This window comes from Panicum virgatum, chromosome 3N, assembly GCF_016808335.1.
Source record: "Panicum virgatum strain AP13 chromosome 3N, P.virgatum_v5, whole genome shotgun sequence".
NCBI lineage: Eukaryota > Viridiplantae > Streptophyta > Magnoliopsida > Poales > Poaceae > Panicum > Panicum virgatum.
The window spans coordinates 18,061,137-18,130,377 of NC_053147.1; the positions used below are offsets into that span (position 1 = coordinate 18,061,137).

At 47.9% G+C, this 69,241-nt stretch overlaps 6 protein-coding genes across 12 annotated transcripts; 2 read left to right on the forward strand and 4 right to left on the reverse strand.

Annotated features, from left to right (window-relative positions):
- Positions 1 to 4,817: 4,817 nt before the first annotated feature.
- LOC120667628 (transcription factor LATE FLOWERING-like) lies at positions 4,818 to 22,632 on the reverse strand. Its single transcript, XM_039947667.1, has 5 exons — positions 22,421 to 22,632; positions 9,614 to 10,570; positions 5,264 to 5,425; positions 5,084 to 5,216; positions 4,818 to 4,984 (listed from the first exon to the last, which is right to left on the reverse strand). The coding sequence occupies exons 1-5, from the start codon at positions 22,616 to 22,618 to the stop codon at positions 4,818 to 4,820; spliced, it is 1,617 nt and encodes a 538-aa protein (XP_039803601.1). The 5' UTR covers positions 22,619 to 22,632.
- On the forward strand, positions 14,887 to 16,408 carry LOC120664779 (ubiquitin carboxyl-terminal hydrolase 5-like). The gene is made up of 3 exons (XM_039944114.1): positions 14,887 to 15,305; positions 15,395 to 15,543; positions 15,727 to 16,408. Exons 1-3 carry the CDS (start codon positions 15,114 to 15,116, stop codon positions 16,154 to 16,156), a joined length of 771 nt encoding a protein of 256 aa, XP_039800048.1. The 5' UTR covers positions 14,887 to 15,113; the 3' UTR covers positions 16,157 to 16,408.
- Positions 22,633 to 29,075: 6,443 nt separating the features above from the next.
- On the reverse strand, positions 29,076 to 31,818 carry LOC120664781 (probable cytokinin riboside 5'-monophosphate phosphoribohydrolase LOGL7). 4 transcript variants are annotated; one of them, XR_005671007.1, is made up of 7 exons: positions 31,519 to 31,818; positions 31,226 to 31,323; positions 31,091 to 31,121; positions 30,127 to 30,226; positions 29,982 to 30,052; positions 29,719 to 29,873; positions 29,076 to 29,581 (listed from the first exon to the last, which is right to left on the reverse strand). XR_005671007.1 is itself a non-coding variant. In XM_039944117.1 (7 exons), the coding sequence occupies exons 1-7, from the start codon at positions 31,636 to 31,638 to the stop codon at positions 29,504 to 29,506; spliced, it is 642 nt and encodes a 213-aa protein (XP_039800051.1). In that variant the 5' UTR covers positions 31,639 to 31,818; the 3' UTR covers positions 29,076 to 29,503. The 4 variants fall into 4 exon arrangements, 2 of the variants coding, with proteins under 2 accessions (XP_039800051.1, XP_039800050.1); XM_039944117.1 differs by having other exon boundaries at positions 29,719 to 29,862; XR_005671006.1 differs by having other exon boundaries at positions 29,101 to 29,602.
- Positions 31,819 to 34,155: 2,337 nt separating this feature from the next.
- On the reverse strand, positions 34,156 to 37,063 carry LOC120664780 (protein IQ-DOMAIN 1-like). The gene is made up of 4 exons (XM_039944115.1): positions 36,622 to 37,063; positions 36,299 to 36,520; positions 35,144 to 35,257; positions 34,156 to 35,044 (listed from the first exon to the last, which is right to left on the reverse strand). Exons 1-4 carry the CDS (start codon positions 36,913 to 36,915, stop codon positions 34,436 to 34,438), a joined length of 1,239 nt encoding a protein of 412 aa, XP_039800049.1. The 5' UTR covers positions 36,916 to 37,063; the 3' UTR covers positions 34,156 to 34,435.
- An 11,801-nt stretch (positions 37,064 to 48,864) lies between these two features.
- LOC120664783 (pathogen-associated molecular patterns-induced protein A70-like) lies at positions 48,865 to 50,733 on the forward strand. The gene has a single exon (XM_039944118.1). The coding sequence runs from the start codon at positions 49,007 to 49,009 to the stop codon at positions 50,498 to 50,500; it is 1,494 nt and encodes a 497-aa protein (XP_039800052.1). The 5' UTR covers positions 48,865 to 49,006; the 3' UTR covers positions 50,501 to 50,733.
- Positions 50,734 to 54,285: 3,552 nt separating this feature from the next.
- Positions 54,286 to 60,974, reverse strand: LOC120664784 (SWR1-complex protein 4-like). Of its 4 annotated transcripts, XR_005671008.1 has the most exons (17): positions 60,742 to 60,974; positions 60,571 to 60,666; positions 60,319 to 60,384; positions 60,169 to 60,228; positions 60,005 to 60,061; positions 59,094 to 59,223; positions 58,484 to 58,551; positions 58,297 to 58,389; positions 58,173 to 58,220; positions 57,701 to 57,844; positions 56,726 to 56,836; positions 56,549 to 56,644; positions 56,248 to 56,319; positions 55,217 to 55,271; positions 55,077 to 55,111; positions 54,738 to 54,865; positions 54,286 to 54,625 (listed from the first exon to the last, which is right to left on the reverse strand). XR_005671008.1 is itself a non-coding variant. In XM_039944120.1 (16 exons), exons 1-16 carry the CDS (start codon positions 60,853 to 60,855, stop codon positions 54,614 to 54,616), a joined length of 1,257 nt encoding a protein of 418 aa, XP_039800054.1. In that variant the 5' UTR covers positions 60,856 to 60,974; the 3' UTR covers positions 54,286 to 54,613. The 4 variants fall into 4 exon arrangements, 3 of the variants coding, with proteins under 3 accessions (XP_039800054.1, XP_039800053.1, XP_039800055.1); XM_039944120.1 differs by lacking the exon at positions 54,738 to 54,865; XM_039944119.1 differs by having other exon boundaries at positions 54,286 to 54,865.
- Between the last annotated feature and the right edge of the window lie 8,267 nt (positions 60,975 to 69,241).

The following is a 69,241-nucleotide window of genomic DNA, read 5'->3' on the forward strand; positions in this document are numbered from 1 at the left end:
GCCCCACTCGAGGCGGTGGCGGCCTGTTCGACGACATGCTCAAGAAGCCGTGCCCTTACCACAAGGGCTCGGTCAACCACACCCTCGAGCAGTGCGAGATGCTCCGAAAGTACTACAACCGCATCGCGCATCGCGACGAGGACAAGAAGAAGGATGCTGGCGACAAAGGTGGAGACGATGAGTTCCCCCCGGTGGAGAACGCCTTCTTCATCTTCGGAGGGCCGACGACGAACATGACCTCTCGGCAGCGCAAGCGTGAACGCCGGGAAGTCTTCTCCGTCACCAAGGCCACACCATCCTACCTCGACTGGTCAAAAGACACCATTTCCTTCGGCCGCGAGGACCACCCCGACTACGTCCCACACCCGGGATGGTACCCGCTTGTTGTTGACCCCATCATCGGCAACACTCGCTTCTCCAAGGTGCTCATGTACGGAGGCAGCAGCCTCAGCATCATGTACGCCCACACCTTGGAGCTTATGGGGATCGGATTGAACAAGCTCCGCCCCAGCAAGTCGCCGTTCCATGGCGTTGCGCCGGGGAAGCGAGTCCAACCCCTCGGCCAGATCGACCTACCCGTCTACTTCGGCATGGTAGCCAACTTCCGCAAGGAAGTCCTCACCTTCGAGGTGGTGGGGTTTCGGGGAGCCTACCACGCCATCCTTGGCCATCCCTGCTATGCCAAGTTCATGGTCATCCCCCAACTACACCTACCTCAAGCTGAAGGGTGTCATCACCAGCGGCTCCTCGTTCGAGCACGCCTACGAGTGCGATGTCGAGTGCGTCGAGCACGCGGAGGCTCAAGCAGAGGACGAGTCCCTCGCAACCACCCTCGACAAGATGGCAAGTGAGGCCTTGGACTCCACGCACCGGTACGCGGGCAGCTTCGAACCCGCCGAAGGTATCAAAAAGGTGCCCCTCAACCCGAATCACCCCAACGACAAGGCGTTGCAGGTTAGCGCCACCCTCGACAGCAAATAGGAAGTGGTGCTCATCGACTTTCTCCGCGCCAATGCAGACATCTTCTCGTGGAGCCCCTCGGACATGCCTGGCATACCGAGGGAGGTCATCGAGCACTCCCTTGACATCCGACCCAACTCCAAGCCGGTGAAGCAGCGCTTGTGACGCTTCGACGAGCTCAAGCGTCGGGCGATCGGCGAGGAGCTGCAGAAACTTCTGGCGGCTGGATTCATCAAGGAGGTATTCCATCCCCGAGTGGCTAGCTAATCTTGTATTAGTAAAGAAAAAATGGAAGTTGGAGGATGTGCGTAGACTACACTAGTTTAAATAAAGCATGTCCGAAGGTTCCCTTTCCTTTGCCACGTATTGATCAAATCGTTGATTCAACTCCGGGATGCGAACTTTTATCCTTCCTTGATGCATACTCTGGTTACCACCAAATCAAGATGAAAGAGTCTGACCAGCTCACGACCTCTTTTATCACACCTTTCGGCATGTACTGCTACGTCACGATGCCTTTTGGCCTCAAAAACGCCGGAGCTACATATCAGCGGTGTATGCTCCACGTATTCGGGGACCACCTCGGGGCGGAACGTAGAATCATATGTCGATGACATCATTATAAAATCCAGGAAGGCGGACGACCTGGTAGCCAATGTCAGGATCGCGTTCGATTGCCTAAGGGCCAAAGGGTAAAACTCAACCCCGAGAAGTGCGTGTTCGGAGTCCCTCGAGGCATGCTTTAGGGCTTCATTGTCTCTCAGCGGGGCATTGAACCCAACCCTGAGAAAGTCTCGGCCATCACTCGGATGGGACCAATCCGGGACCTAAAGGGGGTACAGAGGGTCATGGGATGCCTAGCGTCCCTCAACCGATTTATCTCGCGCCTCGGCGAGAAAGGCTTGCCTCTGTACAGGCTCCTAAAAAAGTCCGAACGCTTCTCGTGGACCCCCGAGGCTCAAGAAGCCCTCGACAGGCTGAAGGCATCACTCACTCATGCCCCCATTCTCACGCCGCCCATAGACGGCGAGCCCCTCTACCTGTACGTGTCCGTGACGACCCAAGTGGTCAGCATGGTGATTGTTGTCGAAAGACGAGAGGAGGGCCATGCTCTGCTTGTCCAATGGCCGGTGTACTACATCAGCGAAGTGTTGTCTGAAACCAAGACACGCTATCCGCAGATCCAGAAGCTGCTATATGCGGTAGTCTTGGCTCGGCGCAAGCTGCGCCACTACTTCAAGGCCCATCCTGTCACCGTGGTCTTGTCTTTCCCTCTGGGAGAGATAGTCCGCAATATGGAAGCTAAGGGTAGAATTGCCAAGTGGTCCGTGGAGCTGATAGGAGAAACTCTCACCTACGCGCCTTGCAAGGCGATCAAGTCCCAAATCTTGGCCGACTTCGTCGCTGAGTGGACGGACACTCAGCTGCCCCCACCGCAAATCCAAGCTGAATGCTGGACCATGTACTTCGATGGGTCGGTGATGAAAACAGGCGCCGGCGCCGACCTTCTCTTCATCTCACCCCTCGGAGAGCCCATGTGCTACGTAATCCGCTTACACTTCCCCGCGTCCAACAACATGGCAGAGTACGAGGCCCTCCTCAGTGGCCTCCGCATCGCCATCGAGCTTGGCGTCAAGCGCCTCGACGTACGCGGTGACTCTCATCTCATCATCGACCATGAAATGAAGGAGTATAGTCGTCACGACCCGAAGTTGGAGGCATACTGTAACGCAGTACGCCGCCTCGAAGACAAGTTCGATGGTCTAGAACTCAACCACGTCCCGCGTAAGAACAACGAGGATGCCGATGAATTAGCCAAGATCGCGTCAGGGCGGACCACCGTCCCCCCCGAACATCTTTGCTCGCGACATCACCAAGCCCTCCATCGATTTCAAGACCTCCAGCGGATGAGGCCGAGCCCATGGACACTGATTTCGAGACCTCCTCCATGGGCGAGGCTGAAGCAATGGAGATCAACGAGGCTCCACTTTCGCAAGACTGGCACGACCAGTACCTCGATTGGATTAACCAAGGGGTGCTACCCTCGGATCGCGCACAGGCGCGACGTGTCGCTAGGCGAGCCAAGTCTTTCGTCATAATCGACGTTGAGCTGTACAAGCGCAGTCCCTCGGGCATCTTGTAATGTTGCATCCTGATTCCCGAGGGCAAGGAGCTGATTCGTGACATCCACGCTAGCATCTGCGGTCACCATGCCGCACCGCGCACCCTCGTTGGTAACGCGTTTCGGCAAGGCTTTTACTGGCCCACCGCGGTCGCCGACGCCACCGACGTCGTGCGGACCTGCGAGTGTTACTAGTTCTATGCTCGAAAGAGGCACCTCCCGGCCCACGTTCTGCAGACAATCCCCATCACGTGGCCGTTTGCAGTGTGGGGATTGGACCTCGTTGGCCCACTGCAAAAGGCGCCCGGGGGCTACACCTACTTGTTGGTGGCAATCGACAAATTCTCCAAGTGGATCGAGGCACGACCCATCGGCAAGATCAAGTCTGAACAAGCTGTTCTATTCTTTACTGACATCGTCTTCAGGTTCGGGGTCCTGAATTCGATCATCACCGACAACGGCACCCAGTTCACGGGCAAGAAGTTCTTGGCATTCTGTGACCGCTACCATATACGCGTAGACTGGTAGGCTGTGGCGCACTCACAGACGAATGGGCAAGTGGAGCGTGCCAATGGCATGATCCTCCAAGGCCTTAAGCCATGGATATTCAACAAGGTGAACAAGTTTGGCCAGAGGTGGCTCACAGAGCTACCCTCAGTTATCTGGAGCCTGAGGACGACCCCAAGCAGAGCCATGGGCTTTACCCCGTTCTTCCTCGTCTATGGCGCCGAGGCCATGCTCCCCACGGACTTCGAGTACGGGTCACCGAGGCTCAAGGCCTATCAAGAGCAGCAGAACCAGCAAGCCAATGAAGACTCGCTGGATCAAGTGGATGAGGCTCGAGACGTGGCGCTCCTACACTCTGCGTGTTATCAGCAGTCCCTGCAAAGATACCAAGCGCAGAGAGTTCGACGCCGAGACCTCAACAAGGGCGACCTGGTGCTGAGGCTTCGGCAGGACAACAAGGGACGCCGCAAGCTTTCACCACCGTGGGAAGGCCCATACATCATCGCCGAGGTGCTCAAGCACGGCACGTACAAGCTGGCGAATGAAAACGGCGAAGTCTTCACCAATGCTTGGAACATACAGCAGCTACGTCGCTTCTATCCTTAGAGTCCCAAACTATTTGTACATCATTTGTACTCATATTTACGATTTCCCGAAACAATAAAAGAGTATGCTTTACATGTTTATTTTTCGGGAACCTTCCGGACCCTCGGGGGCTCGGATACGCACGAACACTGAGGTACGCTTGGCTTTACCCTCGGCAAAGCCAAGCCTCCCTCGGGGGCTACTACGGGGGAACCCCCGAATGTCCCCGAAAATTGCCAACGTTTTTTTGAAAAAATTCTGTTTCTAAGTTTCTCGTATACTTGGAAAAAACGGGCGCGAGGCATAAGCAACTACGGTACGGGGCCGGCCGAGTCGCGGGTCTGCCTACGCCTCCGGGATACGGTACCCCCCTCACCACCCCACGCCTAAGTCGCTTATGAACGCGAAATCCCTCGCATAAGTTTACCTAAGTCGCATACGAGAACACGGAAATAGAGTAAAGAAAACAAAGGCTCGAACGCATAAGGCCTCGATGGGCCACACTGTCGATTTACAATAACGAATTTCTTAGTCCAAAAGGTACAATTACGACGAGTACTAACTTATTACATGGGCTTCGAGGCCCATACTACCTACAGGTTATCATCCCCCCCTTGTGGGTCTTCAACGGCATCAAAATCAGCTATGGGGGGATGTCGGCTTCAAGTTTCCCGGCAAGGACGGTGGCGAACCCCTCGACAGTGGCGTCGGCGTCGTACATGATGGCCGACGCAGTGTCTGGGCTGGCATCGTTTGGGACCACGTATCCCGACGACACCCTCTGGAGGTCCATGATATAGTGCGTCGAGGCTACGGTAAGGGCTCGAAGCACACCGAGGCGGAAGGTGCTCTTGACGTGCTCGGCGATCCGGCCACCTAGTGCTCGCAGGCGGCTGACCACCGAGCTACCTGACACGGCGCCGTCCCCCTCGAGCTCCTGGCACACGCTCACAGCGGTCTGCTCTAGCTCAGTGTATTCAGCCTGCGCCGCCATGAGCATGGCGTTGACAGCCTCCTTCGTCGCGGCCTCGTCCGCCACTTTCTGCCTCAGCTCAGATCAGAGGAACCAAGATAAGCTACGAGGCTCACGATGTAGCCGCTCGGGGGCTTCGGCTCCCTCTCCTCCGGCCTCGGGGCGATCCACACCAGCCGCAATGACTCGGTGTTCGGCAGCAAGAGCCCCTCGTCGACCAGCGCCTCCAGGACCGCCTTGATGGCGGTGGACTTGGCCCATGGCACCGGCTCCTCGTACTACACCATCACTTCGATCGATGGGAACACGGGGGATGAGCTCGAATTAAGGAAAAGGTGCGCCTGCTACTCCTCTTCTTCTTCCTCCCGCTTCTTGGCTCAGATGCAGGGGAGGCGGAGGGCACAGGGGAGGCAAGAGCAAATGGCCAGGTGAGTCGAATCGATCTCTCTCTCTCTCTCTCTCTCTCTCTCTCTCTTATTACTGCGCCGGGCGGAGTCGCCGCATTAAATGTGGTAGATTTCACGGACACCGATAGCTGGGCCCCACGCCCGCGGCGACCCCCACGCACACGCGTAGCAATAATCGCGGTGCGGTAACCGATGCGGGCGGTGGCACTGTAGCGCCGTCCCATCGGCCAGCCACCGCTCACGCCTCTCCGCCTACCCGAGACGGCCGCCTGAAAAGGCGCGCCCGCACCGCATGCCCCGGGCCACGTCGCCCGCGATCAGTGGGAGACCCGCGCACGACCCGCGGCTCCGTGCTGTTTGCAAACGGTGATGGAATATTCCCTCCGGGGGTTCCTTACCGTCGAAGGAACTTTATTCCGAGGCCTTACTAATTAGGGGTTCGAAGCCTGGCCCACTGAGGGTTCGACAGGCGCCCCGGATCACCAGAGTCAGGGACTGCATGGACATGCCATACAAGCTACCCTCGAATGCGGAGTTCGAGATGTCCTACGCAGTGTTCAACGCCAGCCAAGGGTGCCTAGCAGGGGGATCCCGTCGAGGGAGAGCATCGAGCCCTCAGACCCTATCGAATGGGTCCGAGCCCTGCCTAGCAAACCTTTGCGAATGCTTTATGTGACGTGTCGACGGACCACGAGCCGACCCTTATCGAACGGGACACGGACGTCCACTTGAACCGCCTGATAACAGCTCACCGAAGCAACCATGGCTCGCGGCCCGAGCATGGGTAGCATGGCTCACTTCACCCCTCCTCCCTGCCGAAGGACAACGAGGGTCGTAACGAAAAATCAAGGGTTCCCTGGATGCCCTCACACGGGCCAGGGCTCGGGGGCTCCTCGCACGACGCAGCTCAGGCTGCACCCTCGAATAAATCGGCTACCGTCGATTGTGAAGTTCCACGTATCAAGCAAATCCCCCTCGCATGATCATCAAAAGGGCAACGGGCCGCCGTGTCAGCACTGAAAAATGCCGAGGCCGGCTGAAAGGAACGCCGAGGCCGGCTGGAAGGAAAGCTGAACGGTCATCCCACCCGATCAACCATACAACACAACGTCTTTAGCCCTTGGACGAGTGCTCGCACTCCCCCAAGGCCCTGGGGGCTACACCCGCGGGTGCGCTGACGCGCCCCCACAGAGGAAACTTCACACATTCGAGGATCACAACCCTCAGTCTAGCACCCGAGCCTTCTCCTCGTTTCAGCTAGTATTGGGTTTGAAGTCGGGCCCGTCTCCACCCATAGCCTCCGGCTCCAAATAAGGCCGCAAGCACCCGATCCTTCTCCTCATTTCTATCTTGCTCCGCAAAGCAGCTCAAACCCTCCCGTCGGTGCGGCGACGACACCCCCAGCGGCGACGCCACGGTGCTCGAGGTGACTATGATCTGCATAGACAACTCAGAGTGGCCCTGCCGCCGTTTCTCTGTCGGCGAACTCCGATCTTGAACTAATTTCCTCCAGCAACGCCCGCGGGTGCGCTAACACACCCCCACAGGGAGAACTAAAACTCCACAGTCAGCATCCGAGTCACGGCTTCGAGGGATCAAGCCTCCGCAGGGCTGATGCTCATCCCTACAAAGGCTCGAGGGCTACTGTCGGGTACCATAATTAGGGGCACCTTAACCCAGGGACTAAATCACCCCTAAAAACGCAAAACACAATTGGGCAACCGGGCCCACGATGCCCGCCCTCCCGACACGCTCTGCAGTCACAACGAGTAAAGGCCTACGGTTTTCCTCCGAACCGAAGGGAAAGAAGGATTACTCGAACGGCTCCAACTCTCCTACAGCACCCAAGTCCTCTCCAGGACCCAAAGAGGCCCAATTCACAACCCAGCTCTGCGGTACGGCCCATCCGACGATCCCCCTCGAACCCGCAGAGTAATCTCCGCCTCCCTCAAGGCCTCCCCACCGAGCCCCTCGACAGCGCACCGCGTCTCCGCCTCGCTCGAGGGTAGTGGGTCTACCCTCGAGAGAGCGAACCAACTCCGCCTCGCTCGAGGCTACCCCTCGGCTGACGGAGTTAGCAATCTACCGGCTCACCCGCCCGTCTGACAGAGGCAATAAATGCCAACCACTCAACCGCGGAGTGGGGAGTCAGGCGGTGTCAGGCCACTACGTCGTCCAACAGCCATGACCAGAGTCCCGTCCGCCAACTCCGGTCACTGCTCCGCCATCCCCGACCCTGTGCAGACATCCCCGGCACTGCTCCTACCACTGTGCTGCCTACTCCCTATACTCCCTTCGTACTTTCTCTATTGCAGAACCCTCGATCGGCATGGGCGCGACCCTCGGACACGGCCCGGGCCTTGACCAGTGCAAGACCTCCACCTGGAGGACCCTCGACGCTCTGCCACGCATGCCAGGAGGACGGTACCCTCCACAGCAACCGCCACGACGCCCACAGGAGCTATCAGGACGCCGGCGCGATCTCTGCAAGGCCAGGACGCCGCCCAGGACAACTACACGCCCGACGTCTTACTCTCCAGTGCCTCACAGTGTACCTTCTACAGTAGACATCCACTATGCACCCCCGATTCGGGGAGAAGACGACGACTTCCGACCCCCGTACATGTACACTGCCCCTTCTTGTATCTATAAAAGGAGGAGGCGGGCTCCTTCCTGGGCGATCGGATCTCACTTCTCATTCGTTCAGACTCTCATACGACCACTTCACTCGCTCACTCTCTCTGGTATTGGCACTTGCCTCAATCATCTAGCAGAGACCTGGGAGCCTCCCTCCCTCTCTCGCCTTGCTTGTACCCCCTACTACAGGCACCCTGGTGCAAGATAGTACAGTGCACTCGCACACCCCTTTGCTGGACGTACGGACCCGCGGCCGGAACCAGGATAAATCTGTGCGTTACTGTGTTGCCTCTTGCATCAACCATCTAGGGTGAGAGATCACGCAGCATCTTCACTAGTTGGTGCCGGACCGCCGGGTCAGGACACCGACACATAGATCGCAAAAGAATCATATGCTTTGGCATCTAATTTAAAGATTCTTTCCTTATTGTTGGTTTAGTTGTTTAAAGATAGTCTCGCCTTTTCTTATCTATTATTGCAGTGTCGAATAGACGATAGTTCTAACAAGCCTCCCCCTCTCTTTTTTCTAGTAACTAGGCGTATGGCCCGCGCATTTGTGCGGCTAGTATTGAAAATTTAAAAATTTGCATGTCATTGTAACCTTACGATTTTTTAAAGATTATACTATTTGTTACCATACATCACCCTATTCATTATCGTAAATTATGTCTAATTGTTGGTTAAAACAATTCAAATATGATCTACCTATAATAACAATTTGATTTGTTGAGTTTTAATAATATTATGCATATAATTATTTTTATTTTTATTTTATTTCGATTGATTGTTGTTAGATTTAGTTTTTATTAATAGTATGTTTGTAATTAATACATAGCTAAATGATATTCTATATTTAATTTTGTCATAATGGCATTGGTGGGTAATTTTTAATTAGGCACACGAGTATTTTAGACTAATTTTTATTGTAATGGTAGTGGTGGGTAATTTTTATTTTTCTATTTTTCTCCGATTAACATGAGAATTTCTAGACCTTGAGAGCGAACGTGGAGGCTACGTTTATTGATCAAATAATAAGATAATAGATATCTCAACATTTGAATTGGTTGCATAAGGCCGTCTGCTTTGAGATGCCATCAACGAATCCAGCCAACATATGAAAAAAAAAATAGAGAAAGGTTTAGAGTATCCATTATTCTTGGGGAGGTAGGAGCTTGAGCCCCCGAGCCTACTTTAGATCCGCCACTCCTGCAAGAGCTTGAGCAAAACGTTGAAGAACCTTCAGCATGCATCTAGAAGACTAAGCTTATATTGACGAAAGAGGATAACACAGTCACATGCATATCTTTCTCAAGGACAAAAGAAAAGGAAAGACAGAGAGCTTTTTTACTTCGATTCTTCCTCAGAAATAAACACTTTATTAGACTCAGAATCTCTACAGTAGTTGTCTCATATATCACTCACACCACACGTCGATATGTCCCTGTTGGATTTCACGTAGCCACCAATGGCGCTCTCTCTTCCAAAGGCAAGTACGGTGCCAGCGCTGGTAGCGCCACCACCGAGGCCGCCCGTGTAGCTCTGCAGCAAGCTGCCGTTGCTAGGGTTTGCCCTCTCCAGCGCCTTGAGCTGCGACTTGAGGAACTTGAGGTAGCTGGCCGCCTCGTCGAGCATGGACGCCGTGTCCATCCGGCTGCCGCCCGGCACGAGCCGCTGCAGCACGCGCAGGCGCTCGCTCACCCTCTCCCGCCGCAGCCGCGCCGCCACCGTCTGCGGGTCGCTCGAGATGCGCACGTTCTTGCGCCGCGGCCTGGTCTGGGACGGCGGCTCGGCGGCCCCGCAGACGAGCTGGTGCACCGGCCGCATCGCCGCCGCGCGGTAGATCATCTCCTTCACCTGCGCTATGGCCTCCGAGTCCGGCTCGTACCCGCCGGCGGCGGGCCCTCCTGCGGCATGCTCGTACTGGCCCCGCCCCGCGAACGAGATGCTGGTCGACGACGACGACGTCGCGGCGGTTCGCTTCTCGCCACGCTGCCCGGCTGCTGCCTTTGTTCCCGAAGCGGCTATCGCAGGGTACTTGCCCAGCTTGCGCTTCGAGGGAGGCACGACGGCCGTTGTCTGAAGCAGCGCTGTCCGCGACACGGCGCACGGCGACGCCACGTCCGTGTCGTAGCCGCCACCGCTGCCGCAAGTGTTGGATTCGCCGGAGGAGATGTTCCCATTGCCGCCGCCGCCCGTGGTGCTGCCGCTATATCCGGAGAAGGCAGTGTTCGACGCCGGAGTCTGCGCGGGCTCCTCAGCGACGGCGACGACGTTCGGGGCGTACACGAACGGGTCGAGGAGGCTGTCTTCCGCTGCGCCGGCGACGACGCTCGGGAGCACGTCCGCCGTGTCCAGGCCCATGACACTGTTGGAGAATGGCTTATTAGTGCCGGTCACAGGGCGTATTAGTGCCGGTCCCTGTGGCCGGCACTAAATGGCCGGCACTAACGTGACAGACGTTAGTGCCGGCCACTCTGACCGGCACTAACGCGCGCGTGTTAGTGCCGGTCCGACATACCAGCCGGCACTAACGTGCCCGACCCCGCCCGACTCCTCACTGCAACGTTAGTGCCGGCTGATATAACTAGCCGGCACTAAATGTTTTTTCTTCTTTATGTTTCTTTTCTTTTCGTTTTTATACGTATGGCTATGCGTATTTCTACCATATGTGACTGCATAGTCGTACTATTTGCATTGCACAGTATTATTAGAACAGCATATTACACTAACATTATTTATATATATATATATTTGTCATGTATGGAACACTTAGGAGTTCAAAAGTACATGAGATATTGCAAATTATTAAGCACATCAACTATAGTAACGTATCAACTTTCTCGTCGTCGGATCTTCTTGGGCGACGCTTAGACGGAGATCGCCATGAAATTCGCCCTTAGGATTTATGACTTCATCGAGTAGAAATCCGCATATAGCTTCTTGAATTGCCCTGATCCGAGCGATTTCAATGAGTTCTTCTTTCATCCACCAACGCTGTCACATTTTTCGATAAAAACATGAGAATAAAAAATAATGAATTAAAATAATGAGCAGATGTGATTGTGCTCACGTACATTGAATGCCTCCACTGTCATTTGCCCTTTTTCACTTGCAAAAGAGTTGATCCACTCGCATACGTAGTATCCACATAAGTTGTTTCCTTGGCCCTGTCTCCAACACTATGGACAAATGTGGGTTACGATATAGAATTTTTCTGATGTTTATTGCGAATGACATTAGTAGTGAGAGTATATTCATACCGAAAAATCAGTCACCCAATGAAGAGGCTCGATTTCACCTATGGGCAAGCCTATGTGTTTGTGGAGGTAGCGACTCCATGCAGTATTTACCACCTCGATGATATCTTGGTACTTTGATATATCTTGCCTTAACGAGTCGTACACCAAGACCTTGTGCTCCTCAATCCGAATACAAAGCAATATCCAATGAAAGCTGTGCATATACATACGCATAACCAATTAATGTTGATCATAATAGTTATTAAATAGTATTATTAATATGAAGGGATTGAAAAAAAGAGGCTAACAAAGAACGACTCACTGATGGTTGTATGGCAAGAGAATGAAGGGACACATGCTATTTTTACGCAACCCCCTGTATATAACATTGACTATGTCTCTAGAATTTTGCGCTAACGATTTCTCGTGTATAATATCGGGGTCGAAGAACCCGACGTTATGGAAGTTCTTCTTTCGGCAAATTTGAATTTTTGACCTACGGGACACAAGAAAAACGGGGATCAGTCAACACACAAGGCTAAAAATAATGAAACGAGAGACAATACTTACATGCACCATACACTCATGAGGGACTTGTGAAGGGCATCTTGATGGTATAAATCGTAAAGTGCTGCAAACTCGATATATACATCATCTCCCCCCCGCCAGAAATGCTCATCTTTAATCCGAGCTGGGAACATCTCTAATTCATTAGCTTTAGATTGCACGGCATACCATTTGTGTAACTCGGCCATTCTCGTTGGTAGGAATGGTAGCAACTCTGGCCATATCAAAGGTTCACCAAGTACAAACTTTTTCTTGCCGCGTGCATTCTGTAGGGCCTCCCCAAGCAATTGAGCCCTTGTTAGGTCAGTTTGCAATATCATCCCAGCCATGGTCAATGGATCTCTTGATTCATCGGGACATTCTTCACGCGGCACTATCAACGGAGGGATCGATTGTTTGGACTGCTCTCCGAGCTGGGGAACGGTCTTTGCATTAAGCCGCCGATTCTTGGGGTTGCTGTAGCTCTTTCTGATCTGACGATCATAATCCGACTCCCTTTCTTTCTCCTTGGTAGGATCTTTAATGAAGTGTTTAATGAAGTGTGCCTTTGCAACCGGATCTATTTCCGGCTTCTTGTTCGCAGCCTCCCTCAGTAGCTTGCGCTTTAGCAAGAAGGTTTGAAACGATTCTTCTGCCTCTTCCTCTTCTGTAGCCTTCGCTTTCTTCTTTCTTTGCTGCTTATGAGATGGTTGGACCGAAGGTACCGTGTATGCCTTCTGTCGCTGACTCTGATTCTGTTGTGCGGCTGGTGATGATGCCGGAATTGGCTCGCTTTGTGCGGCTGGTGATGGCGGATCCTGTGCGGCTGGTGATGGCGGATCCATGCTGGGGTCCCGTGCAGGCGGTGGAGAAGGTGGGCCAACACTAGGATTCCTGTCATCTAGCATTGGTGATCTTTGCCTTGAGCACCGAGCAGAATCTGTGGCTGCTTGCACCAATCTTATGTCGCGCTTTGGCCACGCGATCCTTGTGTGTACGGCATGTTGTAGTTCTGTTTCTTCAGGACCTATAGGGATCGGGAGGTCCATGTCTTCCCAGCGTTCTTCAGTAATTCGGTCAACAAAGACTCTGGCGAATCCTTCAGGAATCGGCTGGCAATGTATTGTCCCGCCCTCTTCTTGGACTTCCACATAACCCTCAGCACAAACTTTGAGCTTTTTCCCATAAAGAACTAGAAGCTCACATTGGGTCCTAACGGTGATGTCGTCAATGGGGTCCCTCGGCCTGTCGGCACCCAAATTAGGGTGCTCTGTGGAAGCAACACTGCTACGACGCTGAGAAGGGGGGCTAACCTCCACATTGGCAGCTGGTTGGTCCGAGCGTTGCCCAACTGTTGCCTCAAGTGACATTATCCGATTTTCTAGGCTACGGATCTTCTCTGTCACTACTGCCTTGCTTCTGCATCGGCTTCGGTAGGTTTCGAGATCTCCGGAAAAGCCATATTTCCATGGAACTACGCCCATGCCTCGGGTCCGTCCAGTGTGTTCCGCATTCCCAAGAGCGTAAGTCAGCTCGTCATTCTCTCTGTTGGGCTGGAAGGTTCCTTCTTCCGTACGCCTCATTGCGTCGTCGAGTCTTTGGGCAGCCTCTCTTAGTACGTCGCTAGTCACAAACATTCCAGTGTCGGGGTCTAGTGTGCCTCCATGAGCATAGAAGTAATACCTTGCTCGTTTGGGCCAACTCAAGGTCTGCGGTACGATTCCTTTTACAATTAAATTATTTTCCATCTTTTCCCATTTCGGAACAGCAACCTTATAACCTCCAGGCCCAAGTCTATGGAAGTTTGTCTTTTTGCTAGCATTCATTTTGCCTTGAATCGAGGCTGCCATGCTATCAGCACTGTGCTTGTAATTCACGAATTCATTCCACCACTCTCGTTGCTTCTTCCAGACTTTATCAAAATCTGGTGTGAGGCCCTTGTTGACAAAGTTTGCGACCAATTTTTTCTTGAACGAGGCGAACTGAATTGCCATCTTCTTAAATGCCCATCCCTTTACTTTGTCAGCTTTGCCTGGGGGAAAGTTGAAGTGCAACGACACCTCTTTCCATAACAAATCTTTCTCTGAATCTGGCACGATATCTTCAGGTCGATCAGAGACTTTATTTTTCTTCCAAAGCTTATACTTTATGGGGACACTTTCCCTAACAAGATATCCCAATTGATTTACAAATGTTGTCTTAATTTGACCAGGGGCTAGTGGCTCGCCGGTTGCTTCGTTGATCTCCGTGATGGTCGTACATCCTACCATCTTCCTCTTGGAGCCACGTTTCCGTTTAGGCTTCGTCGATCCTGATGCCTGAAAGAATCGCAAATTTATCAAGCGGGTTGCTAGCAACTAGTGGACGTCGCGGCAGGTATGCGTAACCTTCATAACCCGCAAGCAAGGGTTCCAGATCGAAAATTATCATGATATTAGGTAACTTATTGACTGAAACATTCATAAGAATTTATAGCTGGAGCACGACTCCTTACACAAGGACTGAAATCATCAACAAAGCTAGCAACATAACACAAATAGTTACCTAACATATCTTGCTCCTAACATATATATTGACAAAACGTTTATCCTGATGCCTGAAAGAATCACTAAACTTTTATACCTCGGCTTCCTCGACATTTCCTTCTTCCTCCCCACTAATATCTTGCTCCTCGTCGCCATGATAATGCAAGTTTAAAAATTGGCTGCCATCGTTCTCGTCCTCATCAAACTCTGGAGCTATGTGCCCAGTACTACCACGAATGAGCTCGTGCATTAACTCGTCTTGGTTGTCCGTAGGATCCATTTCCACTGCCTGAAACAATAAAAAACAAAGAGAGTGTAGGATTAGCTGCGTTAGACTTATATTGCTATCTGTGTATTTACTCTTGTGTATCTTCCCTTTTGGGCACTGTAATTCATTTGAGCTGCATACCTGTCACAACTCACAAGGTGCACACATCTGCATGTTGCATGCGAATTGACATGTTTTTATCTCAGGATTTAGTTCCTCCTAATTAGGTTCTCTGCCTGATTATTGCTAAGACACTTCCTTCTATAATCATTTTCCAGGGCCAATACAAGTCAACTTTGGTCTGCCCAGTCTGTGGAAAGGTTTCAGTGACTTTTGACCCGTTCATGTATCTTTCCTTGCCCTTACAATTTGCATCAACCCGGAGCATGACTACCGTGGTTTTTACTTGTGATGGAAGTGTTCCACCAACACAATTCACTGTAAATGTACCGAAGCAAGGTAGGTGCAGGGATCTATTACAAGCCCTTGGCAATGCATGCTCACTTAAAAAAGTGGAGAAACTTCTAATTGCCGAGGTTCGTCATTATGCTTACTTGACCTAATGTACAGGTTGGCAGGTTTATTGATCATCTGTACTTATAAATTTCCTTGAATTTATCTACAGATACGGAATCATAAGATCTACCGTTTTCTTGATGATCCAGTGCTTCAACTGTCTACAATAAGCGATGATGACCGACTGGCAGTATATAGGCTCCCGAAACTGGAAAAGAGGGCCAATTATATTCAGTTTGTGCATCGCCGTGAAGACTTGTAAGCAAAATGAAAAAGAAACTTATGTACATTTATCTTCTTGCTAGAATTACAGCTGTAGTGGCTTGCTTGGTTTTTATTGAAGTGAACCTGACATATGCCATGGCAATATGCTGCTTACATGATTAGCATAAATACTTGTTGCGAATTCATTCTGATAATATTATTCTTTGCTATTTGTAGGGATCATGCAAACAATAACAGTTTGGCATCTTGGAAACCCTATGGTGTTCCTCTTCTTGCACAAATACCTCGCAATGAAACTGTAACAGGTTTTGATATCCATGAGTTGGTTCATAAAATGCTTGTGCCCATGCTAAGAAATCAGGACTCACCACAGTTGGCTGCCCAAAATTCTCCCTCCTTGCATAGTTATAATACTGACAGCAGCAAATTGCAGCTACAATTGATTGATGATAGCAACACAGTCATAGGAAAATTGAATGATTCTATCAGGGTCCCACAATCTTCACTTGCAACAATATTTTTTATCAATTGGTCCAAGGAAGATATGAAAAAGATTAACACTGATCATTTAGAATACCTTCCAGAGGTGTTTATGTATGCTCCTCCTGCCAAGAGGAGGATTATTTGCTATTATGTACTCGCATAGGATTATTGTAAATGAGCATTTGGGATGGACATTTCCTACAGCTACAGTTTATTTTAATCCTGCAAAAAAAATCTGGCTACTACATAGTTGCTTTTTCTGGTTTCAGTTTCACTAGCATCATGTGTTGATTTTACTGAGTTCTGATGGTAGTCATGTAGGGTGAACTTGCATTAGCTTTTGGTGAGCTACTGAGAAAACTCTGGGCTCCTGGAGGACGTGGCCCAGTTTCTCCTAGACCATTCAAAATGAAGCTTTCTCGGTTTGCATCTCAGTTCAGTGGATACAACCAGCATGATTCACAGGTTTGGTTGTCTCTTTAGATTGGTGTTCCATCTTATTATTTTTTCTTTCCTGCATCTGTACCTTGACAAAATACTGCAGGAGCTTTTGGCATTCCTCTTGGATGGACTCCATGAGGACTTGAATCGTGTGAAACATAGACCTTACATAAATTCTGGAGATGCTGATGGACGATCAGATGAAGAAGTTGCAGATGAATATTGGGCAAATCATATTGCTAGAAACAATTCAATCATTGTTGATGTTTGCCAGGTTAGTTCTACATATTGGTGTGACACATTGGTACCTGATAAATTCTAATAGCCAATTGCAATTCAGGAATTCAGGAATGCACTGAATCAATGCTGATGGACATATTGTTGATGTTTTTGTATTTGCACTGAATTAAGGAATGCATATTCCTCTAATCTGTTCACTCAAATTTTAGAAAATATTTATGAGACAAGAAGCAAGAGCTTTACCTGGGATTGGGCGAAGAGGAGGCCGGCGCCGTTTCCGGTGAAGCGCAGGGCGTTGGGGCGGCGTCGGGGCGGCCCCGGGACGAGGTTGCGCCGGCGAGGCACCAGGCGGCGACGACGACGAGGCGCGCAGTGGCGCGGCCGAGGACGACGAGGTCGGGGCAGCGCGCGGGCTGGGGCAGGGCGGCGTCGGGGCGGCACCGGGGGACGAGCTCGCGCTGGCGCGGCGGGGGACGCGAGTGCTGCGCGGCCGGCACGGCGTGCCGGGCCGGGGAGGTCGACGACGACGCGCGGCGGCGCACGCGGGGGAGGGACGGCCGGGGACGGGGGCGGCGGCGAACGTCGATCTGAATTTTGTGAAGTGTGGGAGAGAAGGGATTTATGGGGGGAGTGCTCGGTTAGTGCCGGCTAACAATACCAGCCGGCACTAACATGCCCTCTGTGACGTCATCTGGCCATGTTAGTGCCGGCTGGTAATTCTAGCCGGCACTAATGTTCGTACGTTAGTGCCGGCTAGAATTACCAGCCGGCACTAACCTGTCCCACCTGGCGCGAACCAAATTTTGCCCGCCCCAATTCTCTTTTACACAAAATCTTTAATATTAATAAATTTATTCGTAATAGGCTTAATAATTAGATTAACAAAACAAAAATTGATGTCTTGTTTTTTTAAGTATATTGTTAATTATATCTACACAATAAATAGTAATTGAAGTAAATGAATGAATATGCTTGCATTATCAATTATGTGTAGTTTATACGGTTTATATGTATATATGCTTCTGTTATTCATAATAAATCGAAAATATTTCATTTTTATCCATGCAAAAATATTCAAAAAACTTTTCAGTAATAGCTTATACAATGATGTAATCAATTCGCAAATTACTTGATTATTTATTTGTAATTTATTGTTTCAACGCTTCTAGTAATGCAAAATTAGTGAAAGTAAATAATATTTATACCATGCAAAAATATAATATTATCTGAAGATGATATTGTGTTCTAATTGCATGAATAGTATCGAGAATTGAGATAAATACGACACGATGTGTTACATTACATCACTTAATGAGAAAATACAATATATAATTTATATAAAACTACTACTCATTATCATTATCTACTGCAACATTGATGATCTTCTTTTTGACGAAAGTGCCTTGCGCGTGATCACGGCGTAAGTAAGGCATGTCCTCTTTGGATAAGAGGATGCTGGGGTCAACGTCAACTGAGAATGGAGGAAGGTCATCAATCTGGTCATAATCTTCCGAATTGTCCGAAATATCATCAACTCCAATAACTTTTCTTTTTCCTGGAAGAACTATGTGCCGTTTCGGCTCATTTCCAGCCTTGTCTGCTTCAGGCGTCTTATCCGACTTTTTCTTCGGTTTGCTCGACATATCCTTCACATAGAACACTTGTGTCACATCCTTGGCTAGAACGAATGGTTCATCTTTATATCCAATCTTTTTAAAGTCAACTATGGTCATCCCATACCGGTCCTTCGTTACGCCTCCTCCAACCACCCATTCGCAACGAAACAGAGGGACAACTATGGGTCCATATTCAAGTTCCCATATCTCATCTATGACACCATAGTAATTGTTCTTTTCTCCATTACTATTTACTATACACATACGGACACCACTATTTTGGTTGGTGCTTTTTTTGTCTTGAGCTCTCGTGTAAAATGTATACCCATTGATTTCGTACCCTTGGTATTGCTGCACGGTGATTGATGGTCCCCTAGCAAGCCATTGAAGTTCTTGATCAACTGTGTTTTTGCCCAATAATTTTCGTCTGAACCAGCCGTCAAAAGTTTTTATATGTTGGCGTGTAATCCAAGCAAGATTCTTCTGTGGATTTTCAGACAGTATAATATTCATGTGCTCGTCAATATATGGAGCCACCTTGGATGAATTCTGAAGAACCGTGAAGTTCGCTTGGCTGAATTCACTACAAGGGATGTTCACATTACATTTCTTTCCTAGTGTGCCTTTTCCCTTTAGTCGCCCCTCATGGTGTGACACAGGGAGCCCAATCGGATTGAGATCAGGAAGATAGTCAACACAAAACTCAATGACCTCCTCTGTTCCATAGCCCTTAGCAATGCATCCTTCTGGGCGAGAACGTTTACGCACGTACTTCTTCAATACGGCCATGAACCTCTCGAAAGGGAACATATTGTGTAGAAAAACAGGACCCAGGATAGTTATTTCTGTCACAATATGAACTAGAAGGTGTGTCATAATGTTGAAGAAGGAAGGTGGGAAGACCATCTCGAAGCTGACAAGACATTCGACAATGTCTTTCTGCAGCTTTATTAGATTATTTGGATTAATTACTTTTTGCGAAATTTCATTCATGAACGCACAAAGCTTTACAACTGCCAATCTCACATTTTCCGGTAGAACACCCCTCAGTATAACCGGAAGTAATTGTGTCATCAGGACGTGGCAGTCATGGGACTTCAAATTTTGGAATTTCTTCTCTTTCACATTTATTATGCCTTGTATATTTGAGGAGTACCCAGACGGGACCTTGATACTGTTCAAGCAATCGAACATACTTTCCTTCTCCTCTTTGCTCAGATTATAGCTAGCAGGTTTTAAATAGTGGCATCCTTTGTCTCTCTTCTCGGGTTGCAAGCCTTGTCGCCCAGCTAGCTGCTGCATGTCGCGCCTTGCTTCCAAAGTGTCTTTTGACTTACCATACACTCCCAGAAAGCCTAGTAGGTTCACGCAAAGATTCTTCGACAGATGCATCACATCAATTGCGTTGCGAACTTGTAAGACTTGCCAATAAGGTAGGTTCCACAATATAGACTTCTTCTTCCACATTGAAACATGTCCCTGGTCATCCTTGGGAACAGGTTGGCTACCGGGACCCTTTCCAAATACTACCTTCACATTCTTGATCATCGAGAATACACGCTTTCCATTACGGAACAGAGGCTTAGGACGAGTTTCGGGTTCTCCTTTGAAATGCTTCCCTTCGGTTCTTAGGGGGTGATCGGTAGGAAGGAATCGGCGATGGCCCATGTATACGCACTTCTTACAGTGTTTCAAATAAATGCTATCGGTCTCATCATAACAGTGGGTGCAGGCCATGTATCCCATGTTTGACTGTCCCGAAAGTTTTGCAAGTGCAGGCCAATCATTGATGCATACAAAAAGCAAAGCTCGGAGGTTGAAGGACTCCTGTTTATACTCATCCCACACACGTACACCTTCTTCTTTCCAGAGTAGTAAGAGATCATCCATCAAGGGTTGCAGGAACACATCAATGTCGTTGCCAGGTTCTTTTGGCCCTTCTATAAGCACCGTCATCATGATGAACTTACGCTTCAGGCACAACCAAGGAGGAAGGTTGAACATACATAGGGTCACGGGCCATGTACTATGAGCGCTGCCAAACTCACCATACGGATTCATTCCATCCGCACTTAGAGCAAATCTTATATTCCTTGGGTCGTTGTCAAATTGAGGATACTCTCGGTTAAGATTTCTCCACTGGGACCCATCTGCTGGGTGTCTGATCATGTGATCCTCCTTACGATCTTCTTTGTGCCACCGCATCAACTTAGCGTTATCCTTATTTTTGAAAAAGCGTTTCAGACGTGGTATTATAGGGAAGTACCACACCAACTTTGCGGGAACTCTCTTCTTTACCAGCTGCCCATCAACATCACCTGGATCATCTCGCCTGATCTTATACCGCAATGCGCTGCAAACAGGACAAGCTTCCAAATTCTTGTATTCGCCGCGATACAGGATGCAGTCGTTAGGACATGCGTGAATCTTTTGCACGTCCAATCCAAGAGGGCAAACCATCTTTTTAGCTTCGTATGTTGTTGACGGCAGTTCATTACCTTCAGGAAGCATGTTCTTTACAATCTTTAATAGCTCACCAAATCCCTTATCGGTGACACCATTAGTTGCCTTCCATTTCAGCATCTCCAGCGTGGTACCCAACTTCTTCTGCTCCGGTTTGCAACAAGGGAACAACGGCTTTTTGTGATCCTCCAACATCTTCTCAAATTTTAATGCCTCCTTCATAGTCTCACTGTCTTTATGTGCATCAAGCAACGCCTGACCTAGCTCGTCAGGTGGCTCCTCTTGTGCAACATTTGCTTCACCCTCGTCCATTGGTTCATCTTGAAAGCCACCTGCTTCATGAACCCATGCCCAATCTGGAAGATTGTTATCACCATCGTCATCTTCTTCATTATCTTCCATCATAACTCCAACTTCGCCGTGCTTGGTCCAAAGGGTATAGTTACTCATGAATCCATTCAAGGCCAGGTGATTCCATAGAGTATCTCTTTTTCGGAATTCCTTTTTATTTTCGCAAACACTGCATGGACAACACATTAAACCCTTTGGCGATCTATTTGCCATTGCCGCCTTGAGAAAAGAATCTAAACCCTGAATCCATGCCGAGGTGCTCCGGCTTCCGTGCATCCATTGCCGGTCCATCTGTACAAATTAAAAAAATCATGCTCATTATCCCTAAAAACAGGTTACTATGAAGTAATTCAAAAAAAATGTAAGTGTGTCATAGGCCACATATCTAGTAAATTTAAACTAAATAGCAAAATAAATTGGCACAATAACATATACACATGTCACCATAAAATAATTCAAAAAAATCATTCTAAATGTGTGATAGTCAAACTATATAGTAATCATTCTCTAAAAAGCAACAAATAAATTCTACCTTGCTCAAATTAATGAACAAATTAATAAATCATGCTCATTTTCCCTCATCCTTAAAATTCTTAAAATTTTGCATTATAACATGTACACATGTCCCCGTGAAATAATTCAAAAAAATTACTCTAAATGTGTCATAGTCAAACTATCTAGAAAACCTTATCTAAAAAGTAACAAATCGATTCTATTTTGCTCAAATTAATGAACAAATCGGAAAATTATGCTCATTTTTCCTCAACCTTAAAATCACTATTTTCTTTATCTAGAAAGCATGAAACAAAGAATAAACACCGTGAAAGAAGGGTGGAAGAAGCTACTAACCTTTGGTGCACTTGGATGGGTGAAATCCTCACAAATTTGGAGGGAAATGGGCAGCACCTCCCCTCTAACACGCCATGAGAGAGAGGAGGAGCTCGGCCAAATGAAATGGTCGGGCTGGGGAAGAAGGAGTGCCTGATATACAGGGCAATTTAGTGCCGGCTGGTGGTTCTAGCCGGCACTAAGTGTGTACTTTTAGTGCCGGCTAGAATTACCAGCCGGCACTAACTTGTAATTGACCAAGTTAGTGCCGGCTAGAATTTCCAGCCGGCACTAACGTGTCTTATGACCGTTGTGGCATGCGAGCGAACCGTTGGGGGATGGCACGTTAGTGCCGGCTGGTGTTGCTAGCCGGCACTAACGTGCCCGCCTTGTACTGTACATGCACGTTAGTGCCGGCTCCTATTGGACCGGCACTAACGTGCTGGTACCAATATGACATTCTCCAGCAGTGTGAAGCCTTCTGGCACGCCGTCGGACAGACTCCCTCCGTCGTGGCACTGCATGAGGTTCTGGACCGGGCACGATGGCAGATCGAGACCGCCATGATCAGGACGGAGGTCGAAGCCGCCGCCTAGAAATTCGCTGAGGAGGCCATCGTCGCTCGAGCGGCATGGCAGGCACGGCTCCGCCGCGTACTGCATACTCCAGCCGCCGAATTCGTCCATCGATCTATGCACGGCCGGCGCGGCGACGCCTCCGGCAGCAAGATTTGGAATCGGACTGATTGCCGCTGCAAAGTGATAGCAACTTCGTGCAGACGAAGTGAACTCTCGTCAGTACAGAATTGGTGAGCTGATTTGCAGTTACCAAACTGCACAATTTTGCAAACGAGAAGAGAACAAAATTTTCCTACAAATAAACAAGATATATCAGATCAGCTGCACACAGCAATAATATACCTGCCTCTCAAATTGACTGAGGAATTGCTGATTCAAGCTTGCCGGCAGGGGCTGCCCTGGCTGCACCGATCTGTGACTGACGGGTTCTGAAAATTGCAGTGCAGGGTAGCTAGGATGGTCCTCGATCTACCAGTGGATTGGCTGTGCAGATGGGCGTCTTTTATAGACGGCCTGAGCTGTATGTAGGCTAAGCTGTAGCGCTGGCCAAATTTGTTTCCTTTTTCGGTAGGAAAAGTCAAGCTTTTTTGCATTCTGTGGGGACACTTGCCGTTAGGGGCTGGGACAGCAAAACTACACGCGAAGCTGAATCTACGGTCGACCGTGACTTCCGTCTCCAGCGGTCGATCTCCCAACAGATCCCATATGGTGGGACCCACCACCCACTCCCACCTTTTGGATCCCGCGCCCCTCCTTCCTCCCGCAGGCAGTCCGCAGCTCTCTTTCCTCCTTCCCTCTTAGTGGATCATGCACCCCTCCTTCCACCCGCAGCTCTCCTTCCTCCTTCCCTCTCAGATCCGCGGCGGCGGCCCTTCTCCTTCCTCCTGCATCCTCGGTGCGGCGGCGGCGGCCGCGGGGAGATCCGCCCGCGGCGTGCTGGCGGCGGCGGGGCGGGGAACTCCGCCCGCGAGCTCGCCCCTGGTGGCAGGGTGGCGGCTGCGGGGAGGCGGCGACGACGGGCAGCGCCGCCTCCCGCGCACCGACATGTTTTTTTTTTCTTTTTTTTCAAATTTTTTACCTGATATTGTTTTTTTGATGTAAAAATTTTTCTCATGAGATTTTTTAATTTGTTTTCGTACAACCTTCCAAATTTTTTCTTTGAAAGTTTCCCCTCTCCCCTAATTTTCTGCTGCTCTCCATTTTCCCTTGAAAATTTTTTTCGCTCTCTTGAAATTTTTCTCGACCTTTTTTATTTTTTTCGCTCTCCAAAAAATTTTCTTAAACTTTTTTATTTTTTTTATCTCCAAAAAAAATTCTTGAATTTTTTTTTTAGAAAACGACAAAAAATTTACTAAAAATGGAAAAAAAATATAGCTGTCAGAAATCGACCGTATGGAGCCTCTCCGTACGGTCGACCGTAAATTAGTATCCCCCAAAACTGCACCGCTAGACCGCAGCGTTACAGGCACAACTCACGAGTACAAACTGACAGTTGCGTTTGCCTGCGCTGGGCTTAAAACTGTAAAGGGATCTCCGAACTCTCTAGTAACATTTTTGAGTTTGTGATGCAAGAATTCTTCTCGCTTTATTTTGGTTTTGAAATCTTAACATGATGGCATTTGGTTCTAACAGAAAAATTGTTTAGGCCTCCTTCACTCCATTGGAGTAGTTATGAGGTACTCCCTCCGTTCCAAAATACATGTCATTTTAGCTTTTCTAGATTCATAGTATTTATTATGCGTCTAGATAGGATTGAAGTGTCCTATATTTAGGGATGTTCTTCAAACAGTCTAGTTTCATCTATCTCTCTCTCTCTCTCTCTCTCTCTCCCTCCCCCCCTTCCCCTTCTCTATGTACTTCGTGTTCCATATAGTAGAATAACAGATCCATATTATGTAGAAAAGCCTTTCTAATATAAACTCCATATTTCTAGACATTCTTATAATTTGAAATGTATAGATGGTGAAACAATGTAAGCTAACTAGATATTTTCTTAGATAACAAAATATAATTATCCTAGTCCCTGCATCAACCAAGCAATGACGCACATAGCCATTTATTATCTGTACATCATACAAGTGCAGTGGTAACAATATCTTAAAGTTGGAGAGTTGGATCTTTTTTTTTCAATCCTAAACTATATTGTTCCCAAAATAATTATACATATGTTTGAAGGGCTCCATATAGGATAAATTCCTTTAAGAATTGAATCCTGTAACATTATTTCAAACTCCTCGATCGCGGTTTGTCTCAGGATTTTTTTCTTTTTTCTTTTTTTGGGGGGGGGGGGGGGGGGGGGGTTGAGAAATGATGAATGCCACAACTCCTATTGTCTGTTTCTGATGTATGATTTTGGCTGCTTGTTTCACTGTATGATGTTTCAGAGGTAACTTCTGCTGCCATTTGTATTTGTATTTGGTATTGGACAATATCGGCTGGTGCATCACATGAAACTTTGGAGTTTTTCGGGCAGGGATTTTTCACAAGAAAAGGCTAGCTAATGATGATATAGGACCATTTATTGATGTATATAGCTTTTGCATCTTTTACAGGATATACAACAATGGACCTCAGATATTTTTCAATTTACCATTTTCACAGAGAAAAACTACAAATCTTAGCTGGTCTCCATTAATAGACATACTTTTTTCTGCGTGTGAAAGAACAAAATGGCAATGACAAGCTACGACATATCTCCAAAATAGATTCAATGTATACAGATAAGAAGACAAAACTCATCAAGAAGCAAAGATAGAGCATGCATGCAGGCGCCATGAGAAAGGAAAAGAAATTAAAATTGTGATGATGTTTTATTTATTGATTTTCTTTGATTATTCAAGCAAAAGGCAAGGCAAAGGGGGCACTGTGAAGTAGTATATGTGCATGATGTGCTGAGAGGACCACACTGATGAGGATGTGCAAACCGATTGCAAGATAAGAGCCCTCTTTCCAAAAAGAACAAAAAACAAAGGACATGATAAATAGATAACGAATGATACATAGTCTACACGCATATAATAGTTCTGACCTAAGGATACATTTGCTACGCCGGAGCTTGTAACAGAATATTTGTTTCATCACGCGCGCATGCGTGCATATCTGCTAAAAGCTAGCCAGTTGCAACTTGCAATATATTATCTGGTAGAGGTAAACTGTGAGAAACAGGTGTATATATTTTCACTCGGTAGGGGAAAAGGTAGACATGGTTCGGGTTCTGTTTCTTAAAGAGCTATCAGCACAGGTTGATGGTGTTGTGGCCAATTAAGTCGTTGTACATTGTACTTAGCTTGCTGTTTAAATCTAACTGTTTATGGTTCTTTCTGAGTGGAGGGAGTGAGTGACGCTGTAATTCTATTTGTTTTCTTGGTCGTTGTCTTTTGTTCTTTCCATCTAATAAAAGTTCGGCAAAGCTCTTGCCATCCTTTCAGAAAAAAAAATCTAACCGAATTGTATATCTTTTCATATTCACTTAGGAGTAGACTTTTAATTAAAGTCAACTATCAACTTTTAATTAAAGGAAGAAAGGACATAATCTTCACATGTACTAGCTCAATTTGGCACCGGCGTCAGATATCTCATCAAATCTGTGTCCTAATTGACACTATTTAAGGAAAAGAACTACCGGGATCCTTATTCCACATCAAGAGCTGACCAAGCTCCACTAGAGAGGGAGTATTATATACTCCTACGTACGTACGAGTGAATTTTTTTGTCTTTCCGGATCATCTTGGACTTCATTAACCGGACACTTTATAATTATAAGCAAAAAAAACTTGCAACCCCTTAGCCCTTAAACTGACCTTCGATTAAAATTGAAACTAGCTGCATTAGTTGATTATTTGTTATAGTAGTTGCAAATGCATAGTGGTTGGTACCATGGCGTGTCTCATGTTCAGGGTGCTTTTGTGCGACGGTGTGTTGCTATGTGGCATGCATGTTCGGTGTGTGCGTTAGGATTTTCTCCTCTTCAATTCAAACCCGTTCCTTTCTGTAAGTGTGCTATGCGCTTCTATATCTGTTACACTACTGATGTTTCAACTGAAATCATCCGGACGCATCCCGACGTTGACGCAGGACGGTACTGAACAATACAGTGCTGTAGTACTATACCAGGAGGAGTCCTACAATGCAGAAACAAATGTTGATCAAATACGACCGGCCCTCCATTATTTTCTCGAGTATTTTCGGTAGCCAGAAACAAACCTCATCATCTGCCTGACGAGTCCGAAGCAAAAAGGTAGGTAAAGCGAGAGACAGGCTCTGCAAGACTGCAGCGCTGCCAATCCTGCCCGGCCGGCCGGCTCGGTTGCGGTTGGCCTCACCAGAGAAACAGTGCGCGAGAGCCCCAGCGGGGAATTAATGTGCACCGTCGTACACTGTAGCGGGATGAGATCCACGGAGTGACGGAGACGAACACAAACGGTCCCTGGGTTATCTCGGTCCCGGCCTCACCGATCCACGCCGGACCACCCTGGCTAGCTAGCCTGCCTCTGCCTGACGACGACGCCCTCCGCCCCGGCCCTGTACATGCGCGCAGATTGCAGTGTCCGCCGGCCGGTCGCGCGTGTGGGCACGACCCCCCCTCGTGCGCGCACGCGGCTCCGGTCCGGCCCGGACCCTCCGTCGTCCGGTGCATGCACCATGCATGATCCGGCCGGGCCTCGTCGTGCTCCTGTAGCCCCCGCGGTGGTCGCGGTACTGCACGGCGGCACATGGCGAGCGATAGCCGCGTATGCACGCACAGTGATTCCGGTTGGAGCAGCTGGTTGCATCAAACAACAGTGTGGCTCTCGTGGCGGCCGGCCGGGTTCCATGGACACGAATGAGACCGCCAGAAACGGCCGATCGAGGTCGAGCTGACCGGCTGGAATCGACGCGCCAACCACCCGCCCGCTCCGGCGACGGCGAGGCAGCAGACGCGGTTCAAGCACCTTCGTCTCTCGCTCGCTCAGCTAGGAGTAGTCGTAGGAGCGCGTGCGTATGATTAACCGATGAGCAGGCCAGATCCGCACTCCTCGATCATCACTGTACTACCTAGACTCGGTCTGTGTGTATACGTCACAGCATAGACCACGACGGAACAGTGTAGGTGCCGGCTGCCAGTACTCTTGGCTGCTGTCTGAATGAACTCACTGGTCGACGTCGACCAATGCTCTTGAGTGCGGCGACAACAGTGCAGCAGTGTCGTCGGATCCAAGAGCGTGCGGCGCGTGCGCAACTGCGCACCACGCACGCAACGGATCGATCGAGGCGCGCAGAGGGCGTGCCGGTGGCCGGCTTTCCGGGCGCAACGAGGTGACGTGTTTGGAGGCGAGACTACGGCGGCGTCCAATTCGGGGACGGGGGTGATGACCTGCCGCGCCCGCGCGCGAAGGCTCGAGCCAGCGGGGCGCGCCGGCCGGTCGGTGCGGCGGTGCCCTGGCTGCTCCCGTGGTTTGTGGTGCCGTCGGAACTTGCATGGTTGGTCTCGGGGCGCCGCTTGCTTGCCTGCATGCGCTGGGCCGTGATGGGTTTGCACGATACGAAAGAAAAAAAAATGCGGTCGGGGTGAAACAGCCCCACCGTATTTCATTAAGAGGAAGCGACCACGGTTTCTCCGACCGCGGAGCCCCCCTCCCGAACTCTGGCCCATGCCCACAAAGACCATGACTTGCGGCGAGCACAGCAAGAGAGATTTTTTTACCCCTGCACTGCTTGCCGGAAAATCCGTCCCCATAGGTGATCGAACCCGGCCGGCAGGCAGAGGGGCGCTACTAGGCCTGCTAGGCAGTCGGGCTGCAGGCTCGTTCGCACGATACGAAAGAAAAAGGATGGAGGAGGAAGCTTTTACTTGTACTGGGCCTTCTGGCCTTCACCAACGCAGGTACCTCCCGCGGCGCCAGGAGACGCCCGCGCCCCGGCGCCGCCCTGGGACGAGCCATGCGCGCGCGAGGCTTCTGCGCCGTGCGCTCGCACCCCCCGTGGGCGACACCAATCGCCGCCCAAGGTGCCGTCGGTTTCGAACAGATGCAGCAGGCAGTACCTGACACTTTGGGGTGCTGATGCGCGGCTCGCCGCCTGTTCTGACTTCTGAGCAATGGCGCCGTGCGGCCACCAGCCGGTGGCTTGCGACGCTGGGCGGCTCGCCGCCGGCTCCGCGGGGGTCAGTCAAGCCTGACGTACGGGAACGGGGAACGGGACCGTCACCAACGGGAATTGCTACCAATCATTCGTCTCGATCCAAGCCTAGCTACTATCTCGGCGCTAGGTATTGCCTCACCTCGCGTCAGAATCAGATCCCCAAATCGCAAAGCGCCCTCCGGCACGCGATGCCCGGCCGGCCCCAAACAAAAAGAAAAGAAAGCAGCAGGAAAGCACCCGCTTTCCACATCGTGCACGTTGTCATCAGCCACCAAAGACCAAGGCTCCGAGCCTCCGAGACACGCCAAACAAACACGCGGCACACGGCAGAAAAGGAGACGCCAGCCCCCCCCCCCCCCCCCCCCCCCCCAATCAGACAGCGAAGTACACGCTCCTCCCCCGCATCCCACCCCCAGAAAAGGCAAAGCGACAGGATCCCCGAGCGAGCACGAATCATGACCCCATCCATCTATCCATCTCACATCACCACCGTTTTTTTAACCAAAAGAAGGCTCCGGCAATGAGTACACACAGGCCCAATCAGTCGGCCGCTCACCTGTGACGTCGCCGGGGCAGAGCTGCCGCTTTCGCGCTGCTGCCCCGGCCCGGGCAGATTCTGTTTCCACAATGACCACACACACGCACACCGGAAGAGGAGCGGCAGCTTACACAACCGAGCAATCAAACTTCAAACTGCGAGCCGCGAGAACACGAGGATGGGGTCGATTTCCTGATGGATTCAGACAAGAAACTGCCCCGAGCTCGCGCCGATACCTAGTTGAGTGGTTTGGAGACTTTGAGGAAACAGCGGGGAAAACAAATGCAACATCAGTGGAGAGAGCTTCGCTTCAGCTTCAGGTGATGGAGTTCTAGCTAGGAGTCTTCTGCCGGTGCGCCGGCGTTCCCGTAGCCGAGCTCCGAGATCTCCCAGCTCGTCGCGGGGGCTACCTCCTGGTGCAACCGGGTGATTTGCTGAGCACGGGCAGGGACATGGTAATTGTTCAAAATTTAGTGAGAAATGTAAACGAAAGTGTAACACTATAAGTTTACTTGAAAAGGGATTTTTCAGTTAATAAATCACTTGTTACCTCCATCTTTGTCAGCAGCTCGCTTGCGGTTGGTGCAGAAACAAATATTTGCCTGCAGTCAGGGTTGATGAAGCCCTCGGTTGCCCCCTTTTCAAACAGGGCAATCAGCGGGTCGTAGTAACCATCGACATTCAGCAAGCCGACCTGTAGGACGCCTTAATTTGTTTTAAAAGAGCTTGCTGCTGATTTGTTCAGTAACCATGTATGTATGCATGTATATCTATCAGTCCAGTACTCCAGTAGATGTGTATCAGTGTACTTACTGGCTTGTCATGAATTCCAAGTTGGCACCAGGTTATCATCTCCAACAACTCCTCCATTGTTCCATACCCACCTGATACAAATTTGTAAGCAAGTTATACTAGAATTATCGGTGATGCAAGCAGGAAATCGTTGAACATCAGGCACCTGGGAGAGCGACGAACGCTTCAGATTGGCGAGCCATCTCAGCTTTCCTCTGATGCATGTCGGCTACAACCTTCACTTCTCCTACACTTTCGCCTGAAATCTGTTTAAAAGAGACCCATGTGCAAATGTCAGTACGGATTACAGAGTACACTTCCCAACAGGCGTACATACATGGCTCTTGCTCATGTCTAGTTGGCATTTGCACTACTGAATTCAGGAATCAACTAAACCTAGAGCTCCAAATTGTGTCGTACCTAACTCTCTAACAAGGGCCCTGTTGTGCCTCCCGTAAATTTTTTGAAAAAAACATCTTTCTATATTTGAAGTACTAAACATAGACTAATCACAAAATTAATTACAGAACTCGTCTGTAAATCGCGAGATGAATCTAATGAGCCTAATTAATCCGTCATTAGAGGTTGTTTACTGTAGCAATTTAGCATCAAATTATGGCCTAATTAGGTTCATTAGATTCGTCTCGCGATTTACAGGCAAATTGTGCAATACGTTTTTTATTTCGTCTAGATTTAAGTCTCCATACAAGTGCCGGAAATAAAATTTGGAACTTTGAATTTGGAAACTAAACACGGCGAAGGTAGGAGCCCACTGCTACAAATACCAAGTCCTAGCTTGGCCAGGGAGAATGGGTCTGCCTTCACGCCATTAGCAAAGTAGAACAATTCAAAAGGGCGACAGAACGGTACGACAAGAAAGAATAGAAAGCTCAACAGTCATTCACTGAATCCTTTTCCTAGCTAAAGCTGAATCATGAACGGGACATGCTTAAATTTGATCCAAACGCTACACGGATCACACCAGCACGCATCATTGCACTGCATACCACCCTAAGCTATACCAAGCAAAAGGACTGATCAGTTGATCAGCTGAACAGAATATACCCATCCCTACACTCTGAAACAGGTACCATACCATGAACAGAACTCAGAGTAAAGAAACCGCATACCTCAATAGGCATGAGCGCTTTAGGAATCACCCTGTGAACAAAAGGCAAACAGAAACACCGGCTCCCACATCAGATAGAGTCTCCTAAACGGGGTGCAGAAAAGAGGGTGTAATTTGTGCAGCAGGCAGTAGCTACCCAAGGACATGGCAGCCGCCGTCGCGAACCGTCCGCGCAATCACGCCCATCAGCCCGATGCTGCCGCCGCCGTAGACCAGGCCGATGCCCCTCCGCACCTACGAGATGCAACAAGGGAAAAAGGCACGCGCACGACGCTCACCTACCAAAGAACTCAAAAAAAATCCAAGGAAACAACGGCGCGGGCAAGGCCAGCCGGCGCGCCAGGCGGTGTCGTCGTCCTGGCGCGCCGGCCGAGCGCGGCGGTGAGCTGAGCTCCTTCCTTGCTGCCATGCACGCACGCACGCACTCACCAGCTCGTGGCCGAGCTCGAGCGCGGCGTCCGCGAACACCTTCCGGTGCCCGGTGCTGCTGCCGCAGAAGACGCAGATCGTGCGGAACCTGCTCGGCACGGCGGCCGCTCCGTCGCCCATGTCGACCGACCACGCAGCTAGCTAGCTAGCTAGCCGTGCTGTGCCTGGGAGGAGCTCGCTCGCTCAGCTCGTAGGAGCTAGCCCGCAGGTGGTCGCTCGGTGGTGCCGTGTTTGGCTGCGCGTGCGTTATCTCCAGCGCCCCTCCCTTTCCGGCAGAGCTCCCAAGTGGTGGCGCGCGGTATTAAGGCCAGTGATGTAATCGCTCGCGCGCTCCCTTTTAATCCCGGTGGGTCAAACGAACGCACCGGAACCCCTCACCGCACCTCGTCCGCCGCTGTCATTTTCGCGGTCACCGCACCGGCCGGGCCCGCCGGAAAGCCCGGTAACTCTGAATTGTCCCCCTCACCGTCCCCGAGAATCTTTGCGCCGCTGCCGGCCCTCCCGATGGCGGCATGCATGGCGCCGGCACTGTTCCGCGCGTCTGGACCATCCGCTCGTGTCTCCCTGCGTTGCCCAAACGGCGAGCCATCCCGGCCGTCCACACCCCCGCGGCCGGCCGCGGCGCTCCAAGCTGCCTCAGACGACGTCACGACGGCATCCTGTAGCCTTTCAGATGATCGCCAAGAAAAAAAAAGCTGCTCCTTCCCATGAAGGTAAGAGTGGTAATGGGCCATAGGCCTAGCGGCCTCTTCACAGTCCAATAAAACTTTTAAAATTTTTAGTTCAAAATTATATAAAATTAGAGCTCGATCTTTTTAGGACCCGATTCTTAGATTTTCTAGTTCAAAATGTTAGCCCTTTTACCACCCCTACACGAAGGGTTGCCCCATCAGAGTCCTGAGCTCGGAGTTTTACCCCCCAAAATTACCCGGCAGAGTGGGGCGCGGTTAATGGTCTGGGTTTCGGCAAACCGTAGCTTTCGGCACGTCCCTTTCCGCCGCCTGTGCCCTGGCCAGGAGTGGTACAGCACTAGAGCAGAGCGGCGCAGCAAAATCCCATCGGCCAAGGATTTTCTCCCCCATACTCCATGGCCCCATCGATCACTAATTCGCTACAGATTGCTAAAAAAAAGCCTAGATTTTGACAAGCAATGTGGACCGGATTAATGTAGCCTGCACTTTAGTCAAACAAATGGGAGAAGATTAAACAAGTCAAGGAGACGATCGCCATTACAGGTACCAACCGAAGATGGTGCTTGGTGCAAATGTTTCACCGGTCGATTCTGGTGAGGCCATCATATATGAGCCGGCCAATCAGAAAGTTAAGGACAATTGTCTGGGCGATTGGACGATCGCCCAGGACATGTCATGAGATCTTCAGGGAAGATGACACACCGATTATGTGCCAGAAGGGACAAGCGAAACCTCGCGTCATTCTCATCGTCCCAGAATTTCATATTCAGGCTTTTGGTGAAACAGCGTAAGATACTATCAACATCCAGCAGCCTAATTAGAACCAGATCTTATTTTACACAAGACAGCAGGTGGAGATATATAACGGCCTAAGCTTTCACATGTCTCCCTTTTGAACCCTAAGTACATAATTTATCGGTAGAAGCGAATCACGAATTGAACATGGATTGGATGTCAACCTGCTAGTAGTTTGGGCTAAAACCAGTCTTTGTGGTCTGGTTTTTGTGTTTGGGCCAATATAGTTTTGTGGTAACCGGACTGCGATAGCTAGTGGGTTGATTCGGTTTGGACTGCCAATTTAGATGGATCAATCTGGTTTTGGCTCGTGGATCCCCATCATCCGTCCCTGTCGCCCTTATCCGTTCGTGGGCGGTGCGCTGGAAGACTCGCGGGGTGGCCTCGGCCACCGGAAGAGCTGAGCTGGCACACGAGGCCCGGGAGGCCGCGGAGCGCAGAGCGGACGTCGCCCGCGGCGAGCACCAGGCGGAGAGGCTCCGGCGGCGGAGGGTCAGAGGAGAGGAGCGCGGCGAACGGATTCCCCTCGGGCAGGGGCGGAGGTGGCAGGACCAGCTACGGCAAGGAGGAGGACAAGAAGCGGCTGGGGAAAGCTGCGACTGCGGCGGCGGCGGCGGCTACTAGAGCTTGTGAGCTTGCGGTGGCGGCGGGGCGCAGATCCGCGCCGGAGGGGGCCGGCGGTGTCCCGCCTCGCGGCCTCGCGCCCGCGCTCGCGTTGGCTAGCGGGCACCTGCCCGAGGTCGCGTGAGGGGCCGGCACGATCGGCCTGTGCTCGACATGGGCAGCGGCAACCCGCCCGAGCCCGCGCGGAGGGGGCCGGAGGCGCCCCGCCCCTCGATGGGGCCGGCGTGGTCGGCTTGATACGGGCCCGCGAGTTGCTTGCCTGCCTTTTCTCCGCCAATAGCTGGTGGCTGCTCTGCTTTGCTGCGCTTCGCTGGTGTCTGCTCTACTGCTGCGCTGCGATGCTTGCTGCTCAGCTGCCTGCTAGATAGAACAGATCATTCAGATAATCATTGTTGGTATTATTACACTGTTTGCTGCTCGTGAAGCGGCTGTGGAAGGGCAACGCGTGTCGCGGGTGATGGCGGCGGAAATGGCCATCCTCAGCAAGGTTCGGCACTGGAACATCCTCAAGCTTGGTTGAGTTGGGTTGAAACAGTGGGTTTGGAGGTGGGTTGAAACTGTGGGGTCGGAGGTGGGCTGGTCTAATTTGGTTGAGATGTTTTATGCAGTTTGGTTTAATTTAATTTTGGAAGATAGCGGAGTGGGGTGGTTTGGAGTGTTATAATATATATTATGAAATGGTTCGGTTCAGTCATGGTTTGGGGTGCCAAACCACTAGCATGTTGAATTGGATGTGTACAGCTGACAATAAACTAGGATGATAGCTGGAAGAAATATATATGTGGTTAAGATTTGTTGCCCATTGATCAAGGAGCCAGGATATCGTCATTCTCCTTGTTCAGTCTCTTTGAGGTCGCTGAAATATCTGAGCTAGCGTTGCTTTGGGTGTCGATTGGAGAGAGAGACACCATGGGTATGTCCCCGGATCGCTGTCTCTGGAATGATCCTCTGTGGCTGCTGCAACCATGTAGCCTTGCTTTGGCAGACTTGGTCAAATTCATGTAGTTTGGTCCTCTGACATGGCCACTGTCTGATCTTGCTTCTGATGCTAAGACGCTGGTGGTAGCAGACACTGGAGTCACTGAGGATGTTGATGGAGAGCACTCCTCATACACAAAGTCGGAAGAGGCAGACAGAACTGAAGGAGGCTTGGCTGCCACCCTGGTTGTGACGTTGTTCCTTCTGATTTTCACCGAGCTAGCATCAGAATGCTTAGATACAGCCAGGTTCAGATCCTCACAGTTCTTCGCGAACTGCGAGTCGGTATGATTTCGCTCCATAAGTCTGGTTTCCCATGGTTTAGTTGCCATCCATCCTTCTAAGTAACTCAAGTTGTGATTGCAACTGTTAGACTCATGGCTTCTAACACATGTAGCAGGACAGCTTGGTCTTCCGCTGTGTTTTGAACTCCGATGCTGAAAGAAATATGCTCAACATGTTATAAAGGCCTGTAGTATTAGTGCTCCAAGTACTAGGACAAGGGCCTAGAAAATAGGTATTGCTACAACTTATACCTGATAAAAATGAGCATAGACAATTGCCCTTTCTCTCTTTGCGGCACCTTCATGCTTCACGTGTAATTTTGATTTTACTTCGTCAAAAGAACCTTGACGGTCACGCCATTGTTCCTGCAATATGATAAATGTCAAAAAAAAAACTTTGCAACGTCACATTGCTACTCAACCACGTCGAAGCATGTATGCTTCTCATCTAACCAACGACAATTCATAGCAAAGCATACTGTAGTGTGAACTCATTCTTTTTTTTATCTATGCGCAACTGTAGTATGAACTTGAAACTTGGGCGAGCAGTACCTAATTGGAAAAGGCATTATTGGTGCTATCACCATAGCTTTTCTTACCTAACAGCGTCACTACGAAAATACTGATTCAAACACATATTGTCAAAGTGAAAGAGCAAGAAACAATCTTAATGGACTCAATCATTACTCAAAATAAAGGAAGCTTAATTGTCCATATCAGTCTTAGACTGATGCAAGTCCCTTTCAGGTAAAAGCAACCCACCATATCAACTCTCACGTCCCTTTCTCCATAAGGAAATAATAATGTAAAACAACCATATGAAAAGCTTTTGAAATTCGAATAGTCAAAGTATCAACAGTAGCACAATGAGAATTCAAGATTCGAATTTTAGCAGCTCCCATACTTCGAAATGATCTCTGAACCCCATGATTAACTCAGGGGGTCTAAACTTCAAATGTGCAATTATTAGCTTCGAAACACTAAAATTAAAGTTAGAGTGAGGTTTTATTGTAACAATCTGTCTTTATTTTGAACAAGTCATAACTAAATCTGAGTGGAAGGCAATCGGAGAATTCAACTACATTTGTCCATGTGACACTGCTAGTTACACTAAGCAACATTGCAACAAGAGACCCCGCGACACTCCAACAACACTATCAACCGAATTCCATCATTGGAAATTTTGTTGTGCGATCAAATTTTTCCTCAATGACAGGTGGCACTTAGCTATCCACCGGCATCAACATAAAGGGAAGTTCTTATGCAAACTAGTAGCAGCTAATCATAAACCATTTTGGGTCAAATATTGCAATTTCTTCCCTTAGAAATAATAGCATTGCACGTCCTAGTATTAATAAAAGGTAAAAGCAGACAAGTACATCATGGTGCGTTCCATATATGATATACCTCAGCGTCTTTGGTAGAAGTGGCACGGCCGTTGAGCGACGCGTCCTGGGAACCGAGGCCGGCAGCGGTGGAGCGCGCCCGCTGCTCCCTTGCGCGTTCCTGCACCCGCAGGAGCGCGTGCATGCACTTGAGCGTGACGCCCAGCTGCTTCCTCACGAGCCGGCCGCGCACCAGGGCCTGCAACCGCACGATGCCCCTCAGCGCCTTCAACGCCGGCCTCGCCTGCTCACGTCACGCGCGCCGCCACGTAACAGCACAGATGCGTAAGGAGTCAAGATCGCATCACGTCGAAGTAGCAAACGGAGAAGGAATTCGGGCGCTACCAAGAATGCGCGGAAGGCGGTCTGGATGCGGACGGCGGCCCACTCCTGCCTGATGAGCCGGAAGTCCCTGGGCGCCGCGCGGACGACGGCCGCGAGCACCGAGTTGAACGAGTCGCCCGACGCGGAGGACGCCTCCGACGCCGGCGCGCCACCGTCGCCGGCGCTGGCCCTGGACGCGGCGGACGACGCGCTCCGCCACAGCCGCGGCCACTTGCGCCCGCCCTTGTGCCCCGCCGCCTTGTCCGGCGCCTTGAGGGCCACCAGCGACTTGATCCACTTGCTCGACGCCCCCATCGACCCCGTCAAGTGCAAGATGCAATGCAATGCGAGGTCAAGGTGCAATGCAACCCCTTATTTCTCTGCTCCACAGAAGCTTCCGCTGGGTTGCGTGGGGACAGTGGTCAAGGGAGAGGAAAGAGGACTGGGGGAGGATGAGGAGAAGAAGAATGGGTCAGTTGGATCCATGCCACTACAATTTCACGATTTTTGATTTCATGTTGAAATCGATGCCATTGAGTGGCATGATTTTCAACGTGAAATCCAATTTCACGGAGTTGTGGTGGCATGAATCGAATTTTCCCAAAAAGAATTGAAGAAGCGGATGCGAGACGGGACGCGACAAAATGGAAGAAGAAGCAATCAGTGAAGTAGTAGTGGTGGGTAGAGGGGGAGGTAGCCGTTGTCCTTTCCGGCCACGACGTGGGGAGGGGGGAACAACCGTTCTTCGCTCGTGGGGATTCAAATTTCGAACGGCGGCGAGCAGCAACCGGCAGGGGCGAAGCTAGATCAGAGAAGACCTGGTGCCCGACTTCATCATTTTTACACTGGACTCAAAATTTCCAAGCAAAGCTTTAATAAACAACACTCTAATTTGATTTGGACCCTGGTGCCTGTGCACCACGTTAAATGAACGTGGCTTCGCCCCTGGCAACCGGCAAAGGCGACGGGATCCGCGGTGCTGCCACTGGCGTGTGGACCGGGGACCCTGGGCCCACTTGTCATGCGGTCAGGCGAACGGAACGGAACGGCGGCCTTGGCGGTTCCCGGGCTCGACTTAGGCCGCGTTTGGTTGCCTCCCGTAATTTTTTTGAAAAAACATCTTTATACATTTGAAGTACTAAACATAGACTAATCACAAAAATAATTACAGAACTCGTCTGTAAATCGCGAGACGAATCTAATGAGCCTAATTAATCCGTCATTAGAGGTTATTTACTGTAGTATTACTGTAGCAATTTAACATCTAATTACAGCCTGATTAGGTTCATTAGATTCGTCGCGCTATTTACAGACAGCAGTCGTAATGCGTTTTTTATTTCGTCTAGATTTAAGTCTCCATGTAGGTGTCGGAAAAAAATTTAGAATTTAGAATTTTGTAACCAAACACGGCCTTACTGGCTTTCCGCGCGTTGGGCTTCGAGAAAGGTGGGGGCTTTCTAGGGACATGGGCCCGATATGCCTGGTTTGGGAGAAAATGGCCCATACGTCAGGGAGTAGCTGGATGTGTGTGGTCCACGGTTTGGGAGGTTTGGGAGCCCGCGCTGGTTTGGTGAGTCTTGTCTCGTGTGCCGAGTGCGGAGTACCGGTGTTTTGCGACAAAACTGCACGCATATTTCTCGAGAAGAGAATCTCGTATACATGAAATACTAAATAAAGTCTATTTGTAAAAAAAATTTAGCGATGAGTATAACTTTTCGTGACGAATCTAATGATGATAATTAATCGATAATTACTACAGTAACCATGCTCTAATCGCGCGGTCAAAGGCCTCATTAGATTCTTCAGAGTCACTAGCGCGGAGTTTCTGAAGTTGGTTTTGTAAATTAACTTTATTTGACACTGTAATTAGTGGTCAAAAATATTACTATTCCTAGCGTGTTACAATCATAGCGCGAACCAAAGCCACCGACCGGAGGAGGCGACGATGGAACTGACACGACACTATTTGTTTGTGGTGTCGTAGCTCAAAATCGAAACCACAGATTTGGAGAATAAAATTTTGCGAGGGTGAAGCAACGAGGTGAAGTCAACCTACAGCGATGACTTGGTTGTTACTAGAGATCTTAGGGAGCGGGGCATCTTTGCTCTCCATCTCGGCGGCGACTTAAGAAACGGATCCGCAGTGTGGAGTACTGTGGCGGGCGTGGCATGACCCCTGTCTGCAGTGTTTTCCTCGAGGCGACGAGAGAGAGGTGGAGTCCAACGGCGGATGACGCGTTATGTTGTCGTGGTGGCGACTGCGAGGCAGCCTGCGAGTGGCTCGGATCCGGTGTTTTTCATCCCGTCGGGTGGAGTGTGTTGTTGCAACGGCATCGCGACGATGGGTCCTGCATGGCAGTGGTCTTCTTGGTGTGGTGCTGTCTGTCTCCTTCGACTTCTACTGCAGCGTTGTCACGTTTGAGGTTTTCGACAACTATAGGAGTGTGGGTTGTGGGTGGGTGCTGTGGTAGTGCTTCAGTTTTGCTCCCGTCGTTGTGTGGAGTGGTGGCCTTGTAGAGCAAAGTTTGAGTGGAGCTGATGTTCCAATCCAACCGGCGGGTGCGTCTTTTTTCTTTGTTAGTTGTGGCTAATCTGGATGTTGTTCTTTTTTTAATATAATCGGAAGTTCTGCTGCCTAGTTTGTTTTTTAAAAATAGTTTTGCAGCAGTCACGTCACTGTGAACCTCAAAGCAGCTCTCTCCTCACCGTCGCCCCGTGGGGATTGCCGGATTGGCCCGCCTCGCGATCTCCCGGTCCCAGTAGTCCCAAAGCTTCCTCATAAACAAATCCGCAGAGCCGTTGACACTCGATCGTATGGCGTGCCGCGCAAAGTAACAGACGGAAGATGCGGAAGCTCACCGCCGGCGCCGACCACTGTAGGCGCGTCTCAGGGAGCACGCGCGCAGATACGAGACCGCCCCAAGGGGCCAGGGCGAAGACACGGCGGCAGCCACCACAGCCCTCCTAGTCTGGGGCTCGAACCGTCGAACGGGGGTACGTGCCACTGAACCGGATGACAAGGTTGCTAGTGACGTACACCGTCAAGATGGCCGGCCGGTTTCGTTGTTCACAACCATCCCAGCCGTGTGTATCGAGATCGAGAGCACGCAAAGGTGGTGGCACACTGCTAGCGGCAACCGGGTTGCTGGCCGCACTACGTCTTCTCCCGCGTCGTTGTTTCCGTTTGATTGATTGAAGCGAGGACAGTATAATGCAGTATAATGCGAGGTCGGACTCGATACGTTACCGTGTCTGCGAAAGCGACCATCAGGACTCTGGAGATTTTTTTTGGCGGTTTAGCGACGGTTAGATAACTATGTAATTTTCGGTATATTTTAATTTTAAATATTATTAGCAATTTCATGGCATAAAAAAATGATAATGTGTGCAAAAAAATATGCTTGTGTTCATGTTATTTTCACTAATAAGCATGAACAAAAAATTAAATCAAAATAGGTTTAGAGTGTACCCCAAGGCAGGACTAGTGCCGGAGGCACCAGTTGCGCCGTTACTAGGTGAAATAGACATTCTATTCGACTGGCCTTGCCTGAAGTAGCCGAACGACGTCGATGCAGGAAGATGTTCGCAGTGCAGTCCCACGAACGGTCACCAAGAAGTAGACGAAGTAGTCGTTCATTCACGCCGGGATGTAGATGAAGTAGTCGTTCAGGGAGCGAGCAGTCGCGTCAAGACGCTTCCAAAAAACCTGATTGCCCGCGTCCCGTGCAGGACCTTCAGCGAGCAGAGATTCCAGATGCCTGCTCTCGTTAGAGCTGTGCGCGCAGCGGTAGCGATGAGAATGCAGAAAGCAGCAGAGGAAGAAGGGAGAGGTCTCCTAAACAGGAGTACCTGAAGTAAGAGTGCTTGTGTTGTGAAGATGAGTGGAGGGGGGGCTGGTTTATATAGGCGTGGAGGTGCCTCAGATTCAACGAATCTGGACGTCACAATGAGCTTTGATGAGCAGCAATTACTGGTGCAATTGAGTCACATGAATCTCATTAACCGCAAAGGTTTTATTCTGTGTCATCATTCACCTGTTAATGCCAACGTTTTATTATATCTGTTTTAATACTTTCAATAGCAAAACATTCTCTCATCTCAGCACGTCGCACCACACCTGCACGTCTGGCCACGCACACGCACCGCCCGTCCGGCCGGCCGCGCCGCGCCACGCCCACGCCCTCGGCCCCGCTCGGCGAGGCGAGCTAGCGCGCGTGTGTAGTTCACCGACCTCCTCTTACCGGCTTCACAAATGGTGTACACGAGGTCCACCTTTTAAGTCGGTTGAGATCATCCTCAAATCCCGGTACGAAATTAAGCAATTGATTCTCTAGCATTTAATAGTAGGGTTTAAATTTCTTTATTGCGTTGATTAGAATAAATGGGCCAAGCCCATAATTCCAACAATCCCCACCAAAAAATTCAAGCCACACTAGAAATGTTCTCATTCCCTCATTGATATATCAGTATTTGACTAAGACTGTTAAGCTGAACTTCCATCTAGGACAAATGCTACACTTATTCACAACTGTACAATAAACTATGCCTTGAATTGCCAGTCTTGTGCAAACAAGTTTGATCAGAGCCCTACACTGGTACTAGGCTGCATAAGTATCCCCGCGGTTTGGAATTTATAACTCATACTCCAGTCCCTTCATGAGTTTATAGATAATACCCTGTTCTCATAGACCATGACCAGTAGTCAGACTGATATAGGTGTGTTTCTTTCAGATGTTCTGTAGGACAACATCTTTGTTTCAAGAAAACAACTCATTTATTTTAAAGAAATGACCTGGAACACATTAAGGTATAGATCAACCTGCCATACAGATTAGAAGATAAATATACCTTATACACGGAATGAGCCTTTTTCACAAAGGTTCTCTTCTCTCAGTCAAACTTTAGTTTGTTTCACCATCCTACTTCACGGGATCTCCGATCACATAGGACATATTTCCAATATAGAATGACTCACGTGGGTCTCAAGCCCAATTCCATAGATGCATTGTCTATCACATTCCGTGAAAGACCCTTTGTAAACTGATCTGCCAGATTTTTAGCCGTCTGAACATAGTCCAAGGCTATAACTCCGGAGTTTCTCAATTTTCTGACAGATTTCAACCACCTTTTCATATGTCTAGATGATTTCATGTTATCCTTTGAACTGTTCACCTTGACAATCACTGTTTAATTGTCACAGTTCATTAGAATTGCCGGTATCGGTTTTTCAACTATCGGCAAGTCCATAAGGAGATCACGAAGCCACTCAGCCTCAACAGTGGCTGTATCTAATGCTGTGAGTTCTGCTTTCATAGTTGACCTCGTTAAGATGGTCTGCTTCCATGACTTCTAGGAAACAGCTCCACCACCAAGTGTAAACACATATCCACTTGTGTCATTTATCTCATCAGCATCAGAAATCCAGTTTGAATCACTATATCTTTCTAGTACCCTTGGGTACCCGGTGTAGTGAATTCCATAGTTCATTGTCCCTTTTAGATAGCGCATTACTCTTTCAAGAGCCTTCCAATGATCATCTCCCGGGTTTAAAACAAACCGGCTCAGTTTGCTTACAGCAAACGAGATGTCAGGTCTTATAGCACTAGCTAAATACATCAATAAACCAATGATTTGAGAATATCTCAGCTGATCTCGCATTATTCTTTTGTTGAGACAGGTTTATAGTCGCTATAACCAAAGCGACTTAACATCTTCTCCACATAGTAAGACTGTGTAAGAATCACCCCACCATTGCTCTTTTTTACCAGCTTTATATTAAGGATAACATCAGATTCTTCCAGATCCTTCATCTCAAAACTTTGAGATAAAAACTTTTTGACTTCCTTAATCACATTAAGACTAGTGCCAAAAATCAGTATGTCATCCACATACAAGCACAAAATCACTCCTTCAGCCCCACCATAGCGATAGTACACACATTTGTCAGCTTCGTTCACAACAAAGCCAGCATACGTCAAAGGTATGTCGAACTTTTTATGCCACTGCTTCGGCGCTTGCTTGAGACCATATAAAGATTTCAACAATTTACAAACTATTCCTTCTTGATCCTTTGATACAAACCCATCTGGCTGATCCATATAGATCTCTTCTTCTAACTCTCCATTGAGGAAAGCCGTCTTAACATCCATTTGATGAACGAGAAGACCATAAGAGACTGCCAGGGAAAGTAACACTCGAATTGTGGCCAGTCGGGCAACTGGTGAATAGATGTCAAAGAAATCTTCTCCTTCTTTTTGGGTATAATCCTTGGCCACAAATCTGGCCTTATACTTTTTAATAGTACCATCTGGCCTAAGATTTTTCTTAAACACCCACTTGCATCCAACAGATTTATATCCATAAGAACGTTCAACGATCTCTCAAGTTCCATTAGGCATAATAGAATCCATCTCACTCATCACTGCTTCCTTCCAATAGTCAGCATCAGGAGATGAATATGCCTTTTCAATGATTCTGGGTGTATCATCCATGAGGTATACAATGAAATCATCACCAAAAGACTTTACAGTCCTTTGTCTCTTGCTTTTTCTCGGAGCATCATTGTTATCCTCCTCAGAATTTTCCACAAGTGTAGGTTCATTTTGTTCTATCGGCTCAGCAGAGCTATCATCCTCGATGAACTCTTGCCTAGATGAACTTGTTCCATCTCTCATGAGAAAAATATTTTCAAAAAATGTAGCATCTCTGGACTCTATTATAGTACCAACATGCATGTCAGGTACTCCAGATTTCACTATTAAAAATCTATACCCAACGCTGTGAATAGCATAACCTAGAAAGATACAATCCACAGTTTTAGGTCCAAACTTACGTTTCTTGGTTATTGCCACACTCATTTTTGCCAAACAACCCCATGTACGTAAGTATGAAAGTGTTGGCCTTTTATTCTCCCATTTCTCGAATGGTGTTATCTCTTTATTCTTTGTAGGAACACGGTTTAGAACATGACATGTAGTCAATATAGTCTCACCCCACCATTCCTTGGAAAGTCTCGCTGTATCTAACGTGGCGTTAATCAATTCCATTAGAGTACGGTTCTTTCTTTCGGTAACCCCATTTGACTGAGGTGAATAGGGAAGCGTCATCTCATGAATAATACTATGTTCCTCGCAGAATAAAGTGAATAAATTTGAGAAGTACTCGACACCATGATCTGACCTAACTCTTTTGATCTTTCTCTCAAGTTCGTTTTCTACTTCAGCTTTATAGATTTTAAAGTAGTGTAAAGCTTCATCTTTTAACTTCAACAAATAGATGTAATAAAATCTAGTACTGTCATCAATCAAAGTCATGAAATATCTTTTACCATTTTTTGTCAACACTCCATTTATTTCGCACAAATCAGAATGAATTAATTCTAAGGGTGCCAAGCTCTTCGCCTCCGCGGTTTATGAGGCTTGCGAGTTTGTTTTGATTCAACACATACATGGCACTTAGAATTTTTGACAAAAGTAAACTTTGAAATTAAACTCAAATTATCTAAGCACATCATACAAACAAATTAACGTGACAAACCTTCGAATGCCAAACATTTGTTTCATCAATGTTAATAATATTGTATGCAACTTTATTACAAACATCTGACAAAGAAAGACGAAACAAGCCTCCGCTTTCATAATCTTTTCCAACAAAAGTACCAAACTTAGACAAGATATATTTATTGGACTTAAAGACTAATTTAAAACCATCTCTACATAGTAGAGAGCCGCTGACTAGATTCTTCTTGATGGTGGGGACATGCTGCACGGTCTTTCCCGAAGTAAAATTCAGATTTACCATACCAACACCAAGAACACGCGCATGCGATCCGTTCCCCATCAGCAAAGAGGAAGTCCTGTCGTCCTGGTAAGAAGAAAACAAAGAAGCATCAGCACAAACATGAATATTAGCACCAATGTCAACCCACCACTCGGATGGAAAAAAACTAAAAGAACTATAGGTAATAAATTACCGTACCCCGATATTCCTCCAGGCTCGCTAATGACCATGTTGGCGGAGTCGTTGCCTTTGCAGTTCGGACACTTTTGCAGCAAAGTGTTCCATACTAGCGCACACATAGCAAGCTCCCATCTTCTTCTTCTTCTTCTTCTTGAAGGTGGTTGTCTGCTTAGTCTTTGGTTGGCTCTGCGGTGGCTTTTTCTTGTTCTTGTGGGAGTTGTTCTTCTGAACAAGATTGGCGCTAGAAGCACCAACAATTTTTTTCCCACGTATGTCCTTTGCTCTCGCCTTCTCCTCAACATCAAGAGTCCCAAGGAGTCCATCTATGGTGAACTTCTGTCTCTTGTGTTTTAGAGAAGTAGCAAAGTCCCTCCAAGAAGGTGGCAGCTTAGAGATAATACCTCCGGCCACAAACTTATCGGATAACACACATGGGGACTCTTTGCTGCAATTTTTGAGATCTTTTGCCAGAGTATGTATTTCATGAGCCTGTTTCACTACAGAACGGTCTTCGACCATCCTATAGTCAAGGAACTGCTCCATCGCATACAACTCACTGCCGGCATCAGACACTTCATATTGAGTCTCAAGAGCATCCCACAATTCTTTGCCAGTTTGCAGTAGGACATAAGAGTCCGCCAGATTTTCAGCAAGAACATTAATGACGCAGCCTCGAAAGAGGGTATCAGCCTCATCGAACACACTCTCTTCCTCTAGAGTGAACTATTCAGGTTTACCCTCTTTTACATGCATTACTCTCGGCACTGTCAACCATAGTATAAACCTCCCTTGCCAATGTTTGTAATTTGAACCATCAAAAGGTGGTGGTTTGATTGTTGCAGCAAAGTTAGATACCGAAAACCTATTAACAAATTCAGGTTTTTGGATTGTTAGATAACTAGGCAATTTTCGGTATATTTTAATTCCAAATATTACTAGCAATTTCATGGGATAAAAGAGTGATAGTGTGTGAACAAAGAATGTGCTTGTGTTTATGTTATTCTCACTAATAAGTATGAACAAAAAATTAAACCAGAATAGGTTTAGAGTGTACCCCAAGGCGGGACCAGTGCCGGAGGCACCAGTTGCGTCGTTACCAGCTGGAATAGACATTCTATTCGACTGGCCTTGCCTGAAGTAGCCGAACGACGTCGATGCAGAAAGAGGTTCGCAGTGCAGTCCCACGAACGGTCACCAGGAAGTAGACGAAATAGTTGTTCGTTCACGCCGGGATGTAGACGAAGTAGTCATTCAGGGAGCGAGCAGTCGCGTCATGACGCTCCCCAAAAATCTGATTGTCCGCGTCCCGTGCAGGACCTTCAGCGAGCAGAGGTCCCGGAGGCCTGCTCTCGCTAGAGCTGTGCACTCAGCGCTAGCGATGGGAATGTAGAAAGCAGTAGAGGGAGAAGGGAGATGTTTCCTAAGCAGGAATATCTGAAGCAAGAGTGCTTGTGTTGTGAGGATGAGTGGAGGACATAGTTTATATAGGCATGGAGGTGCCTCAGATTCAACAAATCTGGACGTCATAATGGGTTTTGATGAGCAGCAATTACTGGTACAATTGAGTCACAAGAATCTCATTAACCGCAAAGGTTTTATTCTGTGTCATCATTCACCTTTTAATGCTAATATTTTATTGTCTCTGTTTTAATGCTTTCAACAGCAAAACGTTCTCGCACCGCACGTCACGTCACGTCCGGCCGCGGGCGCGGCGAGCGGGCGCGGCGAGCGAGCGCGCGCGTGTAGTTCACCGACCTCCTTCTACCGGTTTCACAAGTAGTGTACATGAGGTCCATTTTTTAAGTCGGTTATGATCCTCTTCAAATCCCGGTACATAATTAAGTAATTGATTTCCAAATTTTAAATTTTTTTATTGCTTGATTAGAATAAATGGGCCAACCCCATAATTACAACAGCGACATCGCTTATCTACTTCATGAGGTGGCTTTGAAAGTGTCGGATGCCATGATTTTCGATGAAGCACGCAGCAGGTTGATTGTTGACCACCAGGGGGGAGTTTCGTCAGGCTAGAAAATTGCCAAAGCAGGTAGCGCACGTGACGGCACGTGTCGGGTGAGTTCATCACAAATTAATACTCCTACGGAGTACGCCGAGTGAGAGCTTGACGGGAGCCCATGTGTGTCAGGCAGGCTGGACGGTTCACCCATGGCGGTGTGCCTGTCCTGTGGAAGCATTTCATCTGTCACCTGCTCATTGGATGCACTGTAGAATCATCTCATCTGTCATCTCCCCGTTGGTTACCATTGTGTCGGATCCTTCGTAGAATTGTCAACTGACGATAGTGAAAATGACGGTAAACATGTTGCGTAGCGTAGGCTGGGTTTAACTTCCCATCGGGAAGTAATTTCCCGGTGAAGTCCGGGAACGGGAAACCGGGCGGTTTCCGCCGTTTCCGACCAGTTTCCGGCGTTTCCCGATCGGTCTCTCGTTTTTGAGTCGGGACGAGAAACGGGAACCGCGAAAACCGCGACGGCTCCCGTCCGGGAAGTTGAACAGCCCTCCATTCCCATTGGTTACCTTGGGATTTTTATGCCCGGAACTAATTAGAGGCCAAGGCAAATCACCCGTCCTACTAAAATTACTGTTCCTTTCAAGAAAAGTTATTGTAGGGCAGACATCCTATTTGTGATTGCTTAGGATCTGTTTAGATCAATTTGGATTTTGTATTTTGAGATTTTAGGAGGGAATTTTTCAACATTTGAAGTATTAAATGTAGACTAATCATAAAATTAAATATAGATCTCGTCTGTAAACTACGAGACGAATCCAATAAGACTAATTAATTCATCGTTAGCACATATTTACTGTAGCTTTACTGTAGCAGTTTAGTGTCTAATCACGACCTAATTAGTCTCATTAGATTCGTCTCGCGATTTACAGTCCATTTGTGTAATGCGATTTATTTTTTGACTATAATTAGTACACCATGCAGACAATTTATAAAAATTTTAAATTTTGGGTGTAAAGATCTAAATAGAGCCTTAGCTTGTTAGCTTCAACGCCAGCAATGGGGACCGGAGAGGTAAGGAACTGCATGGAAGTTCGTGTTCAGTAAAATTTTACAAAAAAGACGAATGCATACATACATAGAGTACTAAACGAAGTTTATTTGTGAAACTTTTTCATGGATGGGTGTAATTTTTCGAGACGAATCTAATAAGGCAAGTTCCGTCATGATGATTACAGCGATGCTACAGTAATTGCACTTAATCATCTTCTAATCATATGATCGAATGCATCATTAGGTACAGTACTGCTACAGTACAATAGTTATTGAGTTGTTTTGTAATTAGACTTTATTTAATACCCTTAATTAATGGTCAAAGTCCAAAAAAAATTTCATGCAAATTTTTACGTGCTCTAACTGAACACGGCCGAAGTGGAGGCTGGCGGCCATGGAGTAGCTCCTAGCTGCACCGGTGACGACAGGGATGTCTCACGAGCCACGAGGTGACTCGGTGACTGCGAGCCGCGGTACCTCAAACACACGAGAAAATAAAATGTGGAAATGGAAAGAAGAAGATTGTAGGGCCCAAAATTCGATCGGACGAGATTTCTGGACGAGATCATACCGTACCCAATCTAGGCCACCTAGAAATCGATCTACGTCAATGGAAATTTGGAAAAGGACCCACTGCCGCCAAAATCCAACCCTTCCCTGTGGACCACTGTTTACTCGCATGACTCTACTGTGCAGTGCTGAAGACCGTACGAAGCCGTGTGGCAGGCAACCTCTTCCCCCCGGCTACCCGCGTTCCTGCGGATGCCGCGGCCTTCGGTGTCATCGGCCGTGTTTAGTTTGGGGTGTAAAAGTTTTCACAATTTTTTTTTATTTTTTATCACTAATTTAGAGTATTAAATAAAATTTAATTATAAAACCACCTCCACAACCCCTCGTGTAAATCATGAGACGAATCTAATGAAATCTTTGACCGCGTGATTAGAGGATAGTTACTGTACCATCATTGTAGCAAATGATCAATTAATTATTGCCATTACATTCGTTTCGAAAAGTTACATCCATCTCTGAAAAGATTTTGCAAATAGACTTCATTTAGTACTCCATGCATGCGAAATTCTTTTCTCGAAAAACATGCGTGTAAAAATTACTGTAGTAACCAAACACTGCCGACCTCGCCTGCAATCCCGGCGGGTCGGCTCGCGCGGCACCGGGGGGGCGGCACTTGGATGCCCACGTTTTCCACCCACCAGTCAGCAACAGGCCATCCGCGGCGCGCCGCGTGCTCCCCCCGCCCCCGGCCACCATTTAAACAGCTGGACTCCGCACCAGACGCCGATCCCCACCACCGCCACCGCCTCCCAACCAACCTCCACGCCCCCCCAAGCCGTTCCCTTCGCCTGAATCTGATCCCATCCTTGGCCCGCTCGGCGGCGCCTTGCGATTGCGGCCGGCGCGCAGGCTAAGATGGACAGCGCCGACGTCGCGGCGCCGTTCGGCGCCTGGGCGTCGATCCGGGGGTACTTCACCCCGGCGACGCTCTTCCTCGTCGTCAACCTCGTCATCGGCACCATCGCGCTCACCTCCCGCGCCACCCAGCAGCGCCGCCGCCGGGAGCACCACCACTACCACGACGACGGCCACGGCCACTACCACATCCAGGAACCGCTGCACCCGCATCAGCAACCGGCGTACGGCGACCACTACTACTACCAGCAGCAGCCGCAGCAAACTCTGTACGCGACGCCGCCCGCGCCGCTCGCCCGCACGTCCTCCGTCCTGGACCGGCTCGTGTCCTTCGGCCTCTACCGCTTCCGCTCCGGCGACTTCCCGCCCGAGTACGGCGCCGCGGCGGGGGCCAACCACGCGCAGGACGCCTTCGCTCCGGTGGAGGAAGAGACGGCGGCGCAGCAGGCGCACTACGCCAGGAGCCGGTCGGAGCCGGCGCCCGCGCGGGAGGAGAGGAGGCCGGCGTCGATGAAGAAGTCGGGCGCGGAGGTGAGGAAGGCGCAGGCGGCCCGGGCGCCGCCGAGGGTGGTCGCCGAGGACGACTCCGTGGACGCGAGGGCGGAGCAGTTCCCTGCAAGTTTCAGGCGGGAACCGGCGCCGGCGCCGCTGCAGCAGGAGCACAACTACCAGGAAGAGTACGTTCCGCCTCCGGCGCGGGCGCCGGCGCCGGCACCGCTGGCGCGCACGTCGTCCGTCATGGATCGCCTCCGCTCCCTGGGCCTCTACGGCTTTCTCGCACCTGAGCAACCCGCCGCCGCGGCGACTCCAGCAAGCGCACCGCCGCCGGCGGTCGAGAAGAAGCAAGCGCAGTCGCACTACGACAGGAGCCGGTCCGAGCCGGCGTGGGGGCAGGGTAGCAATAAAAAGGAGAAGAAGCAGGAGGCCAGGTCCAGAATGGCCAAGTCGAGCTCGGAAACGAGGAAGGCCGCCGCTCCGAGCCGGGTGGAGGCGGCTGTGGCGGGCGAGAGCGTCGACGTGAGGGCGGAGGCGTTCATCGACAGCTTCAGGCAGCAGCAAGCGCAGCACCACCGCGAAGAGGAGTACGTCCCGCCTCCGGCGCCCGCGCCGCTGTCGCGCGCGCCGTCCGTCCTGGAGCGCGTCCGCTCGTTCACCCTCTACCGCTTCCGCTCCGGCGATCTCGGCCCAGACTTCCCTGCCGCGGCCGCCGCGGAGTCGACGCCCCCGACCGCGGACGAGAAGAAGCAGGCGGCGGCGCACTACGGGCGGAGCCGGTCGGAGCCGGCGGGGGAGCAGGGCAAGAAGGAGCCGAGGATGAGCAAGTCGAGCTCCGTCGTCGCGGAGGAGGAGGAGCCGGCGGCGGACGCGGACCAGGGCGTCGACGCGCGGGCCGACGACTTCATCAACAAGTTCAGGCAGCAGCTGCAGCTGCAGCGGCTCAACTCGCTGCTCAACTACAAGGAGATGCTCAACCGCGGAGGCGGCAAGCAGTAGCTCGATCTCGCCGGCAAGGACGGAGGAGATCGAGGAGTCTCCATTCCGCCATGCAGGAATCGCCTAGCTAGCTTCTGGGTAGGATCCTAATATTACTACTAAAATGTGTTTGGGTCAGCGATCACTAGAGTGTGAATTATAGAATGGTGGTTTTTTGTGTACTGTTAAATTGCTTGTAAGAACTGCTAGTTTTTTAAAAAAAAAATTGGAACCTCCTGAAAATTATCCGATTAGATCTTCATTCTAGTACAGTCATCATTGCCTGGCTAGTAGGCGTTGATGAGTGCAATAGCGTTCCTGATGGTTGGGACGTTCGGACGTCGGAGCCATCGCTCATCTTCCCGGCGACCTTGACCTCGAGAGTTAACAAGTGTGGGGCAGGTACGATGGGATCATGCGGCACGGATCTCGCACGAAAAACGATGATCCATTGTTTGGCTTAGAGGTGTTAATTGGTGATCCTTAGGTATCTCTCTAATTCTTTTTAGTTTAAAATTTTATACTATATTTTTAAATTGAGATCTCATTTTGAAAAAGTAGTACAAAATTTTGAACTAAAAAGAGTTGGTGGTGCACCTAAGAATCACCAATTAACACCCCTAGTTTAGCTAATTTGTCAGCTAACCAGTCAGTAGTATTTTTTTCTTACACTAGATCAGTATCAACCACAGTTAGCCAGCGATACTTTTATTTTCCAACAAATCTGCAACAGCCACAATCAGCGTTCACGGAGTGGTGGAAAACAAGGCTAGATCCTCCTCCCTTCGCACGAGCCTCTCGGCGTAGGACTCTGGACGGAGCCCTCTCTGAAAATGGCATAAGCATGTTAGCATCGCTCTGAACATGGATGCAAGTGCACGTTGTATCACGTCCGGTCGTTCAGCGGTGGCTTTCCCGGACGCGCCGCGACAACCTGCGGGTTGCGTACTTTGTAGCCTCGGCCTGCAGTGTAACTACACGCCTTTGCCTAATTGCCTTTTGTTGAGGCTCTTTCACCTTTTCTTCTTCTTTCTTCTTCTTGTTGAGACGAGAGATGTTACTCGCCAGGTTCCGTAATCCAATCGGTCGCCGTCGATGGCCTCCACCCTCCAACCGCTCCACTGACCACGCCACGCTACTGTCCGTTACGTAACAGCCGTGGGTTAGCAGTGGCCACTGTGATTTCTGCAACAGAGTTGACCGCTCCAGTAGATCACGCCCGTCTCTAGCTTTCTAACAACCGCCTCCAAGAACGCACCACCGCGGGATCGGATCGCCCGCCGCCGCCCGCCGGAGCCTCGCCATCGATCCCCATGATCCCAGGTCACTGTCGCCCGGAAACCGCCACCTGCGACGCGACGCGCCTGTCCTGGTCGGTTCCGTTCCTCCGCGCCCCTCCTGCCGAGTGCCGACCTCCTGAAACCCACACGTACGCCACACCCCCGGCCACGAGCATATTCCTCCAGGTTCCAGCCGCTGCCGCGACCACACCCCCCACACGGTGGCTTAGCTTCTACGCTGGATAGTAGTAAGCGAAAGCAAAACAAAAACGAAAACTTGTACGCTGGATGTGAGCGAGCGAGCGAGGTGCCCGGGGCGACGTCGGCCTACCGAGACGGAGACACGCGCGGCGCCGCCCCCGGGACGCCGGGCGTCGCTCTCCGACGCGAACAGGTCGAGCCGGAGGCGTCGGCCTCTTTGTCCCCCACCCCACGAGTGGCCGGAGCGCGCCCAGGCGGGCTGGCAGATTGGCCGATGCCACCCCGCCGTCTCCTTCCGGGCGTAACGTTTCGTTTCGCGACACGTGAGGTGCACCGGGCAGCAGTGTACCGGTGTCGTGGACGCCTCTGAATTTCCAGCGGTGTCGCGACACGTGAGAATTTCCACGGGTTCTGCGAAGCGGCTGGCGATGCAGACCTCAACGGACACGGAGTCTTCCAGGATGACGGCAGGCGCCCTGATCTCAGCCACACTCCGTTCCAACGTCTTTCCGATCTCTCCTATGGCGTTCGCCGCTCGGTGCCCTCCTGTTCGCGACGTCCTCATCCTCACGGATGGAGCACAGGCACTGACATTGCACGCCCTCTGGCGAAACCAGTGGCGTCCCGCGCCGAGGTGACGCGTTCACGGCGACAGGGAACATCCTCTCGAAGGTTGAAGATGTGGAGACTGGGTATAGATGGTCACATGGGCTGGGTTAAATTGGCCGCACTAGGTATGATATGTTAAAAATTCTACCCTAACTCAGCCCAGACCACAACCAATAGGGCCAGTGCCAACCCGATCCGATGCTTAGGGGCGTGCCTGGGTCTAGACTCCGACCCATAGTGCCGACCCTGACCAGACACGATCCTAACCCTGCCGCCGTACTTCGACGTGCCGTGCCCGATGGGCTGGCGTGCTCGTGGATTATTCGGGTGGGCATGACACGACTAATCCTTAGTCGTGCTGTGTCTGGGTCCGTGGCCAGGCACATAGTGCCGGCACGCGCATAGCACGACTAACCAATCGTGCCTAATAGGGTTAGGATCGGATCATGCCGTGCCTGATAGGGTTAGGTCGGATCGGACCATGCTGGTCCATTTGGCCATCTGTAGGACGTAGGTCATCAGTTTGGAGCTAGCTGATCAACGCGCAGTCTCTCGTTCTCGTTGAACAAACGAGTGATCGATCCGTTGGAGTGGGATAGATTCGTCGTCGTAAAGCGCTGATCCCGAAATTTCGTTGTGCCTAAACATTGGGCGGTCGTTGCTTCAGGTCCAGTCCAACGAGCAGTTTTATAACATGTAAAATTATATTATAGTTAATTTTCTAATTTTAATAAAAAATCTTAATCCGTCTGATCCGGTTGCGATTTGCAAACAGGATACAGGATGATGATGCCATATTGCCATACATTGATCAATGATCATTTGATCTAGCCGAGAACGGCTCCCGCAATCTCAAACGGGAAATCAAAGACGGATCAGATGCCCTGGTGCTGGAGATCAGATGCTACGTGACCAGCCTTCTAGTTCTGGCAGTTCGTCAGGGAAGGATCTGTGCCAAAAGATAAAGGAAAAATTAGATTTGTACATATTATCGCACTCCTTGGAGAGCAAGGGTTTTGCAGTCGCTCCCAATTTGAAGCTAGCTTTCATTTACAGCGTAGAAAGTTGCTGGCTGTGCCTGTGAGATTTGGTGCAATGGAATAACATGCATTCCGATCTGCTTTGCCAACAGTATATTTATGGAGTTTATACAGTATGTTGGCTGTAGAACCGTGCAATATTCTCTCCATGGCACCATAACATACCAACATTCTTTTTCTAGGACGTACGATGCTTGTACTTCATTCAGAGGGAAAATAAGAAAAAAATTCTTACATCAAGAGACTCGTGACATTTCAGTATCCAGGTTTACTTCTTTCTGGCGCATTCTTTTTGTTCCTCAGGTTCCCACAGGCCACAGGGGAAACGTTGTTTGTTTGTATGGAGCTGGTTATATATCTGGATGTGATTTTGTCCGTATAAGTCGTCTAGCAGTGGGTAGTATTTTTGAAGATGACACATTTGCTCTACTATAAACCAGTTAGATTTCGTGAGATTATCATTGCCCTTTCGTCCAAACTAAAACAGACAAGCTCAGAGCTGGCAAGGTGCAAGACTTCAGATCACTATCCAGGAGCTGGTGGCTTGCAGCCAGGTATGGGGCGGGCTGGTGGCGAGGGATCAAACGACAGAGACAGGGTTCCTGGTCGATGTCAGGTTCAGCGTCTAGGCGACTGAACCGATGACTGCTCTTACTGAGCAGGAGCAAAAACGGACTGACAGCTTTATGGGTCCCATACATGAGAAGCTTGCCAAACTATAGCAACATACGCTAACAACACCGGTGCTAAGATCAACTCGGAAATCAGCTGAACAGGTAGGATTTTGATCTCACATTTACCTCTACATACATGACATACATTACAAATACAAAACTGAATCGAATATCCGGCCAAGATAAGATTCCAGGTCTACCCAGAAGAGAGCCAGAGACAGGGCATGCACATCTTCTAGCCATGAAGCGGATTCCTGCAAGATTGACCATCTGAATTCCACACTGACTTCCACCAAGGCCGGAACTGACCTATTTTGTTGATGTTCATCTCTAGATGCAAGCCTGAAAGTGATGCATGATTCAAATATGTTGTAAAACTCAATCATCTGCGCTGAAATGGTAAGTAGATAACTAGGAAAATATTGTGTTTAGATTCAGTATGATATGGCATTACAGGGTTGTTTGACTAAAGAAATGTTTCCGTCGGCTATTTGGACAGCATTATCAATCTGATCCCTTCAATTTCCTAGGCCTCTTGGATTGGGGTGGTGACGGAGGCGCATCTATAAATCTTCCAGTGTTCTGGCAAAAATGATTTGAGATGAAGTCTTGACATAGTTAAAAACATATATAAGATGAACCCATGTAGTAGATGATACTAGATTTCCAACAAATCCTCTGTAGTCTAAAGTAGAAACTGTAGAAATAGTAAGGATGCATCAATTCAAAGGCGTGCATACACTAAAAAACAAAGCACAGTTTAATAGCAGAAAAAAGGAAAGAAACGACAAACCTTCCGCTTGTGATCCCGTTTGCCTGCTCTTTCACCTGAGGTCACATGAAGCAGGATCGTGTGAAATATAAATACAGAAGTACAAGCTCTCATATCGAAGAGGGGCAAAGTATGTAAATCAAGTGTCTGCTAAAAACTACCTGTAAACCCAACTGTATCAGGGACAAAGGGACGATCAATATCTCTGTTAGAACGCTGCAGATAAATACAATAATTGTTAAGTAGCAAGCAAAAAAATAATAATCATTGATGATAGGGCACTGGCCAGGGAGCATATTACAGAACACAAAGAAACATTATTCATTTTGCACTAGACATTATTTCCTTCTTCGTTTTTAAGATGGTCCACTAGATATTTGAACCTTGGAGTGCCATGAGTTAACATATGTTATCAACATTTTGCACGCTCCCCTTAAGACTTCATGAAGCTCTTCATATCATAACTTCTATAAAGGAACTACTTGTTACTTGTTAGAGCCACCAAATGCTGTACGCCTGTACAGATTGCAGAAGAGGAAGCCTATCACAAAAGTTCGATTTTCAACCTTCAACTACGAAACCGGGTAACATAGACCATCCAACTGTTAAAACCGGGCCAATCTGGCCCCTTAGATGGTTTCGAAGGTGGTTTCATTTTGTGAGAATTAAAAATATTCAAATTTAAACTAAAAAATTCATAAGTAATTCATTTTAAATAAAAAACGCGGAATGGTAATAAAAAATTTCTAAAAATGTAACTTCTCTATTAGCACGATACTTGTCAGTTATTCAGATCTAAGTTTTTTATGTTCATAATATTTGGTTGCTTGTAGTTATGCGGTTATGCCTATTATTTTTAAATAACAACATATTTAGAAAAAATTTGGCACTAGTTTTATATTTTTTTTATTTAAAATGAATTATTTTTTATTTTTTAGATCCAATTAGAATTTTTTTTAAAAAAATACAAAACCACCTTCAAAACCATCCAAGGGCCAAATTTGCCCGGTTTCGACAGTTGGATGGCTTTTGCTATCCGATTTTATAGTTGAAGGTTGAAAATCGGACTTTTGTGATAGTTCGAGGGTGTAAATTGGACTTTTTTCCCTTTGTAAGGTTATGACTTCACATTATTTCCACGGATCCACACTAACAAAAGGAGGGAAAAAAAAGTAGGTAATTTATATATTACCTTAGGTGTGCTTGGTGCCTCCGTGAAGGAACTTTCTCGGTTAGCTGAAACTTCTGCCTCTTTATTTTGCAGCTATTATATAAAACGCAAAAGAGAACGGTTAGCTGAAGGGAGAAACTTAACACAAATAAATATTTTTTTACAGATATTCTCGGCTTTCTATTTTTTTGTGTGGAATTCAACGTGCACTTCAAAAAAAAGATCACAAATTGAGAGTCAACACTTTTGCAACCTAATATATAGATTAAAAGCAGATGCAAAGTGCTAAAGAACCTCGAATTCTAAGTTTTAAAATAAGTACCTGCTTCTGTAAGTTAAGCAATGTGAGTATCTCGTTCCGCAATTCAAGATGTTCTACACAAACTGCTTTCGTTGGAACCTTAGGCTTCAAATTCACCTACCAAAAAAAAAGACACTTGCTCAAATACATTTATGCTATACATGATTTGGTAAAGTGTGCATAAAGTACAGGACAAACCCCTAGATCTTGTAGTGTCTGATCAACCCGTTTGATAACTCTAAGGCCAGCTGAAGCACTTGCTGCTTGGACCATTTGATCAAGCGCATGGGTTCTCAAATACACTCGAAGCTGAAAGAGAGTATAGAAGTCAAATCCATATGAAAGAAAATTACGAAGATAGAAGTATCAATCTTTATATGGTCCATTGATAGACACTCCAGTTAATACAATAAAAGTGACCAGTAGTCACTAGTAGCATATTTATACTAGTAACACTAAGAGCAGTCATCTTCGACAGAATGTATGAAACTCACTATTATATTAATTTAGAAAAATAAATAGGATCTCTACATGTAACATTGCACATTTGAAAGGAAGCACAGACTGCTTAATTCCATGAGAATGCAAGTGGAATGATTAAGAATTGCACTAGGCAACAGTAGTAGAACATAATAAAGTTCTAGCATGAAAATGCATTATTTTTCTACCTGATTACCATGGACATGGCAATGGCGTGCCATAGAATGCAAGGAAAAAATAGATTTACAAATATGGCAGTTTAAAATATATCTAATCTGTGACTTTCAACACAGCAGCACCTTTAATAGAATAAATGCCAATGTGCTGTATGCATTTTCAAAAATACAACCAGTTGTGCGATTGATATTTGAGCCCCTACACATGGCATTCATCCAAATTTCACTGTCTTAGTGCCTTAGTGGGATAAAATATTCGTGTAACCTCAGTGTCCCGAGAGAACACTATCATAAAAAATTAGGGTGATACACTGACATCTCAGATACAAAATGCAGGAATCAACATTGAAGATACATAAACTGAGTCTGGAATTTAAGTTGATCTATTCACCTTCAAAGTAACTGAATGGCGGTCACACAGATGCTGAATTTAGGAGTTGTGATTTAGATGAGCACAGCAAAATGAAATGTCAACTAATCAACTATAAGACTTAATCCGAACTAGTTTCAGAATTACCGCTCGTAGTGAATTAGGTATGGAGCTGTTCGCTGCTGTATTTGGATGTGTTAGTGGTGGATGAGTGCTAGTCAAGGGAGATACACCATCAACAGGAACCATAGCATTATCAGAGCTCGAAGGCATGCCGGCTTCATCCACAGTCTACAAAGTATCAAACAATTAGGCATCCGAGAAGTCATAGCATCAACATCAAGCAGAGTCCATTTTATCTAACAATGATTGAAATAATAAACGGAGTTAATGAAAAATACTGTGCCTGCATGTCGGCATAAACCTGAAGTGCCCAAATGGTAGAAGTGATATTTAATTGAGCAAAAACGAAAATCTTGATGATTTGCCATTTAGTTTGTCACAAAAAGAAAAGAAACACTTATATCCCCTAAATACCTTACAGATTACAATTAGAAGCTCATTGCCTAAGATTACTTTTGTTATAGAACGTATAGATTAACATGCATTGGTCACTCACTTTGCTAGCAGCACGAGATTCCATAATGCGTTTTGCTTCTGCCAAAGTCTGAAAAGGTAGCACATGGCAGTCAGATGAACAACAATGGTAAATGATAGACTGAAAAATTCAGCTACTTTCTCACCTCAGCATCCTTTCGTTCTTGCTGTTTAGTTTGGGAGAGAAGAGCTGATAGCGCACGCTTCCTCTCAGTGTCATGAGCAGCATCATAGCTATCCTGAGAACAAATGCAGTAAACATGTCACTACAGCACAAATTTATTGTAACAATGAAGTAGTTACTTTCAGGTATGGAAGAGAATTAAGCAATACCTTCACAAGGGGGTTCCCAGAAACATCATCGAATGACCGGGCCCTATGAATTAAAAGAGCCTGAGAAACTGCAAAAAAAATAACAACAATGAATATAGAGGTAAAGTCTAAGACATAAATTGAAGTGGTGGAAATACAACTAGATTCTGCATGCATGCATATCAGTAGCAATTAGTTGAATAGGCGAATAATATTAATGAGACATGGTGCCACCAAACCTCTGGTAACATCAAATAATGAAGAGAAAAGCATGCCTAGACAAGTTTACAGCAAAAAAAAAATGCAACGACATGCTTAGAAATTTTTATTCATCGATTTAACAGAAGTAAAAAGAAATTATAGGAAGGTGACTTTGACGATATATGATAAAAGATGGTGTGCAAAAATCTTCTCCGCATGATTAAAAGGTTACTGAACATGAATACACTGATGACTAATTGCTTGTAAACTGAACGACAGATAGAATTACCAATCACAATTCACCAATGTTGGGCTCCTTAGCATATAAATTGCATGTATAATTGCTTTCAATATAAAGCAGGAACAAAAGCCTTCTGTCTAATGCATCTATAAAAATAGAAGGCTAGAAATGGGAGAATTTCAAAAGTACCAGAATAGTAACGGCTCTTCAGATCTTCCACACTGCGAGAAGTTGGAAACCTATCTGCTATTACTATGAATCGAAGGTCAAACCGTTCACATAATTCAAAAAGCTGGTCTGTTTCCTCCCTACTCCAAGCCTGAAATAGACACACCAAATATTTCTTTTAGAACTTCAGAATAAACAGCGAACCAAAAACATTGTGAAAATTCAACACCCTAAATTTCAAAAGGTTTATGAATATTCAAAATGACTGCTGATCAAAATCATACATATGGTCCATTGGTTCTAGAAATACTTCTGTTAAAGTAGACAAATTCCTGAAGAATAATAACGTACATAGCAAGGCAACAGATGACTGAAAAATTCAGAAATCCTAACATAATGGTTGATGATTAAACCAAGAGGCCTTCAGCAAAGAGGTCCTATCATCACCAAACTTCTTTTCTGTTTTAAAATTTCGTAATTTAATAGTATGTGTATTTAATACCTGATGATGTTCCAAAAGCAGAATATGAAAGCTTTCATTTATGAATTAAAATACTCCAAAAGACTTTCACAAGGGTGGGTGTTATCCCTACCAGATCAACTGGGGTAGGGCCACCGCCAAATATGAATAAAATGTAAACCAGCATGACGTGCCAACAAAGACAAATGCAGTAGCTTGGTAAAATCAGCACAATGTTTATATCAAACAGATGTCTAGAATTTAGAATATAAGTATGCAAAAGTTATTCAGATAGGAAAGAGGGCTACAGTATTCATCACTAGTAATACTACAGCTCCGGAAAACATAACATGAACATTTGTAAAAGCCTAGATTGGCTCTTTCCTGGATTTTAACTGTGGACAAAAGGAGTAAATATTACAGAAATAAATTGGATGCTAAATTTTAGACTTTTATTGTAACTAGTACCTACAGGATCAATTAAATACTTCTCGTACTCCTCATCTGTGTATTTAAGAACATCCACTTTCTGCAAAAAGAAAGGATAAATAAAAAAACAGAAATGCAGAATAAGCCCCAGATTTTGCAAAGGGAAGGCTTGCTGCTCAATTGTACCTAACATAATATAGTTGTTACCTTGTTATATTTTGCGAACTGATAGTCACCAGTTGGTGGAACACCATTAACAACTCTAACCTGAAGAATCAAATTGGTGAAGTACAGTTATTAAGTAAGTCTTGTTATTTTTTCTATTTATATCATATTAGTAAAGCATGAGATGCAGACCCAGTGATAGAGTTGAAGGTTGTCAGTTCGCGCAGAGGATGTGAAAGGTAACCACTGCCATGCTACCTGCACAAGATATTACAATGGTCTCGTCAAATCTCCTACAGCAGTCCCCTAGTTCCACTAGTCCCAAGTTCTATGACATAAATGTTCAAGGCAGTTCTCCAAATGGGCGTAGCTAGCTAAACGCCCGAGCGCAATTCAGAGGTTACCCAATTTCCAACAGATACGAGAAGAATTTTGCTAGCTCACCTTCTCCTTCTCCGCAGCAGGCCGCCGCTTCAGGTGTGATGCCTCGATAGTCGGCATGAGCGGGGCCATTCCCACCCCTCCTGTGAGCGCATAGACCTAGATCTCCAAGAGTCGTCAGCACCGCAGGCAAGCAGCGGGGACTAGAAACCGGAGGGTGAAGAATGGGGGTACCTCGCGCGAGACGCCATCGGGCTTGCGCTGCGGCTCCTTGGGCGGCCGCGACTTCTTCTCCTGGGAGGACGAGAAGGGGGTCTTCGGGAGCCCGAGGATGTCCTTCGCGTCCATGTATACGGCAACAGGTGGAGGGCGGAGGAGGAGGAAGTTAGGGTTAGGGTTTTGGTCAGCCCTACTGCGACATGGGCGCCGGCGTGTTTCGAGCTCGCGAGGCCGGGAGCCCGGGACGGAGAAGGCGAAACGAAGGATTAACGGGTCAAATTGCGGGTGCAAACTCCAAATCCGTGACTGCTTTCCGTTAACCCGTTAGCTCCCATGCTCAACGATGCTTCATCTCTGTTTTGAAAAATATTTAAGTCATCTTAACCATCTTGATTGTACCAAAAATATAAAATGGTTCTTGCTCACTTTTACAATTCTTTATTGTTAATCATTGTTAATCATTCTTCGCTCTTTCTCCACAAACATACCATTTATGAGGGGGGAAAGTACGCTACCACTAAAGTAACTAGTAAGGTGCCCGTGCTAACGCCACGGCAAAATTCCATATATACATGAAACAACATATTAGATCACAGGACATGTCACAAATAAATTAATGACGGCTTGTACAAGCAGACATAAAACTGTTTTGTTCTTCGTACATATCGACAAAGCAGCCATCAGAGTATATATTACACTTTTTTGGATATTTAGCAAAACCGAGACCTAATTGTTCACACAAGCAGCCTCCTCTTGAGGCCTTGATACAACACTGGAAGTAGCTTAGAAACTTGTTCCCTCTCTGCGCCAAAAAAATTCGGATCAGTAATGATGGTGCAGATTAGTGTTACAGAAAAATGACTAAGTAATTAGCATTCCTCTAGAAAATTACATACTATCTGAAGTCCACTTCAACACTCCTTTCTCAAAGCCTGGAGTGCATACATTTGTTTCCAGCAACTCTGCCAATCCGAGACTGTCATCTTCCATGTTGGTGATGCCTGTAATGTAGTCAACATGGACATACCCATGTGGTTTCTATATGTACTTTTGTTGAGCGAGGAAGCAAAATCTGGCGGCAAATTCAGCGCAAACAAACCTTGTCGCACCTCAGTAGATGGAGGCACCTCGAGAAAACCCACTGCTTCTCCTGCGGTCAGTAACAATTTCAGAAATACAGGAAGTCATCAATAAAAATATAATGTATGTGAAATAGCAAGCACTTACTTCCAAGCAGTATCCATCTCTTGATAAGGACAGTCCTCATCATGTCCATATATGTAGGTGAAATATAAGTAATATATCGAATCAGTTGTAGTTCAAAACCTCTTAGTTATTTCACTCTTCAATCTATTCAAGCACGCATCCACAAATTCAAATATAATCAGCAGAATATATAATCAGCAGAATAAATGGTGAATATAGCTAGATTAATGTATCACCGTTGGTAGCAATCTGCTTGTGGCATCATAGAAAAGGGAATGGCAGACAGGCAGCGACACCTCATTGTATATAATCTGATTTCTGAATTAAGCAATCCAAAATTTGTGCACTCTCTGCTTTCTTCCTAAGCACAATTAGAAGTTTCAAAACTAATAAATGTGAACCACATCACACACTACAGCTAAATGTGCAAGGTCAATGTGCGCAGCTAGTTTATTCTACAGCAGCGAATCAACGACAACCAAGAAACTTAACCAATAACTCAGACGCTTTTAGGGCCCCTGTCCCTAGGCAAGTACTCGTCACCTCATTGACCAAAACATAAGATACTCAATTGTATACCTGTTCAGTAACAGAGATGTAGATGTAATCTTCAGCTGGGGTTATGTTCACAACTTGATCTACAATTGTTGCTCCCTGAAAAAGACAAATTACATGATATTGATATTGTTCCATGGTAACATGAAAAGAAACAAATGCAATCGTGTTTCTTTGTTTTACAAAATGCTGCAAATCAATCTAGAAAACATGGTGAGATGCATAATGGAAAGAAGTAAACAATGTGTTGTATTGGACTCAGAAAACACACAAACAGTAAGAGCTTTTGTCCATTGCAGCAGGGGCTATCTGAAGTTTAGATTGTCATTTTGCAATTGATGCAAAGATGCAGACTTGTATGCATGAAGGAAGGACGTACCCAGTGCCGTAGGCTCCCGCACTGTGCGGGGTCTGGGGGAGGTTATTAGCGGGAGGTCTTTCCCATACATCGTGCAATGTGTAGAGGCCACCGCTCGAACCTGTGACCTCTCGGTTCACAGGCGGCAAGCACTACCACTTGCACCAGGCCGCCCTTTTACTTGTATGCATGCTGGAAATAAATAATTAATTGGCATGCTTATTTCTTACATTGAAACAAACCTCATTTTTAAGCAATTGCTACCCTGATTCAGGTGGCAAAGATTTTGTTCTAATTTTCGACAAGATCTCCAGCAGCTTAACAGTGAAGGACCCCTTCTGTTTCCTGAAATGCAACGCAAGGATGTTAATGTTATAGTGGTCTGAATTTCTAAAATTGCTGAAGGAAAACAATAGACAATGCATATGGCCGGTCTGCAGTATACCATGAAGCTACGATCAACAACCATGCTCATAGTTCCTTTAGAAATTTGGTCTACTCTGAAACTTGTTTTTGCTTTGGATCAGCAAATGATTTCAAATGTCATTTTGACCAAGTACAAACATCTCTGAATATCTGCAGCTCCTCCACCTAAACATTGATGCTAAATGCACTCGGTGGTAGAAGGAAAAAGTAACTTAATTAACACTCTGGTTTGCTGCGTTCTTCTGAGAAGCACGAGCAACACGAGCTGATGTAATAGAACCCAAATGGCAAACTCATATGGAGAAGACAAGGAGAAGGCATTTACGTTGAAGACGCACAAGGCGGACTTCCAGTGCTAGAACGTAGCACCCTCCCGTTGCGACGCGGCCGCGAGCATAACGAACTGACGATGCTCTCAAACTCCTCCCACGCACGCCTGCCTCCACCCCCTGCGTGCGGTTGCGCCTAACCGCGGCGCGCTGCAGAACCCAGCGCTGCCGCCCTGGGCCCCTTCCACCTCACCTCCACTGCGACGTGTGACAGAACCGCCAAGTTAAACGGTTTAATTAAACGTAATGGCTATCATTTGAACGCATCAGGCGCATTAGCTTAATTAAATGTAACCTGACAGTATGTTTCCAATCCACAGGCCGATCGAAACACACCAGAAGTCTCGCGCGACGGCGAGCGCAGACGGTACCAGCATAATATAATTTCACAAAAATAGATAATAACATAAATATTTACAAAACAACTTTAAATTTAGAATTTACATAAAATAAATGATAGCAGCGGAAGAGAATATGACCTGAGAGAAGGAAATTTGATTGAGAACCAATAAAACAAAACGATAACTATGAACACGTGAGGACGTCACATCGAACCCACTGATGCGAATCCTGGTTAGCTTCTATACCTGAAACAGGGTAAACAACAAACCCTGAGTATACTAATACTCAGCAAGACTTACCCGACTAAGGGTAAACTTAGCCCATTATCTAGACATGCAAGACTTTTGTCTGGAGGGTTTGTTTTGCCAAAAAGCATCTAAAATAGATCATTAACTTCAAAATTTTAGCTCCAAATTATAACAGTAAATTGGTTAAACATCTATGATTTGCATATCTATAGCAACCAAGGTGGAAACACAATTAATTAGATAACATCAGCATTTATCAACTCGTTTTGTTTCATTTCCTTACTACGATGTGACTCGGAGATCAAGGTGCTCATGTCCGAGAGCGACTGACGGCGAATCGATCCGATTTAACCTTGCAAGGTGGACCTAACCAACACGGCACGTATTAGCCCCGTCGGACCATACGGACCAACCATTCCCCTCCCCGCCTCGAATTACAGGAACCAGCCCAACGACATATGGTCAGCCGAGCTCAACGTGAGACCACCAAAAGTAAACATATGCATCCCCATTTCTCCGCGACTACTCAACTACCCCAGGAGTTGGGTGCGGGTTCCTGTACTTTCGAAGCAAGGCAGTACTCGGCTTACCGGTTTCGACTACCTCCTACTCCCGGCATGCTAGTACAATTCAAACATGATCAGCAGGGCCAACAACGGTACGGTCCTCAATCGACACGGACGAGGCTAAGACACCCAGGAACCCTGTCCTGCTGCCATACCTATACATCATCATCATTTCCCGCCCGGTCTCATATTTCCATGTCAATTTCAACAACTCAGATACTGTATATAAGTATATAACCTATATCTCGCGAGTAACCAGAAATTACTCGACTTTTAAGTATCCTATATCTCGCGAGTGCAAAAAATCACTCGACTTCTATCGAGAAGTATTAAGCATAGCATTTCTATCGTCCTATACATGCTAGTATAATTCAGGGAAACCTAGGGATCATGCAACTAGGGTTCCAATCAACTCCTGAAACGTAATGCACAAGTAATAAATACATATATAGATGTCATAATTTCAAATAATAGGATGTGCACCGGGGCTTGCCTGGGATTAACACTAAGTCAGTGTTAGTTAGATGATACTCGCTTGGCGAGCATCTTCCTCTGGTCATGCACATCGGGTTCCATCCATCCGTCTTCGGGATATGTCCACCTACATCGTCTTCGGTTTCGACTCCAGTAGCACGTCCTTCATATGGTTCATCTATCGTACCTAAATGAGATACGACAATGCATATGTATGAATGCATGGAAGTGCAACACACAAGGCATTCATAAAAGTACAACATACTAGCATAAGCACCTAGAGCTATTTAACTTAACCATCACTCAAGCATCTCATAGAAGATAACAAGCACATCAATCATGCCACACAAATTAACTTAAATTAAACCACTGCAAGCATCCACCATTCAGGAAATTAGCCAAACCTTCTAACCAACAAAATTTAACATGATTCACCAAAAAATGACATACTTGATGTATCAAACCATGCAGAAAAGAATGGCTTAGCAATACTTTTGGAAATTGAAAGATATAACTAGAAACTAAACAAATGCAAAAACTTAACTTGAGGACATGATCTAGCAACCAAAATTTACCAACATGATGAGATATTGATAAAGCATGCAACAATATTATTCCAACATTTATTGACAAAAGAAAATATTTAATTTAGCCCTAGAAAAACAAATAGAACAAAAATAGATTTACAAACATGCACATAGCTTCTGGTTCTGAAATTTTTATAGTGAACTAAACATGCAAAGAGTAAGCTACTGCATAAATTTCATAATTTTTTAATATCCAAAACTGCAGATATTAAATAGACAAGCGTAAACAAGCATTAACCATGATTAAATCAATACATCATGAAAACATTAAACAAACAGTAGGTTAAATATTTTTCCTAAATTCTACATGCCAAATCAAAGCTAATCCGACTAGTTTTACATTTTTACCATTTTTCTACTATTTACTATGCATTTTCAAAACTTGCAACAACTTAAACTAACATTTAAACTAGAGCAAAAACTATTTAGAAACTGAAGATCAACCTGTAAGGAAAGTTGTAGATCTTAGAACAAGGAATCCAACAATTTTTAGGATTTACTACGATTTTTCAACGTTTCATTCAATTATTGCAAAACAACGCTTCGCAGCACTATTCACCTGAGTCATGGACTTCGCAGAAAACCCCCTGCACTTCTTTCTATTGTTGCCTGGGGTCCCTAGCCATGATTTTTGGAACAGAGGAGGCTTAGGGAGCTCGGTTCCGGCGAGCTCGCTCCCCGGCGACGAGAGCTAGGTGGGGGAGGAGAAAGAGGAGGTCACGGGCTACCTTGGGGTGGTCTTAGCACGGCGGAGGGCGGTTGGAGGCGTGCTGCCCACGGGAGCAGTGCACAGCGGCGGTCGGCGACGGCGTGTGGCAGCGCTCCGGTGAGTGGCTGGCGACGGGGCGGCCATGGGAGGATTCAGCAAGGCTGGGTGGAGTGGGGGCGCTCAGCGGCGCGGCACAGAGGCGCGTGCGCGTGGCTTGCGGCGAGCAGCAGCATGCCGGCGGCGGCATGGCTCTGGAACGAGCGCGGAAACTCGCGGAACACGCAAGAACGAGGAGAGCACGAGCATTAGTGCCTCACCTAGCTTCGATTTGAGCCGCTGGACGAAGAAAACGGTGGCCGGACGATGGAGTTCGACGTCGAGGTGGGGCTCGATGGCCATGGATGGCCGGTGGCCAGAGGATCCGCGATTCCCGGCTATACGGCGGTCGGAGCTCAGTTCTAAGGGGCTGGGGAGGGAGCTAGGGAAGTGAGGGAGCTTCGGGTGCGAGTGATTTGAAGATGTTGGAGCGGAGGCCAGGGATTTGGCCGGCGGGACGCGAGCTGCTCGAGCTCGTTCGAGCTCTGCTCGAGGAAGAAGAAAACCGAAGGGAGGAAGAAGAGGGGCGTGTGTGGGAGAGAGCAGTGGGCGGCTCGGGATAGAGACGAGGACGGGATGGGCGAGCAGCGGAGTGGCGCAGCATGGCACGACAGCAAGCCGATGCTCGCAGCGCGTCGAGCGCGCATAAAGGCCGCTCAACATTGTTGACCCGGTTTGAAAATTTTAAACTTAATTAGCATGTGCGCTAAGCACCTGGGTGTTACACGACGTCCCTTGGCGGCGCGGCACCCGCCGCCTCCAGCTCCGGCGAAGCCGACTCCGCAGTAGGCGCGGGCGGCAGTGGCAGCCCTCCGCCCAGGCACTCTTCCACTATGCGACCATGTTCGACTCCATGGAGGCCGGGAGCCACCGCTCTTCCATGGAGCGCTCCGACCAGATCCGGCAAGGTGGCGGCCGGATCCAGCGAAGGGGCGGCTGGATTTGGCCCCAGGACACGACCGGCGGCAGCAAAAAAACAGAGACCAGCGAGCTTTGGAGGCTGGGGGAAGAGAAAGGAGGCGGTGCCGGCGTCCACCAGCGGCGGCGGGCCGCGGGCGTTTGGCCGCCGCTGGCTCCTCGCGTTCTCCGGAGGCGGTGCCGGCGGCGCGGTCGTCCTCCGGCGGCGGCGGGCCGCAGCCGTTCGGCCGCAGCTGGCGGCGCGGGCATCCTCCGGCGGGGGCGCGGGTGCCCTCCGTCGGCTGAAGCGGCCGTTAAACAGCGGCAGAGCGTGTGTCCTCGGACGGCCGTCGCGGTCGATCGCCGGCGGCGGCGCTGGTGAGGTCCGGCGGCGGGGTTCCCGAGTGAGGAAGATGAAGGGGCCGCGGCGGCGATGAAGGAAGCGAGGGCCAATTTTCGCGTGCCTGGAGGTTTGCCCTCATATGAGAATCGAAAAAAGCCGGGGAGCCTAGGAATCGAACCTGCGCCGTCGCGCGCGTGAGGGGGCGGGGGAGCGGAGCGGGGGCGGGGCCGTGCGTTGAGTTGGGAGATTCGAGCGATCCTGACCGTAGATTTGCGTTGAAGCCTTTGAGGTTTAATCCGAGTCGTCCATTTCAATGGTGCAGTAATGCTGTGTACAAATTTCTGGGTACACAGCGTGGTGGGCATCTCAGCTAGGGACGATTTTGTTGGGTGGCTTTAGCGTAATTTAATCCGTGCTTTAAGAGATGGATGGAGGATAAGGGATGGATATGGTCAATTTATCCATATCCTTAATATGTTTGCCCAAGGTTGAAACAACTTATGTATATGTTTGTATCGAAGGAAGTACAAGTGGAGGGTCATCCTTTTATTCGCATAAAAGATTGATGAATGTGACCTTAGCTCTCCTTATCAAAGATATTTATGATAGACGAGCATGTTACTAATATGTGGAGTGATATTGTATTGCGACATAACTTCCAGTAATATAATTTTTCTATGGATAAAATGAGGCATCCAGGTGTCTTATCATGTATTTGTTATATTGAAATATTGATGCCCCATTACGTGTTATAACGTACAATTACTCCAAATATCTCACAAGTAAAAATTCTTTCATGTATGGCCAATGTAAAGGGGCAGATCTAGCTGGGTGGACTTGTCCCCCTTCATATTCTTCCAGCACCCTCTCTTTATCCCTCTCCCTCCTTTTCATTTTTCTCGTTCATTTTTCTCTTTCATTTCTCCTCCTTATTCCCCCTTTTCCAGCAACATATTTTTCATTATACAAAATATTAATATGTAAACTAATCTCTCTATTGTCTTTTGATAGTCTTATTTCACCTTGGCACAATGACCAAGAAAAACAACCTTATTTATCATATATAATAAATGCAACGCATGTTTTTAGTTGGTTCTTCAATATTTTAACCGAAAAGTACTAGTTAGTAGATCTATTTATTGCTATAGCCCATGCTAATAGCAATTAGGACTATCATTTGTGAACATTTGAGTTTTTGAAATAGAACTATCAAAAGAGAATGGAGGAAGTATATTAATATATAATAATTTTATGGAAAATGCATATAAAATCTTCGAATTTATCTTAGATGTTATCTAGACCTGTAAACTTTTAAAATATATTTTCATATCTCCAAATGTGTCCTGAGGTGCCATTCGAGTTTCTGAACTCCCATCAAC

Coding starts and splice junctions, on each gene's coding strand:
- LOC120664779 (XM_039944114.1), top strand. CDS start 15,114: ATGTATCTTTCCTTGCCCTTACAATTTGCATCAACCCGGAGCATGACT. Junction 15,306..15,394: donor AGAAACTTCTAATTGCCGAG/GTTCGTCATTAT, acceptor ATTTATCTACAG/ATACGGAATCATAAGATCTA. Junction 15,544..15,726: donor GTGCATCGCCGTGAAGACTT/GTAAGCAAAATG, acceptor TGCTATTTGTAG/GGATCATGCAAACAATAACA.
- LOC120667628 (XM_039947667.1), bottom strand. CDS start 22,618: ATGGACGAATTCGGCGGCTGGAGTATGCAGTACGCGGCGGAGCCGTGC. Junction 10,571..22,420: donor GAGGGAGTCTGTCCGACGGC/GTGCCAGAAGGC, acceptor GGCACTAATAAG/CCATTCTCCAACAGTGTCAT. Junction 4,985..5,083: donor GGGGGACGGCGCCGTGTCAG/GTAGCTCGGTGG, acceptor CCCTTACCGTAG/CCTCGACGCACTATATCATG.
- LOC120664781 (XM_039944116.1), bottom strand. CDS start 31,638: ATGGGCGACGGAGCGGCCGCCGTGCCGAGCAGGTTCCGCACGATCTGC. Junction 31,122..31,225: donor GGCGGCTGCCATGTCCTTGG/GTAGCTACTGCC, acceptor TTTTGTTCACAG/GGTGATTCCTAAAGCGCTCA. Junction 29,863..29,981: donor TTGGAATTCATGACAAGCCA/GTAAGTACACTG, acceptor GGCGTCCTACAG/GTCGGCTTGCTGAATGTCGA.
- LOC120664780 (XM_039944115.1), bottom strand. CDS start 36,915: ATGGGGGCGTCGAGCAAGTGGATCAAGTCGCTGGTGGCCCTCAAGGCG. Junction 36,521..36,621: donor CCGCCTTCCGCGCATTCTTG/GTAGCGCCCGAA, acceptor TGACGTGAGCAG/GCGAGGCCGGCGTTGAAGGC. Junction 35,045..35,143: donor TCTATGCTCATTTTTATCAG/GTATAAGTTGTA, acceptor TATTTCTTTCAG/CATCGGAGTTCAAAACACAG.
- LOC120664783 (XM_039944118.1), top strand. CDS start 49,007: ATGGACAGCGCCGACGTCGCGGCGCCGTTCGGCGCCTGGGCGTCGATC.
- LOC120664784 (XM_039944119.1), bottom strand. CDS start 60,855: ATGGACGCGAAGGACATCCTCGGGCTCCCGAAGACCCCCTTCTCGTCC. Junction 56,837..57,700: donor TACCTAATTCACTACGAGCG/GTAATTCTGAAA, acceptor ACTCTCTTTCAG/CTTCGAGTGTATTTGAGAAC. Junction 56,320..56,548: donor TGCTTAACTTACAGAAGCAG/GTACTTATTTTA, acceptor TTTATATAATAG/CTGCAAAATAAAGAGGCAGA.